The sequence below is a fragment of the Mercenaria mercenaria genome, chromosome 3 (assembly GCF_021730395.1).
Source record: "Mercenaria mercenaria strain notata chromosome 3, MADL_Memer_1, whole genome shotgun sequence".
In the NCBI taxonomy this organism is placed as follows: Eukaryota; Metazoa; Mollusca; class Bivalvia; order Venerida; family Veneridae; genus Mercenaria; species Mercenaria mercenaria.
In genome coordinates, this window is record NC_069363.1 from 52,040,034 (window position 1) to 52,103,492 (window position 63,459).

Consider the following 63,459-nt stretch of genomic DNA (forward strand, 5'->3'; position numbering starts at 1 on the left):
TTATTAAAAAATAGCCGTCGACACTGTACCCACAAGTTCTCCCCACATTGATCAATCTACCACAATATATTCGGGTAAACAAAATAACCAAATGGGATTACACAAATTGATGACACGGTAGCGGAGTGGTGAGATATCTGGCTATTGTTTTCGAATTAAGTTCAGTACCAAGGTTTCATGATGTCACATTATTTTACGTAGTTTTTGTTATATTTCTTCCTGAAAATACTGCTATGCGGGCGACATTAGGAATTTATATTTACTAGGGATGGCAACGAATATTCGAATACCGTTTTACTATTCGAATATTCGAATGAAATTTTTAAAAATTACCTCAAATAAATAAAAGCTTAATAAAAGAATAAAAATGGTTGTTAATTAATTTTGTCAATTCCCAAGTCGTTAAAAAAGCCCGCGAAAATGGTTTCGGGAGTTGTCAGACGTGTCACTGTGTATATTTGCAAGCCGAGATTGTCCGTCGCTATGGTGATGGCAGTGTACCCCTTAGATAATACCGCTAATTGCTTGCCTTTAGAAAACTTTAACTGTCATAAATTACTACAAATCGGTTACGAATCGTTTTGTTTACGATGGGTGCGAAACGCCAGTAATTAAAAACGCCGACCAGCAATTGATCTAAAGTCTCGTATTTTAATTAAAGATGATCAAAGATTAACTGAGTAAAGGAAAACGCCGAAAAGTGATAAAAACAAGTCTAGGGTTATTTTTTCAGTGAAATGCAAATTAAATTTCCTTACGCAAATCGCATCATCCAATAGACATGTCCGGAAAAAAATAATTTACCCAAAATATAGAGTAAATGCATTTTGTATGGTCAGCAATTTAATTAAGTACTCAATATTCAGACAAAGAGTGTACTTAAACCTAATATTTCTTTATTTCACCCTCAATTAATTGAAAAAAAATATTGTTCATGCTATTACGTTCATCTACTGTCAAAATGCCACCTACGCCTTCTGCCGTTTGGAAGTATTTCACGCGATCATCCGATAGGAAGTCGGCTACTTGTAATTTGTGCGGGACTATCCTTACTTACGTAGGAACTACATCCAATCTTCTGAATCATGTGAAAAACAAACACCCAGCATCACTGTCTAATGGTGATGGCAGTGATAATAAGAAACAAGTGTCAATGTCATCGTTTGTTAGTACGCCTAAGAAAGTGTCTGCTTCTGAAAGTGAAAGGATTACTTGTGCTATTGCAGATATGATAGTGAAGGATTATGTGCCGTTGAGTCTTGTTGAAGGTGAAGGTTTCCGTAAACTCATGCAAATAGTGGCTCCGGATTATAAAGTTCCTTGTCGGAATACTGTGCGCTCCCGCATCGTTAGACAATATGAGTGTGAGAAGGACATTCTTACTTCAGAACTTGAGTCCGTTCAGTCGGCCTCTATCACAACCGACACATGGACACATGGACTTCTAACTCTACGGAAAGTTACATTACCGTCACAGAACACAAATAAAAGACGAACGTTTACATGTAAATGCGCTACTTATGTGTATCTTCACTATCTTGAAATGAATGATATATGTTTCATGTTTACAGTGTCATAAATTAATATACGTTTCTTGTTTAAATGTATCTTGTGATGTACATGTATATAATGTGATGTTCTTTGTTTCGTTCTCTTCTTGTTTAAATGTTTCTTGTGATGTACATGTATATAATGTGATGTTCTTTGTTTCGTTCTCATTGAACTATAGTTAACAATTGCAAAAGTTTTATTCGTCATATTAAAATTTGAAAAACTATTTTGTCTTTATTAAATCGTAACATTTACGTGAAGCTTTCAGCATTTTAATGAAAAGAAAATTTCTTATTAAAGTATTTAGCAGTATAAGTGCTGAAAGCTATACGTGATTGTTACTGTAGTGTTCTCAACCCAACCCATCCCTACCTCCCTGAAAGAAATAAAACTAATAATCTTATAATGAAGTCAGACTACGGAGTTTAAAATTTAGTGAACAAGTGACGAGAACGATAAGTCCGTATTTATTCGTTAATGTCTGAAGTATTTCCGGCGAAAACGAAAGTAGAGTTTATGCGAGTCTCAATCAGAGTATGATGAAGAAGTAAGATTTTTTAGTTGTTCTGTTGATCATTTATGACCGAATATTCGAATATTCGTTCGGAAGGTTGATCGAATATTCGAATACCAAAAATGCTATTCGTTGCCATCCCTAATATTTACATCTGAGATGCTGGTCGACATTTACTACAATGATTTACATGTGCTTGAAAATGCTGCAAACCTCAATTAGTATATTTTTTCAATAAATGAGCCATGCCATGAGAAAATCAACATAGTGGGTTTGCGACCAGCAAGGATCCAGACCAGCCTGCGCATCCGCGCAGTCTGGTCAGGCTCCATGCTGTTCGCTTTTAAAGCCTATTGGAATTGAAGAAACTGTAAGCGAACAGCATGGATCCTGACCAGACTGCGCGGATGCGCAGGCTGGTCTGGATCCATGCTGGTCGCACACCCACTATGTTGGTTTTCTCATGGCACGGCTCAAATGCACATTCAAAAATCTTGCTAAAAGTGGCATTTTCAGCATATAGTTAGTTATGCAAGATCACATGGTACTTTGACACGATAGCATAGCGTTTAAATGTAAATATTTAGACACGGTTTTGACAAATTAACTCCACATTTTGACATGATAACATGCCTAGTTAATTATAATATTCACTATTTGGACAAGTTAACATCGCATCTTGACATAATAGCACATCATTTGAAAATAAAATAACAAGACGCTGTTTTGACAAGTTAGCATCGCAATTTGAGAAGATAACATAGCTTTGTAACATAACAGCATGTTCGGTAGGAATTTTAATAAGATAACGTTCAACATAATAGCACGGTAGATAAAATAACACGTAACCATAACAAGATAACATAATTTTTAACATAATAACACGTTCTGTACACAAGACCACGCGATGCTTTAACAAGGTAACATAACGTTTTAACATAATAACATACTTTGCGGACAAGATCACACTTTGACAAGATAGCATGGCTAGCATAAGAAGATGCTGTTTCGACAAATTAACACCACATTTTGTCAAGATAGCATGGTTAGTTAATACCCCCTTCACATCTACGATTTTTTCTTACGATTCCTTACGATTTGCCAACTCGTAGGCAATCGCACGCAATCATAAATAGCTCGTCGGTAACCGTAAATAGCTCGGCACTACTCGCAGACGATCGCAAGCAATCGTGAACTTTGAGGTAAAATTTTTGACATGTCAAAAATTTCTTACGATCGTCCGCGATTTGAATTATCGGTGAATAGCTCGTAAATAGCTCGTAACAAGTCGTAAGTATCGTAAACAACACAAACCACTCGTAAGCGCTCGTAAATGTATCGTAAAGACTTTGTGTTTACGATTAAATACGATGTGTTTACGAGTTCTTTCACGATGCGGTACGAGGGTTTTACGATTTGTTACGGGCATTTTACGAGTACGTACGTATGCCTTACGATTTATGAGAGGTATAAAAGCTGCCAAATCGAACAGTTACTTTCAGTTGTTGTCAATACGTGAAAGGAGTGAGACCTCAATCATTTCTGCAACAATGCCACCTAAAAAGAAGGTAGTCAAGAAGAAGAGGAGAACACGCTCGCCTTCACCACGACCACAACCAATGTTAAATGTCACTAAAGTAGAAAAACATGATATTCGTAAATACTCGTATCTAACACGCAACTACTCGTAACAACTCGTAAACAAATCGTAACGTACTCGTAAAGCCTTTGGTGTATCATGATACTCCGTAATTCACTCGCAACAGCTCGTAAATAACTCGTAAATAGCTCGAAAAACGATCGGATTGATACGTAATTACTCGGAACAAATCGGTAATTTTAGTCGTAAATGCATCGTAATAACTCGAAATAAATCGCAATTTGATCGTAAACAGCTCTTAAATAGCTCGTAAATGTGGGGAATCAGTGAACTTTTACGATTTTGTGCAACCCGTCACAAATCGTAAGAAAAATCGTAGATGTGAAGGGGGTATAACATAATAGTATACTGTTTCGACAAATAAACACCACACTGACAGTATAACATAGCCCTTAAACATAACACTCGGTTTTGACAAGTTAACACGATAACATGATATGTCCCAACATAAGACTGCTGCGGCGTTCCATAATTTTCTATTCTGTACCGTGAAATTGGTCTTGTCAACATTCATGTTTACACCTGTTATTAAGTTATTAAGTAAAACATTGATAAAATCATTGTCCAGCGGACTCGCTACATTATCTGTTTTCTCTGGTGCTCGTGTGCCTCTCCGGATCCGGATGGTCGACGAAGGAATTTAGCTCGAGTCATAGGGGGCACATGGGTATCGGAGGGACCCTTGCAGAAGCACATGTGTGTTTTAATTGCGATATACTTGCAACATCAATTGTACTTTATTGTCTTATAATGTATTGACTTACTTGAATCGTGAAAAAACTTGACAAATATGGAGTGAAACCAATTCTGCAAATATATCTATAGTTATATTTTGTACAAGTTAAAGGTAAATAATTAACATACATGAAAAACAATATACTAGTATCAGTAGGACCTTAAACAGAGGTCTGTAAAACACCTGCAACAACGGTTTCAGATACAGATTTGAATCCGAATTTGGTATGTCCTTTTTATCAAGAAAACACTAAGTAAATCATAGCTAAACAAATTCTGCTCAGAGATGTTTATATGCTGTTTTGGATCTCTGTTAGTAGACGCGACCATCAGAGTATAAAAATAGCGTCACATAAGTTATGGTAGCCAGAACTAAGTAAATCATAATGATACACTTTAAAGTACTTTTATCCGCTACACCCTGATTTTATCAGAGATTTAAGCTAGTCCAGGCAGCAAATTGATATATCGCCGATTCCATAATTTTTGTATGTCGTCCTCGGCGTAAACTAACCCCTGTCTGCCTTTAACTATGTCGGTAATAGCCTGCAATAGGTACTCTTCATATCCGGTATAGTTGAAGATAATTATTTCCGATCGAGCAATGTCGAAGTGGGCGGAGACAAATCTAGAATTTAAGGACACTTGGTCTAACTCGATTCTTGCACGCAAAACAAATTCGCCCGATTTTTCAAAGTCGCCAGCTTCAGCTGTCAACAGTGCCAATCTAGAAAATTTCAAAGCATTGAAGAATGTTTTATCATAGTCATTTTGCATTTCATTTTCCAACATCTGCGTTATACTTTCCTCGGTTTTCGCACATGAAAGGAATGGGAAGAAAGCAAAAGCAACTGCCACTGTTTTATCTGTTATCCTTTGTCGCTGAGCTGTATTTAGAGGCGAACATTGCTGTAGATCTAGTCGCATGACTTCAGTTTGCCGATGTAAGAATGAACTGATATTATCTTCAGCCAGATCTATCTTCTGAATCGAACGGGTGACCAAATGCCAGTGGTTTACCATTCCAGAATTATTTGGTAAATCCCGTCTCTGGGGACTGGCTGGTACCCGACTGTATTTGTCTGTCATCAATGCCCAATACAATTGTTTAAATCCGTCACTATGCAGCAATAACGCCAAATCCAAAAGTGTCACTCGAGGATCAATACTGACAATATCTTGAACAACATCTAGGTAAGATGCAAATCGTTCAATCGTTGCTATCAATTTGTTTAGGTCTACAGCACAAACTTTGTCAGGATGACTGTTGAAAACATTCTCAGTTACAGTGAAATCATCCTCATTCATTGCCTTTGCAAGACTTAATAAATGAGGCTTAGATAAATCCATCTCTATTCCGACAGAATTAGATAAATCCATCTTTATTCCGACAGCATTCCTCGTGTTTTCCTTTTTGTGTCATATGTTACTATTTTTTATTTTTATCTGGTTTCCCTTTGATTTACTCCGCGCTAACCCTAAGGGACGGAGTTTGTCGTCAAACCAGCAAGCAAGAGGGAAAGAGTGCCTTCCCTTGAAACAACGAAAATGTGGGATGGTGAGTCGGTAAAAACGGCCCCAGAACGTTTTTTATGTCGTTTTGTCGCATATTCCACAACACGATAAAATAGCAGTAGCTCTATGTCGTGCTGGCGATAGCGTCAGGCAACAAAAGGAAAAATTATATTGTTTTTGTTTTTTTATGTTGTTGGTTTGTAAGTCACTGTGACCGACACATTTTATGCACATAAAAGAATATCTCAGTAGCTGACGGAACGATGCTGCTTTATACACTCTTTGATGGAATATATGTAAAGTGGTGTGGTTAGTCTAAAGCGTGATTTGCTAGCATTAAGATTCCATTATATTTCACTATGATTCGTAAATTGTATTGAGAGGTGTGCATAATATATTTAATATTACAATCCAAACAGACCTAATACTATACAAAGTTGAAACAGACAGACGGACGGACGAACGTACAAATCGCAATATTGCTCTTATAAGCACATACCTCGGACTCCAGATCGTGTGAAATAAAAAAAAATGCTATATTTGTTAAAAAGGCTTTGAAACGCAGTTACGGACAGATTATATGTTATGGAAACACGTGAGAGTTGGTAAGTTTGCTATTTTTCCATTCAAAATTGAAAAAAGTGTCTGTAACGGAATACCCGAGGAATTAAACTTTATATTTACTGGTTTGTTTGTTTTGGGTTTAACGCCGTTTTCAACAGTATTTCAGTCATGTAACGGCGGGCAGTTAACCTAATAGTGGTCCTGGATTCTGTACCAGTACAAATCTGTTGTCCGCAAATAACTGCCAACTTACCCACATGAATTATCAGAGGTGGAGGACAAATGATTTCAGACATAGTGTCTTTTATCAAATCGTCACGGACCCGGGAATCGAACTCCGCGATCCGTAGACCAACGCTTTCCCTACTGAGCTAAACGGACGGGCTGCTTTATATTTAACGGTCGTTAAGTACGAATGCAGTGGTCAAGAAGTTAGGAAAGTTTTTGCTGCCGAGATGGCCCTGGTTTGATTCCTGACTTGGACACGTTTTTTTTTCTCTCAGGTTTTCGCATTTTTAAAGATACTTTAGAAACAAAAATGTCATGTTATAATGGTCATAATATCAACAAACTTCAGTTTTTAAAGAAATATCATTTTTAGCCAAATCTGGATTCCAGTGGAAGATTCTACCATTTGTGACTGATTGAAGAACAGACAAATGAACAAACAGGCGGACAACAGGAGAAAACTAGAAGATGCTTTTGCAAAAAAAGCGTATGTCTCCCCCAATGCAAAGTGGTATAGGCAAGAAGTCAATAGGAGTCAGGAGCGAAAGTCAAAGAGACACTGATGGTTGGCTGCAATAGGGATCATCTACTTGGCATGTCCAGTCATCCTGCTAAGTTTCAACACTCTTGGCCTAGTGGTTCTCAAGTCACTGTTCAGGCTCCTGTGACCTTGACCTTTGATAAAGTGACCCCAAAATAAATAGGGGTCATCTACTTTGCATGTCCAATCATCCTATTAAGTTTCAACATTCTAGGTCAAGTGGTTCTCAAGTTATTTTCCGGAAATGATTTCACATGACCAGGCCCCTGTGACCTTGACCTTTACTAGACTGACCCAAAAATCAGTAGGGGTCATCTACTCTGCATGTTCAATTATCCTATGAAGTTTCAATATTCTGGATCAAGAGGTTCTCAAGTTATTGATCGGAAATGGTTATCAATGTTCAGGCCCCTGTGACCTTGACCTTTAACGGAGCGACCCCAAAATCGATAGGGGTCATCTACTCTGCATGAACAATCATCCTATGAAGTTTCAACATTCTGGGTTGAGTGGTTCTCAAGTTACTGACCGGAAATTGTTTTCCATGTTCAGGCCCCTGTGACCTTGACCTTTAATAGAGTGACCCCAAAATTAATTTAGGTCATTTACTCTGTATGTCCAATTATCTTATAAAGTTTTAACATTCTGGGTCAAGAGTTTCTCAAGTTATTGATCAGAAACGGTTTTCAATGTTCAGGCCCCTGTGACATTGACCTTTAACAGAGTGACCCCAAAATCGATAGGGATCATCTACTTTGCATGTGTAATCATCCTATGAAGTTTCAATATTCTGGGTCAAGTGGTACTCAAGTTATTGATTGGAAATGGTTTTCAATGTTCAGGCCCCTGTGACCTTGACCTTTAACAGAGTGACCCCAAAAACAATAGGGGTCATCTACTTTACATGACCAATCATCCTATGAAGTTTCAACATTCTGGGTCAAGTGGTTCTCTAGTTATTGATCTGAAATCATTTTCAATGTTCAGGCCCCTGTGACCTTGACAATTGACAGAGTGACTCCAAAATCAATAGGAATCATCTACTCTTCATGACCAATCATCCTATTAAGTTTCAACATTCTGGGTCAAGTGGTTCTCTAGTTATTGATCGGAAATCATTTTCAATGTTCAGGCCCCTGTGACCTTGACCTTTGACAAAGTGACCCCAAAATCGATAGGGGTCATCTACTCTTCATGACCAATCATTCTATTAAGTTTCAACATTCTGGGTCAAGTGGTTCTCTAGTTATTGATCGGAAATGGTTTTCAATGTTCAGGCCCCTGTGACCTTGAACTTTGATGGAGTGACCCCAAAATCAATAGGGATCATCTACTCTTCATGACCAATCATCTTATTAAGTTTCAACATTCTGGGTCAAGTGGTTCTCTAGTTATTGATCGGAAATGGTTTTCAATGTTCTGGCCCCTGTGACCTTGACCTTTGACAGAGTGACCCCAAAATCAATAGGATTCATCTACTCCAGCAGCCCTACAACCCTATGAAGTTTGAAGGTTCTAGGTCAAATGGTTCTCCAGTTATTGCTCGGAAATGAAGTGTGACGTACGGACGGACGGACGGACAGGGCAGAAAAAACAATATGTCTCCCCCAGAAGGGGGGGGGGGGGGGAGGCACATAATGAAATAACGTGCCTGTTCGCAACACATTCCGAAACAGTATTCATCGGTTGTTGGCACATGAATACTGAACATTGCCATACTATCCAATCTAAAGTACAAATCTCTCTAAGGCTGATCAGCGGTACGTTGCCTCTAGGTTGCTCTCCAAATCGTTACTGATATTAAAACAGCAAAAACAATAAAGTCATTTCAAACTTTTCGGGAATCTTCGTTCGAATATCCTAACTTGTATAAGGCAGTATCTTCAAAGGGAATTACCTCGTAATACTGTTCGTGTTATCGCATTTCACATCTGTTGTTGGATTTTAAGACACACACCATTAAGACCATGCGTGGACTTTACTGGTTTAACGCTGGGACCCAGTATTGACTCCCATCTGGACATTACTTCCGGTATAGGCGTGAACCTTAGTAAACTTATTATCTCCCACAAGGCAAATTAATATAGCTGCACATCACTCGGTCTAAGCCAACACACTACTGCAGTATATCAAATAAACAAAAGACGTTGAATCGATCACCGTCTTTCATTTCAGCAGGTGAAATTTACTAGGAAGACCCATCATTTCTTTTGATATTTTTATTTCATTCTTGAGCAAATAAAATGCAGTGTTATTACACTCAGTGAAAATTGAAAATATTAAGTAAAATTGTACTTTTTTTACAATTTCATTTTCTAGTTATTTCACTATAAATCACTTTGAAAATTTAAACAAGCTTACATAGACTTTTGGAAACAAAAATTCAACGAGTGTATAATTATATAAAATGAGATCAACATACAGAAAAGGAATGTAAAGAAAATGATTAGGAAACAGTTAGAAAAGTAGGAAAAAGCTTCTGTTTTCAGAAACATGTGAGAATTAATAACACATTGGTTGTCATAGCACTAAACATTTGAAGCCCCACCCGTATTCGTCAATGTTCTTGGCAAATAAAGTAGTCTTATATATCAGCAAGGGTTGTGATGTCTGGACCCTGTAACTGAAACAACCTATACAAAATTGCAGAAGACTTAGACTTAAAACAAACATATGATCATTTTAATATCTGTTCACTTTAAACGATTTTCAACGTTAACGAATAAGAGCACGGGTCATGTGACAGATTTGGACGAATTCAACTAACACACTGTTACTTTCTCTCCTTGTGCCGGGTGATATTCCAGGTAGCAATCTACTTGGCATTTTCTGTTTTCAAAGAATGCTTATGAATATTTTTTTTTTCAAAATAGTGACTTGTTCCATTTATTGTCTAAGTATATTAATGACTTCCAGGAGTGTGTTCGAGGACAACGACAACTTGTTGAAAATATATCTGGTATTTCAGAGTATCGCCATGAACAGTCGTTGACGTCAAAGTTTTATCTGATGTATTTTAACATGTTGAGGGGTGATTTGTCCCAGTGTGTCCAAGTGTGTCTCCGCGACCTCCTCGGGAATGTGTTCCACAAACACAGAGCCTCATCGGCGCCCGCAGACGCTGGAAGGAAACAAAAATCAATTCTATATTGTTTTAGAACTGAACAAAAAACACTATTATAGATCAGAGGTTATTTTTTTTACTGTGCAGGTCTAGGCCTGGAAAATATGACAATTTCTTGGTTTGTATTAGGCGGTCAGTGAAGCTACCAAGATAAATCGAATTTGTATTAAGACTATCTTGTTGTCCACAAGTAACAGACAATTTCTCAACGCGAGTCAGAAGCTTTTGGCGACTGACCTCAGATGAAATGTGTTCGTAAAATATACAGCATTGTTCCAAAATGTTTGAACTAACCGGTCGGGCTTTAAATAGATTACGAATAGATATAGCAAGGACAAATATCATCTTTACTGGATTGAAATTTTACAACTACCCAGATATATAATGAACATTTCTGTGCAGCACGATGCATTGCATTATCCAACATTCCTAGACAAATCAACCTTATAAATATACATGTATCTATAACAAGAGCTGTCCGTAAGACAGCCAAGCTCGACTATTCGAAATATTGACCCAGAAGCAGGAAAATATTACCCAAAAAAGTTAAATATCAAAAGAGTTTTAAGTTCAAAAGGGGGAATAATTTGACCAAAATGCATATCAGTTATGGGACTTGCTGCTATCAACTAGTTTTATAACCCCGAAGGCACATGAGAAGTTTCAATTCAATATCTGCATTAGTTTTGGAGATAGTAACTTGCATGTAAAACTTTAACCAGAATTTTCAAAGTCCAAAAGGGGGCATAATTTGCCCAAAATACATGCCAGAGTTTTGGGACTTGATCCAGTGAGGTTGGTAATTGATCTAGAAAAAGAAAAAATAAGTTTTAAATCTATATGCCTTTTAGAAATAGTTGTATGTACTTGCACGCAAAACTTTAACCAGAATTTTCTAAGTCCAAAAGGGGGCATAATTTGGCCAAAATGAAAGTCAGAGTTATGGGACTTGCTGCTATCAACTAGTTTTATAACCCCGAAGACACATGTGAAGTTTCAAATCAATATCTGCATTAGTTTTGGAGATAGTAACTTGCATGTAAAACTTTAACCAAAATTTTCTAAGTCCAAAAGGGGGCATAATTTGCTCAAAATACATGTCAGAGTTATGGGACTTGACCCAGAGAGGTTGGTAATTGACCTAGAAAAAGAAGAAATAAGTTTCAAAGCTATATGCCTTTCACTGATGGCTGTATGTACTTGCATGCAAAAACTTAACCAAGGTGTGACGCCGACGCCGACGCCGACGCCGACGCCGACGCCAGGGTGAGTAGAATAGCTAGACTATTCTTCGAATAGTCGAGCTAATAAAAATTCTGGCTACAAATGTATACCTATTGTGGTTTTATCTGGACTGAGCGCTATGTGTAAAGGACGTGCGATATGCTGTCTGAGTTTGGCCACGGCTTCGAACTCGAACTTCTTCATATTCCAGACAATCAGGTCATTCTTCTCGGGAGTAGGGGACCCTAGGGCAGATACTAGTTCATTGTACTCCTCTGACCACAGCAGGCCACAGATCTGAAAATAAACCATTTACAACACGTCTTAAGAAATCGAATGAAATATCTTTTTATCTGCACATACATGACAATTCTTACGAAGCAGATATGCATTGGTCCGCTTTATTCTATCCCAACCCAACTTTTATACTTCTAGCAAAGTTTCTTACAACTCAATTATACTTTTTGAAACAATGTTAATAGTTCGGCTATAATTTTGTTACGTAAGCTATTTAAACTATATTTTCAAATAATTATAACATAAGGAGACGGTTTTCAACGCATACATCAATGTTTCAAGTCCGAAGTTAATAACATTTCGTTGTGCTCTGTTATTGATAGTTTACATGAATGTGAAGACAACTTCAACAAACGTAAAGCAAGACATGTATACATTTATTACATGCACAATCCTAGCAAACTGAACATCGAATATGAATTTAGTCCACGACGTCTGAATTTTAGACTCGGAACAAAAACGAATTACGGGACCGGGATTCAAGTTTATAAAACCAGAGTTTAGAGACCAATTTTACATTTTGAACTGACCAATAACAAAGTAGATTACCGAGACTGGTCTGCAGCCTGTCCCTAAATTAGTTGAATACTTATAACATTGTAAATGTTGAGTTCTGCTTAACCCGGCGCTAGAGGGCGTGTACGGTAGCTTGCATCCCCACTACCGTCCCTGAACAGGCTCAAACCGAGCCTGCAACATTTTCGTTTAAGTCGTGTTGGGCGACCTGTGTTTTTTTTACTTTTTTATCTCATCTATTCTTTTATTGATTATAAATCGTTCGACATTTTATCAAATAGTCTCTTTTTGTCAGATTTGTTTAGATTTTTTTGTTTATAATCTTTACAACGAATTTGTTTTGTAATATAAAGTGACAGAATTAAAAAACCCCACACAAACCTGTGATTTTGTAAAAGTCTCCCCCAACTGTTCTCCCGTGTGTGCGTACCACAGACGTATGTGACCGTCATTCGATCCACCGCCGGTTGCTATGACACCCTGCCTCCACGGACACCACGCCAAAGCCTGTGGAAATTATATACTTGTCATCACTGGTATTGTAAATTAAATAAGTACGTGTACTACTTATGAAGCTGTGATTCCCGAAACACTATCTTTTTTAATGTATCACGAAAGGACACCACGAAACATCTTAAAGTTTAAACACAGTTCGGTGAATGATTTATTGTAAATTTAATTGATCTAATCAAACAACTTCATTTTATGACTGAACAACAATGTATGTATGAAATTTAAACAGCTCAGGAAAAAAAAAATACAGGATTCAAATCCATTAAAATAGTTCCATATGTTACTTCTTTCAGAACAAATCTCAGCACAGGGAAGGGCCTCATCACGCAATATTCACCCTGTTAATTACATTCACCCTTATAAGAATCTTCCAGTGGTTGAAGGTGCGGATGGAAATATTAGGCTGGAGGGTAACTGTTACAGCATTTTTTCCCAAACATTTATCCGAGAGCCAGATACTTCTACCAGATATTTTCTTCCATGCCGTATACTTTAATTAATAGAAGAAACAAAGTAGAACAAATGTTTCTCTTTTAAGCACTATCTTATTAAAGTTGTGCTGATTCATAAAATACAGCACGTGAGTCACCTGACACCCCAGGGTGTAAGACGAGTTTTTTTTTCCAGCACCGGCAAAAGCACGAGAAAATCCAGTCCGGCATGAAAGAATACCACTTTCTGAATGTTTAGAACCGCGTGCCGTGTCTTTTGTTTAACCACTTTTTTCAACAACTTTTCTGTTATGGTGACGGTAGTACCGTACTACGTATACTGGTAAAAGGATTACGTCACTATTACTTTACTGAAAAGTAGTTGAAAAGAGTGGTTAAACTAGCTAGTACAGTAATCAATAGCTTCGTCAGTTATGACTATGAAAGCATTTAACGCAGTGATCGAACTTGCTATGAAAAACTCCTACCTTAACACAAGCCGTGTGGGCCTTAATATTTTTGCAGTTTTGCATCATTCGAAGATCCCAGACATTTACATGACCGTCATCTCCGCCACTTGCCAAGTAAGACGTTCCGGGTGCTAGCCTCAAACCACAAACTTCTTTTAAATGGTGCCCGTTCATGTATTTCATTGCGGAGCTGTCCTTGCATCTATCATCGTGCAGAGTTATCTCCCCCTTTCGGTTACCGCTGTTCAAAGAGACAGAATAGTAAAATAAGACTTGTTACAGCAGGGACATTAGTTGTCGGGTCCTATTGTGGGGTGGGAGGAATGAGGCGGACAATTACATCTCCTCGTAAGACGCCAATTATGGTGTTTTTCAGGAAGCTGACTGCGGCCGAGCATGACCAGGTGTATGATCTTTATCAACTCCAAATTTTTAAATAATAGCTCAAAATTTTCTCAGTTAACGTTTGTGAAATGTTCGAGATACTTATCTCGAAATTTTTAATTATTAAGTCGAAATATCGAGTTCCTAACTATCATATAATACGTAGATGTATAGGTCTTGGCCAATAATAAGTACCTTGTGTGGCCCTCGGGAAGCCCTAGAGGATCATAATTATAGGTAACCAGGCAAAGTTCACTCTGGAAAATATCACTGTTATATCCGTGTTTAAGCCTGAAAGGTTCTCGACCCATTTCGAGCCCAATTGGCATGGAAATATAAACATAACCTACATGAACGCATAGTGATAAAATTATGTCCTACCAAGGTCTGGTACCTGCATGGGTAGCTCTTGATTTTGAGGGAAAGGTCATAGAAGGTGACCGAGTACTTGTAGCTGAAGTTAGAATAATTCACTATTTCACCATAACTGGAAGGTATTCGGCCTAGCCCCTAACACCAGAACATGATATAAATGTAAATGTAAGAATATGCATGGATACAGTTTGAAATTTGGAGTAGCTCTAGGGGTTAGGGTAGGTTATACATCGATGTACATGTATATTAGTATATGTTCAAGACCCTAAATGCTGGGTACAATATATTGATGTGTAGGTAGATGTAGAGTCAATAAATGTAGCCCATTACATTGTTGGCCTTTGACAGACGGGCAGACGTTTAAACATTTCCGATAAAAAGGCAAGATACGGAAGCAAATTTTCGACACCTGGCACCAATGCTCTTCCGTAGCTTACTGAGGGTGATTTAAATAAACATTAAACTTTCTTCATTATTATAGCTGATCTATGATAAATACTGCTCCAGAATGGACTGACTGAAAGCTTTCGAGTTTATAGATACCTTATGATTCCAAAGTCTGTCCACTGAAGGGCTCCCACTGAACATTTCTGTCTTAAAGGCACAAACTTTCTCTTTGATTGCATCTTTTCAACGTCACAAATCTACAACAGCAAAGAATTCCATACTGTTACTTGTGCATTAAACAAATGAGACTTGTCTCGTCCGAAAAATCTCCTATGATTATTTGTTTTTAAAATTCTTAGTTTTACCAATTCCTATATGAAAAATTTCTGGTTTATATTTCAAGATTTTTTTTCAGTTGGGTTAAATTTTAGCTTGATCTTTAAACCCAGTTTTGAGTAAAACAGAATAAAATATTTTTCTGTCAGGGAAACCACCATGATAGGACCGCTGACCGGGCAACCATTCGCACGTCGCCTGGATGTAACTCTTAATTATAAAAACAGAAAAAATACCGTAAGCTCTCCGTCGTTGTCGGAGATGGCCAACAATTTCTCCCGTTGACTCCAAGACAGTGCCGATATGTAAAAGTTTGGTTCCGGAAAATGTATTTCAATTCTTTGACAATCTTTGGAGTCGGCGTTCCATACATATGCTGACTGGAAAAGAGCAACTGCAATCAAGTTTCGATCGCTCCAATCTAATAAATTTGTATCTGAAAATTAAAACAAAATACATAAAACTAAGAAACTTTATCTACTTAAATTTTACATATTCTCATATGTTTCCTGTCAGTAACTAATTTGTAAAGTCTTTATAATTTCCTGATTTCTTAAAACTGTCTTCTTTTCTTGTTGTCGTGCAATCTGGATGCCAGTCCCTTTAAAGGGGATCAATCACATTTTACTTTTCACGTTTCCTTTATTCTGTAAGATATTAATTTAAAGAACAAAAACACCCATTACACTGTGATTACATAGAATTAGATCCCTATTAGAAATATGTTTTATCCGGTTTTGCTTTGTTTTTCCCACCCTTTAATATAAGCTGAGTATTTGTAATTTCTATAGCTTTATATGTGCATTTGACATGTTTGATAGGAATCTGAATATGAACCAAAAGACAAGTTTTAAAACTGCATCTTTGGAATTGAAGAAGATAGAAGAAAAAGGAGAGTGGAAGAAATATTGTCAATGGATCTTACAAAAATCGTCTCTCAGTCCTGGCATGTCCATTATACATTCTGGTGACGTCGGGATTCTCCGGACTCTGTCTACTGTCGGAGAATCATATCCTTCGTCGGGACTGGTCGGAAACAGCTGGTTCATCCGGCTTTTGAAAGGACCTGCAAAATAAGGCGAGCGTTGGCGAGCGTGTTAAAGCGAAAGAAGTATTACTGAATACGGTAGTTAAAACTGCAGCAAGCATGGAACACGTATAACTGGTTTGATTCAATTTAGTAACTTGTGTAGTTTAATTTAAAACAGTTTATGAAAAAAATGTTTATAATATACTATATTTAAATATAGTGGACTCTGCTATCATTATGGTTGCGACATACAAAGACTCTCTGAAAGACCACATTAACCAAGAGGTTACGGGGAAATTTCTTTCCAATCACATTTTGGTTTAGAGAGCAGATTGAAATTAATTGGTTAATTTACAGTATGCATAAATACAGTAAAGGTAATCTGTGAGTTTCAGCCACTTTTTGTTGACACTGAGCTTTTTTTGGCATTTTTAGAAAAATCGAATTCAACAGAAATTACTGAAATTTACAGTTTACCTTGATTTATGCACACAATTTGAAGCTGCGATTTTGAGTCCAGTTTTCAAACACTCAGTCTGTAAGTCTAGATTATAGACTGAAAAATCTGTAAATTTATAGATTACCTATATATTTACAGATAATTTGTAAATAATAAATATACCGCGTTTTTAGACCTGAATTTTACGATTCATTTTCTCCTACGGTCCTACAATGTGCATTTCAATTTCAGAAAGTCATAATTATTTCCGTTGTTGTCCCAGTAGACCCAATGACTATTAGCAAATTCAATTTGAAATTGCTCGATTTTGTTGAAGATTCACAGTAACACAAACTACATACGATCTATCTTGTACATGATAAAATGTACATGAAATGCAAAATCTTAAAAATATGAAATTTCAAAAACAATCAATGGAAGTCTTACTTGAAACTGGTGTGCTGCATATCGGTAAAATTTTGCCATCTCCAGCGTGTGTTGTTTCTGACAAAAGCCTTGTATACGATTTTGTGACCGGGCTCTTGAGCTGTGCAAGTTCATTCTCTGTACAATCGGATGAACAAGACATGAGTCTAGCATGTGATGTCTCAACATCCAAGTTCGGTCGGAAGGGTATGAATCTATCAAACGCCGTCCTGTGTGACACTGAGTGCCTTCGTTCAGCCATATTGGTATAAATAACACAAATCCCTAACACCTTTTTTATTCGAGTATTAAATGCTATTGTTTGTGAGATTTAGTCAGATGAAGTATATACCATCCCACGCGGTACACGAGATTATCGTGTATCAATTTAGGACAACAATGTTATGATCTATATTTAGCAACTGCGCAAGAGGTTCGAACTTGTGTCATCCAAAAAACTGAGATACACGATTGCCGATCCCCCGCCGCGAAAGCGAGAGGAGGATATAAAAAGCGATCCGTCCGTCTGTCTGTCTGTCCTGTCTGTCTGTCCCTCACACATTTTGTCCGGATGATAACTTTATATCTATCGGACGGACCGCTTTTCTATATATAAAAGTGGTCCGTCCGTATGTATGTCTGTCTGTCACGCTTTTTGTCCATACGATGATTTTAAATTTATCTCTGAAAGGATATACATTGTATAATGAAACTTGACATAGTGATAGGCAGGGCGCAAGAACCATAATCTTGTCTTTAATCGTTTTTAAATTACCTCCCATGTTGTTTTCTATTCTCACAATAACTTAGCAGCTACCAATAAGAATTTCAAGAAATTTGTTATAATGATATAAGCGGCAATGAGTGAAAGTGCAGAGCAACAGAAACCATAGTACCATATCTCTGGGAAAAAGTGTTGCCACTACTTGGATGTATTAAATAAAAACCTTGTCATAATGATAGCACAGTGTCAATAAACTATTACTGTACCTTTAATAATATTTCATCAAGCTCATTTTTTATACTATATTTTCTAATGTATGCGCTGACAATAACATTGCAAGTACCTAATCTTATTTATAGAATCTTGTAACAAAAAGGGAAGCTCTAAAACTCTGTTTTTGGATAATTTTTAATTCGTCTTACTTTTTCAAATTCTTGTAATACTGTGTCAACCATATTAAAGACACTTCACAACGGTATGTGATGCAGAGTGCAACTCCTATCATTATTCACTCCTATCATTAATATTTTTTCTCCATTTTTGTACTAACGCCACTACATTGTTCATGTATAAGGTAACTGAATAATATCAAAATGATAATGACAGGTGGGAATAAATGCCATTACTTCAGCTTGACTTATCTCCCTCTTAACTATAATATAGAGTGAAGTCGATATTGCACACTAGTACACAAAATACCTTAAAACATTACATTTTTAAATAGGCAAACCGGCCCTATTATAAAGTATGCATTCCTTTTTGTATTCTGTATTTTTATTTCATTTTTACTAATTGTATACTGAACAAAACAGCTAACCTGCTATTAGTTTTTTTTGCCAGTAATTTAATATGAAATAAGGCACTGCCTCAATCGGGAATCGTTACAGTCCATCAGCTTGCCCAGAAATATGCGTTTGTATAAATTTTAAAATTAGATTTTGGAATAAAACAAAAACAATACTGCTTATATTTGTACTGATGTGCAAGACGTTGCGGTTCGGACAAGTTATGTGGGCGCTTATTACGCACAAGGAAAAAGCGTTTTTTCCAAAAATTCCGAAGTCAGACGCTCTGTGCACGTGCCGGAATATCACATTTTTTAATTCGATAGTATATATCATTCGGTATAATAAATGTATCGCATGTTAACGTAGAGGGATGGGGATCGATCCCGATTTTCGTCGCTTCGCGGCGAAAATCGGTAGGATCGATACTATGGGCGGCGGTTATATGGGCGGCGGTTACCGCCAAAATTAGTAAATATACAACCCACCCATAAACAAGTCAGTCAGTGCAGTGCATTTCAATGCCGTCTAGTCTAAAACTCCATCCCGTCCAATATATTTACATTCAACGCATTGTATTTTGAAACCATTTAATACAAAACTTCATTCCATCCATTTAAACATGGAACGATGTATTGGAAAACTTGTTGCGATGCACCGTAATATGAAATCATCCAATAAAACATGACGCCATGCAGCCCAGAGTGAACCCGTTTAACGCAACATGAGTACGTGCAGTGTAAGATGAAATGATTTACTACAACTTGACGCTGTTTAATGCATATTGACACCGCTTTGTGTAATTGAGAGTGGTGTATTAAAACTTGATGCCAAGCAGTCCAATATGAAGACGTTTAACGCAACATGAGTTCGTGCAGTGTAAAGTGAAACGATTCATTAAATTTTGGCGCCGTCTAATGCATACTGAAACCATGTCGTGTGATTTGGAGCAACTTATCAAAATTTGATGCCATTTACACTGCACGAACTCATGTTGCGTTAAACGTCTTCACATCGGACTGCATGGCATCAAGTTTTTATACACCGCTCTCAATTACACAAAGCGGTGTCAATTTAGGGATAACGCATGTTTTTTCATGTTATAACATCTGCAGAATCCCGATGGAATGGTTGGTACCCGAGCCCGTTTGGTAACCGCCAAAATTAGTAAATATACAATCCATTCATAAACAAGTCAGTCAGTGCATGCATTTCAACGCCGTCTAGTCTAAAACTCCATATCGTCCAATATATTTGCATTCAACGCATTGTATTTTGAAACCATTTAATACAAAGCTTCATTCCATCCATTTAAACATGGAACGATGCATTGAAAAACTTGTTGCGATGCACCTTACTATGAAATCATCCAACAAAACATGATACCATGCAGCTCAATGTGAAGCCGTTTAACACAACATGAGTACGTGCAGTGTAAAATGAAATGATTTATTACAACTTGACGCCGCTTTGTGTAATTCAGAGCGGTGTATAAAAACTTGATGCCATACAGTCCAATTTGAAGACGTTTAACGCAACATGAGCTGTGCAGTGTAAAATGAAACGATTCATTAAAGCTTGGTGCCGTCTAATGTATACATCTAAAAGATTTTTAGTGTTTGTTAATTTTGTCATTATTATTTCTAGTACTGAGTCTGTTTCACGAAGCTTACTTCTGACAAAGCTTAAACTAAGAAGAAAGATGATTTACGAAAATAAGGTCCCTTTTAATATTCAGATAAATCGCAGAAACTGTTTAAAATTAAATGTTAGAATTTTACCACAAGGTCGGTTTTAGGACAAATTTTAAGATATTTTTTTGTAAAACTGATCCAGAATCTGTATTTATAACAGGTCAAACTTATGAACTGATAATCTTATTAACCCTTTACAATGCACGTACTCGTGTTTCGTTAAACGGCTTCACATTTGGCTGCATGGCATCAAATTTTGATACGCCGCTCCAAATCACACAACACGGTTTCAGTATGCATAAGACGGCGCAAAGCTTTAATGAATCGTTTCATTTTACACTGCACGAACTCATGTTGCGTTAAACGTCTTCACATTGGACTGCATGACATCAAGTTTTTATACACCGCTCTGAATTACACAAAGCGGTTTCAATATGCATTAGACGGCGTTAAGTTGTAATAAACCATTTCATTTTACACTGCACGTACTCATGTTGTGTTAAACGGCTTCACATTGAGCTGCATGGTATCATGTTTTGTTGGATGATTTCATATTACGGTGCATCGCAACAAGTTTTTCAATGCATCGTTCCATGTTTAAATGGATGGAATGAAGTTTTGTATTAAATGGTTTCAAAATACAATGCGTTGAATGCAAATATATTGGACGGGGTGGAGTTTTAGACTAGACGACGTCGAAATGCACAGCACTGACTGACTTGTTTATGAATGGATTGTATATTTACTAATTTTGGCGGTAACCACCGCCTATACGATTCCCTAAAAATTACTGAACGTACAATTTTAAAATTTAGTCTACTCTTAGAACAATTAGTGTTTGAAATTATGTTTTTGTCCAATGGCATTGCAGTACTTTTCAAATTTTCGGGAAATTTACTTTAGTAAATCAGCACTAACTTGCAGTCGTTTATCAAATCAAGTTAGTCTTGTGTATAGAAGGCTCAAGAGGTGTGTTATTGATTTTATTCGTTCTGACGTCATCTGGAAACAAAAAATTAATATCAAACACAAAGTAGGTTAGTGTTGTTTAATGTGCATTACAAAACTTAATCAGACTCGGGGCTGCGCCGCTCGTAGCTGATTAAACTTTGTAAATACACATGAATAAACACTAACCTATACGGAGTGAACCCACACTGATAGAATTAAACTTAGAACATGTTTGCCTTTCAGTTTAAAGTAACACTTCGTCGGAATTTAACAATTATTCTTTTACTTTCGATACAGGGGACTCATATCCGGGCTATACTTAGTTGCTGCGACGTGTTCCATTGATATGACACCAGAAGTTACATCACTACGTCACATTTTTGCGCATAGACGGTGGAACAGATCAGGTCGTTCTTTTCCAGAATTGTTAGTATATTCCCCATCAGTAGTTTCATTGGTCGACACCCAGAGCATAAGTGGAACACGACTTGAATCACAATCATTTGAAGTACTAGTAGCCTACTCTTTTTTTCAAAGCTTATGAACTTTGAAGATGCCGGTGTGTCCCAGTCAGCACATTGTCCTTTCTGGTCCGGTTTGTTTGATCTCAAACATCATTTTCATTTTCTGCATCCTTTGTCACACATTTTAAGTAAGTTTTATTTTACGCGGTGTCTGGTATAGATTTGCTAGCTCAACTGATAAACAATGCGATACAAATTTGATTTGCGCTAGTCTCATTACCAAACGTACACTTTAAAACTATATTAATATATCATAACTATTCTTTTTATTTATAGGGGGCCTCCGTGGCCGAGTGGTTAAAGTCGCTGACTTCAAATCACTTGCCCCTCATCGATGTGGGGCGTTGCATTCTTCATGTGAGGAAGCCTTCCAGCTGGCTTATAAATGGAAGGTCGGTGGTTGTACTCAGGTACCCGCTCGTGATGAAATAATGCACGGAGGGGCACCTGGGATCTTCCTCCACCATCAAAGATGGAAAGTCACCATATGACCTATAATTGTGTCCGTGCGTCGTTAAACCCAACAAAATAAAATAAATAAATAAATAAATTTTATCTATCAGAAGCCTTTTTTATGATTTGTTTTTGTAAATCTATTTTATTTATCCAATCGTGAATGTTTATTTGCAACACCATGACCGTACAATATAATAGGGTTATTATAACAGTAGCTCGATCTGGGATGCTGTATTCGGTTCGAGTGGATTTCTCACGAGGCGCGCAAGAGCCGGGTGTGATCCGTCTTGCAAAATCCACGAGAGCCGAATACAAAATCCCAGATCTAGCTACTGTTATAATGACCCTTTTATTATATACCTCTACCTTTTTGTTTGTTGCTTTGCTATTAAACGAAATCTTCAATGTTTATCGATATTAAAATGGATTCAAGTGAAGTTTTTATGTGCGTTATTTATAGAATTGTGTCAGGTCATGCATATTAATGAAAGTAGTCCGAAAACATACAATACGAAAGGTAAAAAATATGGAATTTAAAAGGTACAATACGGATTTTTTTTCTGCCTGTTCATATTTAATTGTGAAATGCAAGCCGATTTTTTTTACAGAATTTATATAGGTATAAAATAAATAAAAAACCTGAATTTCTCCCGTATTTGGACAGTTCAACAGTCCCATGTTAAACATACGATAAAGCCCGAAACGAAATGTAAATCGGGTGAAGATGCGTCTGTATAATACAGCTCAACGCTTGTGCGAACCGGACACGATAATACAAGCCTTAGTGTTATATGGCCACAATGACTTAAGTGTTTGTCGCTCTATTATAATGAAAATTCATCTGTGTATTAAGTTTGTGAAGTACAATTACCGATGTTTCTCTGCCTAATCGCTTGGGTGCTTAGGGCAGGATAACGTTATCAATTTGGACAATAATTAATCCCTTACATTGCAAAAGTTTATATGTATATCATCTGAGAAATGCACGGCTTTGGTTGAATTGTTTCAGTTCGTCTGTGAACTCATCATTATACTACGCAACGCAAATTAGAACCGCACCCAATATAACATGCCTTAGTACTATCGGGCCACTGTGTCTTAAAGTGTTTGTCGCTCTACTTCGTGTGTATTTAGCTTGTGAATTACAATAAGATGTATCGCTTTGAAATCGGTGCAGTGGTAAGGACAGGATGACGTTCTCAATTTAAACAAAAATTAAAGTTTGACATTGCAAAAGTTAATACACATGACCTATTAAATACATTTGGTGCTGGTTGAATTGTTTCATTGCGTCACAGAATTCATCCTCATACGACTCAACGCAAGTGAGAACCGGATACTGTATTACAAGCCTTAGTAAATTAAGTATTTGTTTCTATATTGCAATGAAAATATATCTGCGTAAATTATTAAGATTATTTTTGCTCTCGGAAAAAAAGCACGTTTCCCACAGGGTCCGTTACAGGTATACAATGTATGGAGATTTTTGGAACTTCGTCAAATCGTTCATAGGGTCCTATTTGACGTTGTCTAAAGTGTCAGTTTATGCCCCGGATGTCAGATGTTTTCGTATTTTAGAGCTGCAGACCTAGGCATTTCAGAAATATTTTCAAAACGAATTTCCTGTTATAAATGTTGATTCTTCGGCAGCGTGAAAGGGCCACCAGAGGCTTATACGTTTTAGTACGTTACGGCTATGGAAAGGATATGCTATGAAAGTGTGTCTAGAATGTGAAAACATGTTGTAAATGGAAATGGTGGAGCTTATGTTCAGTCACAATGATCCGCGTAGACATGTATTTTGCAATTTACTTGCTTAGATATTCAAGCATCTGTCAATATGACAAAAGTTTCTTGCACATCTGTCCAACTGACATTTGATTCGTTTTTATCAGATTTTGTTGCCGTTTTACTATCGCTTATCTGTATTCAAATGCCAAATGTAATATACTGGTGGAAAGATCGTCACTTTAGTTTTACAACGACACCCTGATCTTAAAGCTGGTTTGTTTGTAGAAGTCGTAGAGGCTCGTTGTCATTATACTGTTCAGGAGCCCAGTTAACAGATTTTTGTGACCTACCATAATAGAGCTGCATCGTTTCTGAATGATTCTGTGGTAAAGACAGGATGAGGGTCTCAATTTAGATAAAAAATAAAATTTTCCATAGCAAATGTCAATATACATGACCTTTAAAATATATCTGGCGCCGGTTTAATTGTTTCAGACTATAAAAGAAATCATCTTATTATAGACATTTGCGAATTAAGACGACTGTGGACACCTAGGACGATCGATATTTTAAGGGGGACATCTCGACATTTAAATCATATTATGATAAGGTTTGTCTTATCATCCCCTGCAGAAGATGAAGGGATATTATTTTGGCTTTGTCCGTCCGGATGTTCGTCAGTCCGTGTGTCCGTCCGTCCGTGCATGCGTGCGTCCGTCCGGAATTGAAAATGCTTATAATGCTTATGATTCAAAACGTGTTTAAGTTAGAATGACAAAACCGCAGATACTTATAAATAAGCACACGACCTTTGCCCAGTTTTAGAATTATCCCCCTTGACCCGTATAAACAGAGTTGCCCCCTTACCCCTTAATTTGTTTAAAAAAATAAAAACACTTTAATTCAAAAAGTATTTCAGCTAGAATAACCAAACACTCATATGATTATTCATTAGCACACGACATTTGCTCGCACGTAATGTCATCTGCCTTGACCCAGTAAAAGCAAATATTTCCTCATTGGTTTGTTTGGAAAAAAACTGGAAATGCTTACTAGTATATTGAGTATTTCAGCTAGAATCATGTAGCCTCACATAGTTATTAACTAGCATATGAGGCTTTGCTTACACATAGTATTATACCTTTTTAGTTTAATAATATTTTATTGTATTTGTTATTAGGCATATGTACAATAGTATGAACACAAAAGTAACATATACAAATGGATTGGGCCACGAGTTATATCAACATCAGCAAACGGCCCGTTCCACAAATTATACCTTTTTACCTGGTAAACCCTCACATGATTGTATCTAAGTAACTTGTTGATGGATCTGCATGAAACTACACAAATATATTATCACTATAGGGCAGTAGTATATGAAACTACATAATATATTATCACTATAGGACAGTAGTGCGCACGCAATTTTGTCAGGATCTCTTCGTTAACTAGAGTTATTGCCCTTTAATTATTTTACAAGCCATAAATTCCAACATAACAAAGTAACGAATTGATGGATCTTCATGAAATTTAACACAAATATAGATCACTATAAGGCGGCGATGCATGCGTATCTATGGTCAGAATCTCTTCAGTAACTGCAGAGTAATTGCCATTTAATTGGTTTAGAATTAATTCATTCCCATAAAACAAAAAGTAATTCATTGATTGATCTTCATGAAACTTATAGACCACTACAGAGCAAGAGTTTTTCACCTTGCTTTTGTAAAACTAATAGGAAACAACAAACCGTGTTTATCTGCAAATAAAATATCTTTCAAAATATTCCCCCTCATTCACAAAACAAATTTGGCGGAATGTAAATTCATTGACTTTGTTATGCCAACATTTTGCAGGGATATAGATTTGGCTTTGTATGTCCATCGGTCTGTCAGACGGACAACGACGGACGAAGACCGAAAATGAACACGGCGCTAAAACAACAGCACACTTTTTAAAGCACTTTGTGCTCAGGTGTGCTAAAATCTTGGATGCCCAACTCCTAGTGTTGAATAACATTCCCCACACAAATTCATGACGGTCGTTCAATACTTCTTGCGGTATGTGTATTTTTAAAATGCTCTGACGGACAGACGAAGCAAAATCTACATCTCCACCGCATAGTGGTGGCATAATAAGCCAGGCATATCATTATTTACGCATTTTTCCTACCACACATGATATAATAAAGTAATGTTGAGATGGCCCCCGAGAAAAATCGTTCGTCACAGGTGTTCACAATTCCACTTCGTCTTAATTCGCAAATGTCTAATATATATTTGCACTCAGGCAGAAATACAATAGCCAGTGAATCATTTTTAATTTAAACTATAGAATTAAAAGGATATTTAACTTTGTTCTGTACAATACGGAGATATATTTGGACGAGTACCCAGCAGAGAAAACCATATTGGACTAGCGGCTCGTCCAATATGGTTTTCTCAGCTGGGTACACGTCCAAATATATCTCCGTATTGTGCAGAACAAAGTTAAATAATCTAACTTTATTTGTCTTCTTGTCGTTCGCAAAACTTTATTTGTAACTCTTTGGGTGTATTACAAATGCAGTTCCAATATGACTGACTTTCGCTCCACATGAACGCTTCGGAGAATTTTTCTTTATACCGCGTATTTATTCCGTACTGTAGAGTTTTTAGTTTAAACATATTTTATTGCTCATTCAGTTTTTACAAGAATATATAGCAATGTTACAAACACAAACAAATAAGCAAATGGGTCGGGCCACAAGTTCTTACAACATCAGATGACGGCCCTCCCCAACAGATATAATACGAAACAAATTGACGGGAAAATTTGAAGATTTTGTAAATTTGAGAGAGAGAGGTCCAGCTCCTTGGGAAGTAAATCTTATATATAAGACATTCCACTATTCTCAACTTTATATTCTCATTCATAAGAAAGTACATTACTATTTGAATCTTGCAGCCTGTTTTATGTATTTTTGAACCTGTAAGAATATAAAATTGTTCTCTGCATCCGTGAATCTATCGCTACCAAAGAGCAAAACTTCTATATTAAGCGGATGAAACATACGAGCATCGCGAAATAAGTTAATTCTCTGAGTTTGAAAGTTGAAGCATCCTCATTTTGATGACCACATTCGCACATACGATTGTTACTAAGATGATTATGAAAAAGATCACCATTTAGGTTACTACAGTAATTATGCATGCGTGCATGATATACTAAAATTTGTCTGTCACATATAGAGTAGTACTTAGGAATGGTATGCGCTTTAAACTTTGTCTTTAATTTAGTTTTAAAAATATTAATTGATTCCGAGTTTCTTATGTCTGGTTCAAGATTATTCCAAAGAGAAGATACTGATGGAATAAAAGATGAACTGTATATCTGAGTACGACGAGCTAATGTTTCATAGTCGTTGTTATTACGAAGGGGATAAGGAGTAGATACAGAAATAGTTGCAGGAAGTACATCTGCTAGATAATTTGGCAAGTAACAAAAAATTGCTTGTCTTGCTTTATAAACAGTTACAAGCTTTTGAATAGTGCGCTTGTATTTTAATGAAACCCAACCTATTTCCTTCTTTAGCCGTTCAGTTGAGACTGATCCGGTTAAGCCTGTTACAATGCGTGCTTCTTCGTACAGAATCTTTTCTAAAGCTTGTTTCTCGTAGTCGGCTTATCCATCATATACAACAGATGCATATTATTCTAATACGGATCTTAAGTAAAATATGTATATCTGATTCAATGAAATACGATTAATTTTAAATTTTAGTGATCTCTACTGTAGAGTTCGCCTCGGCGGATGAGTAAACGAGCATTGGTACTGATGGTGAGAATTTGCACTTTTCTATAATTTTTGCGAACTGAACATGAGGAAATCAAAACCCGTCCTACAACCAGACGAAATCATCATGTGTCCGTCAACTAGCACTGTCAATATAATCTCAAAGGTGTGTTTGCTGGGGCATACGTTTCTGACGTAAACGAAGTGTACCTACCTTTCTGAGGCTGTATGTCAACAAATAACGGGCTCAACTTTGTTGCCCTTTGGTTTTCAGCATCCTAGTTACCATCTAATATAATAAGAGATATGCATTTTTCAAATGTTGCTTGAATGTGTTTTTTTTATGTAATCTTACAAATATGGCTCTTGGCTATAAAGAGGATATTTGTTTTCATCTAGTAGATATGGGATAAACATTATCGGCAGATAGTTTCTATATAGCTTCCATATTTTCACAGGCGCGTAGGGTGAAAATGCGAGATGCATCACATTCGTGACAAAACAGACATTTTATTTCATGCACCGACTTTAAATAAAATTTCTATTGTACTTGTATGCTAACTGATCGCAAAACAAGCAAAGAAAACAAAATCATTCGAAGTGCGAGTGATTTGAATTTTATTTCATTTTGTCAGTTTGCTTAAAACTACTTCATAGTATATTCCGGGTATATCGTAAGCGGATACATGTGCAATACAACACTTACCTGCTGCATTTTAGATAAATCATATACCCGGACACAGGACGGTACTGATACGGAACATACCACCAGCAAAATAGTAAACTTCCGTTAAGACATGCGCAGTAAGGAAAACTCGTGTTTTGCCGGAAAATCAAATAATTTTAGTTAGAATATCGGTTTATTTTGAATCTTCAATGCCAAAATGGTGAAACTTACAGCAGAACTGATAGAACAGTCCGCCCAATATACAAATCCACTTCGAGACAGAGAGTTAGACTTACGTGGTACGTTGTCAGTGTGTTTATCTTGTAAAATTCCGCGGGTGGGGTAACAAATTAGAACTGTTCAATATTCAAACACAACAGCAGTATCCAGGAGATTAGACGCGTTTAGAAATAAGAGTATTATCCTGTTACTTGAACCCCGCAAAGAAATATAAAAATACACAGAATGGCATAAGCTCGTGTCAGCCCGTTATTTTATTCAAAGCGTTTGCCGACTTGATCAGTCATACTTATTACAAGATTAAGCTTACCAAAAGGTTCCTTCTAGCGCACATTTAATATTCTTTTTAAGGAATCTTTAATAAAATAATTATGAACTATGTTTTTTGCTAGTTTACGTACATTCTTATCTATTTATTTTAAGAATACTTAAAGTTATTTCACACAAACATTTATTTAACTAAAATAATAAACAAACACCTTTAGATGAGCGATCCTACCTAAATATTATTAGCGGACAATAAATACCGTCACTCTGTCAAAATTTAGGGAACCAATATCGACACCTGTCCTAGTGGCACAGATCAGAACTTGGTCGTATGTTTGCCTAATTTTAATTAGCAAAACAATGGAAGAATAGTTTGCCATATGCCAGTATTTGCATTGCATGAATGGATACTTACAGCTCCAGAACGACTAAACCAGGAGAAAAAGGGCTTGTATTAAGTCGGCACCAACAAACTGATGGATTTAAAAAAGTGCGTATAAAAAGTTCACAACTTGACCATTACAAAACAATTAATCAAAAGGTATGAAATCACCAAGTTCGAAATATTTATAGCTCAGTAAAGTGAAGAAATGCATTATACATGCAATTCTAGATAAAAACAAGGGAAGTAATTGAAATGTTGTTATCCGGTGACGGTACGTATCGTGCACAAGTAAAAAATCTCGAATAACTTTATTAGTACAGTATGTTTTGATGGTTATACTTAAAATGTTAAAATATTAAAGTTGGTATGAAATAAAATCGTAAAAGAACCTCTGGAAGCAGCAAAGAATGACACGGAGAAAAATAATAGTAGACGATATTTTAGGCGGGAGTCTATTTTTAGATGATGAATATTCATTTAGTTAATCTCGATTCTACAATATGACATGTAAGATTTAGGAGTTAGATAGTTTAAACTAAATTATTGTTTTTGTAGGTCTGTTTATTACGTAGTTGTATTTCACTAAAGATTAACTTAAAGATGCGTAAAAACACATTGGCAAAGAGGCTGTTTGTAATGAATATGCATGAGTACAAAATGGCGGCGCCTACTGGAATTCGGATGCCTTTGATGATACCCTTGTATCCATTATCTGCTCAGTCAAGTGTGACATGTTCACCATAAGTGTTCCTTCTGATGAGAAGGAACAATAAAGTATTACATTGGCGGTACGGCCGGAATCGGGTCCAGTTTTCAAATGACAACTGTTGGTTTCTTAGACTTCCAATCACAGTATTTTTTTTCACCAAAATATTCGGCGAAATTCGGCCCCATTCCCCCCCCCTCAAAATAGCATGTTTTTCCCCCTTCTCGATGCATAAAATTCGTCTCCGAAAAAAAAAATCGCCAATCAATTAAATCGTAGTTCACTAGTTTATTTTGTTAATTTCAATATAGAAAACAATTCACCATGGTATTAGCGTTTTGTTTACATTGACACCGGTAATATACGAGTAACTTCCCATGATAAATCAGTATCATTGAAGCGCTTTATTTTCCGCACAATGCTAATTCTCACACTGTTGAAACTCGCATTCTGTTTATTTGGCCGGGTAGTGTTGAGTTTTCCATCTTCTGGTCGGTCAGGGTTTGATTTTATGCTTTGGGAAGGGACTAGTCCAACTAATCCGATGCACACACCTTTTTTTACAGTTTGTTTTATATTGTGACAGCTCAAATGTAATGGTGGCTGCAAATGTAAGCAGGGTTTTCCCGGACGCAGGTTTTCTGCATCCCTGACACGCTTTTACTGCTTTGAACTCGCATTTTTAGCGCCTCTGCGTCCACTGGACCCGCAAAATCGGTCACGAAACTCCTTTGCGCCTTTTAGTACTCTTTTTGCGATCAAAATTGTTACGCCGCTTGTGCTAATATAATTATAATACTGCATAATTTAAAGCGTTTGCTTGATGTATTCATGGCTTCCCAAAGCGGCGACGGTCGCCAAGATTCTATTGCCGATATGTCATAGAGACAGTAAGACTATAGTCTAGGTTTCTTTTTTACAGTCAGATCTGTCATCCATTTATAGTGAATGTGATGAAATAATCTGATATTTTAGAAATCAATTGTCTGGGATTTTAAAAATAAATTTATCGTTATTTTATTGGATAATGTCTGGTTAACAAATGGATTTCAAGCAGGAATCATCCTACAAGGCGATTTGTGCGATATCGTCCCTGTAAAGTCGGCCACTTCGCCTAATTATCACCTCCAGGCGAAATCCAAATCACCGAGTTTTTCAGAGTGTTGTAATCTATTTATTTAAAGTTGTAAAACTTGATGCATCAGTGATTTTTTTGCGATGATTTGACTCCGAAATTCGGCGTCTTCCCAATTGCAGGGATCACTTTTGGCAGATACTATTATGAGATTAATTCCCATTTGCCTTAAATCAATGAGATTTTTGACAAAATGAATGGGATTTTTTCTTTTTATAATGGGATTTTACATCGGCAGACAGCTTTTATTACACTGAAAAACAAACATCTGTTTATTTGTAAGAACAATTATCTTGTAAATAAACAAAACATATCCTTTTAGAGACACCTTTTATAACTCTAAATTTCAGTGCCAGGAATTGCTGAATAGGTTGATGAAAGTTGTAACCAAGTCTTTGGTCCACATGCCTTATTCCCCTAATGATTTTACTTCAAAGCTGCTTTGTCAAAGTTGAAGTTCAGTTAAGTTTTAATCTTTCTGGACTTGATACACTTCCATTAGGTCAAAACAATGTTAAAAATCAAACTTATTTATGACCCTACCGTCAACCATTTCGTATTGAAATTCGGGCGTTCAGCGTTTTTTATGAAGGGACTTCAGCGGAAGTTTCTCCACCATCTTGTTATTCTCATCGCTATTCGTCCGCGCGAATGGAGGCAGCAAGTTTGTCCTTCCAAATGCTTAAATTTCTGTCAATGGTATTTTGAAACATCGCGAAAACGATTATTTTTGTCTGGTAGTCATAATCATCGGACGCTCTATGGAGATAAAACCGAAATTCAAGCGCCTAAATGAACGTCACACGAAAATGAAGTAACGGCAAGACCACATTTCAGCGAAAAGTTGCAATTTCGGCAAAAGATCTACGGCCACGCGGATGCGATTTTTAAGCGCATTTGAGCAAAATTTATGCGATTTTCGCCAAAATAATGCGAGAATATCGCGGAATCGCGGCCAAAAGTGATCCCTGCAATTGACAAAAATGGTCAAAATTCCCAAAAAACGAGATGATTTTTCCCAATTAGATTGATTTCTTGTGAAAGTTGAACTAAAACGATGCAAATAATCATAAAAATTTACTCATTGTGGTTTATTCGCAGAATTTTGTTGCCAACTCGAAGCACGTTGTTTACATAAAACGGGTCAAGGCATAGTACGGCATTTAGTATGACTTTGATCACAGTCGCTAAATGCTTTTTCATGCGTCAAAATGAGTCGGAAAATAAAATGTTAGAAAATTACCTAAATTATCGAAAAATGTCGCATAATTCCAAATATTATAATAAGAAAATAAAACTTAAACACGCCATCGGTACTCCGGACATTCGAACATCTTTTGGTAAAGTTAAAGAGAAATTAAATTCAAATCAAATGTCAGAAAAGCAAAGTGATTTGTCCAAGAAATCTGAGTCCCCACAAAATGACCCTCAGGCTCAGAAATCAGCAGAAGCTCATGGTGACCCTAAGTTATCTGAGCCATCAGATCCTGTGACATCAGAAAATAACCTGTCTATTCAACCTCAGTGCATATTTGAATGAAATAAATTTACCTTAAAATAAAACTTTTCAAAATGATTTCTTTATTAAGGTTTGTTAATTTTTCCCAATTTTGAAGTTTATCGTGCTAAAAATTCGCAATTGAAAAGGCATTGGCTGTTGCCAAAAAAAGTAAAAAAAATCACTGTGCATATTCTAGGTTAAATTACCAATAAATCCATGGTCGGCCCCGCCTACTCGTCTGTCAAACTTCAACCAATCGTAGCATTGTTATCCCACTGTTAGTAATCAATGATATTTTAAGCCGCCGCCATTTTGAAAATTTTCAGTCGGCATGTCACATGCTCTAAGTATATGGGCCCTGAATTTATCAATAAACTTGAAACTTGTTTATTTCAACACAACAAAAATTCCCCTTTTCTTAGTTTTATGTTGTTTTTTTCCCCCTCCAAAGGGCACCGACACCCTTCCCCTAAAAAGTGAAAAAAAAACACTGAATCATAAATTTATTCCTTCCCCATGTAGTTAATACTAATAACATTAAAAAAACACCATTATCATTATAAACAAACTATCTGATAGAAAGTTTTTCATGACACAAATTTTTATCCTTCTGCTGTCTGTTTTATACCAGGGTTTTTTCTAACTAATTTGGGAACATAGCCTATACCTCCAAAATTGGGAATTTTGACGCGTAAATGTTTCAAATTGGGAAATATTTAGTCCCATAGGATATAGTAAAGATGTGTTTAAGCACTTTCTCATACACTTGTTTCACATTGTACAACCTCTTTTAACATACTTCCATTACAAAATTGTCCATAATTTGGTCAATGTTTGTGCAATTTTGACGAAATTTTTTTCAGAATGTAGATTGGGAATTTTTGCACTCATTTTGGGAAAAATGCATACTTTTTGGCATTGGGATTATAGCCAAATAACGGCTATAAAAACGGCCGAAAAAAAAACCTGTATACAACGGTAAAATGAGATCTCAGGTGGTTTTTTCGGCCGTTTTTATAGCCGTTATTCGGCTATATTCCCAATGCCAAAAAGTATGTATTTTTCCCAAAATTAATGCAAAAATTCCCAATCTACATTCTGAAAAAATTTCATCAAAATTGCACAAAAATTGACCAAGTTATGGACAATTTCGTAATGGAAATATGTTAAAGATGTTCTACAATGTGAAACAAGTGTATGAGAAAGTGCTTACACACATCCTTACTATATCCTATGGGACTAAATATTTCCCAATTTGGAACATTTACGCTTCAAAATTCCCAATTCTGGGGGTATAGGCTATGTTCCCAAATTAGCTAGAAAAACCCCTGGATCTCATTCAGTTCCTACGTGATGTTGGCGAGATAATGCTGTGATTTGCTGTAAATGCCTTTCAAGTTGCTGATCTTTTTATTTTTATAGCTCGTTGTACCGTGGTACAAATAAATTCTGGCCTGCTTTCCAGGATAGAATTTGACTGGTTTACGTTTTATTCCGTCAATGTTAGCAGATGCTTGGTGACTATCCAGTAGTAGTTGATCTCTCATATCAATTTAATTCATGCTATCTTTTCTCTTTTCAGGGTACAAAATTCCAGTCATTGAAAATATGGGAGCCACATTGGTAAGTAAGACCATTCATGCAATAGAAGGGGAACTTGTTACATGTAAAAGGAGTGTATAATAACTTTCCTGCAGTTTTGTTCAGAACACATGTATGTAACATTGAAAACCATATCTAGGAGCAGTTCAAATGAAATGCAAGGATTTACCTGATTTTGCAAGTTTTTATGAAAACAGTAGTTAACATTGTGCATGTTTGGAAAAAGCTTATGTGTTTGCTAACTTTGCTTTTGCTTGGTTGTAAGTCCCTCTGGTACAGTTTTATGTCTCATGGGGAATTTGAGGCTTTAGCTATGGAGGAAGAGTTTCTTTGACAGATTGAGGTTGTTACGGTGTATTTTGTCATTTGAAAGATTCATTTTTCCCATAAAATTGACTTCACAGAGCTCCAGATAAGATGCGTATTAGCGTAAATTACGCTTTGAAATAATGCATATACGCATGTCTGATAATTTTTAAGCGTATAAAAACTTATATGAAATTACAGAAATGTACACACACATTGAATGGTACTCTATACACCTAGGTTAAACTATATTATACACTCCATGTGTGCGTAAATCAAATAGTTGGGAATAGATATGGATGGTACAGTAGTGTATTTTAAAGCAGTGTCGATTTAAATAATCAACTTTCAGTGCCGAGTAAACAACAAAAATGTTTCTTTCTATGAATGTAAAAGGTGAACAAACTCTCTATGCATTCTTTAAACCAACTAAAATGATCCACAAAACATAGTTAAATGTATATTGAATATTCTGTTGGATTCAGTAGCGAGGGTGAAGCCAATTTAGCACTGGAATGCTGAATATTGAAACCGTAGTGAACTGCAAACAAATTCATGGGGGTTACACCCAGTAAGTATGTTATGAAACTGATTTCTGTTTGTTCACATTTACAAATCTCAGGAGTAAAATTACTCCTAGTCAATTTCAGATTTTACCATTTTACTCATTCACAAATATTATGATGAGCAAATACCCGTAGGCCAAAAAAATTATCTGGAGCCCTGACTTCACATTAGAATTTTCATTCCCCACTGCTCACATAGGGAAAATAACAGGCTGTTGGCCTTTCCCCTTTTTATACACCCATCTCTGAAAGAGCGGGGCTTACTATGTGAAAACCCGTGGCAGGCGGGAGGTCGGCGTCCAAAAGCATGTCCGCACTCTATGTCCAACAGTTTTCATCCGATCTTCACCAAACGTGGTGACAATGTTTGTGGGCATAATATCTCGGCCAAGTTTGATAACAAGCAAAATTGCCCAAAGCACTCTGGGTTATGGCCCTTGAATTACTCAAAATCTGCAAATTTAGCCTTGTCCGCCATCTAAGTCATTCAGTTTTCATCCGATCTTCACCAAACTTGTTGACAATGTTTGTGGGCATAATATCTCGCCCAGTTTCAATAACCAGCAAAATCGCCCTTAGGCACTCTTGGATTATGGCCCTTCAATTAGGCCAAGTTCGATGATGGGCGTATTTTGTGACAGTCTGCCACTCCTTTTTGCGTTTATTGGAAAAAAAAACCCCCAAGTTTCATGTATGATGATATTCCAAAGTCTGCTTTAGAAAGCTTTATGTTACTCATTATTGCTATTCCATGTATTTTTCAGGATCAGTTTGACACAATAGACTTTTCAGACAATGATATCAGAAAGATTGATGGGTTCCCATATTTACCCAGGCTGAAGACGCTACTTTTGAATAACAACAGAGTTGTGTAAGAAAAATTTTCTATCGCTAAGGTCTTAATCAAGTTAATGTTAAGCTTTATATAATTCAGGATAGTTCAGTGCTATGTTTGAAGAATGAACAGTTGAACTTCTGAGAGGCCTGTACTTGTTCTTAGCAGGAAATAAGGCCTCACAAGTATCTGTGATTTACACTGGACACTTTAAAAACCAGGGCCTGTCTCTTTCAAGATTTTAACTCTGAAATGCTTAATTTACCTTTTGCCCTATATTTTTGTGTTCCCCAAAATAATTGAAGAGGGGCACTTGTAGTTGTCCTTTTCCATCAGGCAGTCCTTCCATCCAAATTTGTGATAAAAACATGTTTTGACTGCAAAGGATTGCTATTCATCATGTGAAGACAGAAGTTGTGCACCTGGTGTTTTAATTGGGATTTCACACAGCCAGACCAGAGTTATGGCCCTTTACTTAGTCAGAAATATGTACACAGTGACAGGAGTGGAGGCACCAGTGTCCTATGGACACACATGGAGTTAAATCTTGGACGAAGTTTTAATGAAAGTTGGCCCAAGTATGGCAGATACTACAGTAGAAAATTCAGTTAAAATTATGTAATAGAATATACTCAAAAAAAGACATTCTAAAATTGTGCTTTTAAAATCAAAGCTGTTTATAGCTGGTTCAGTATTTTCAAGTAGTTTTTGGTCCAAGGTGGACACTTTTTGGTCCTGTTGTTTGTTCCAAGTCAGAATTAAAAAAGAAACAAAAATATTTTGTATCTTAGTTACATTGTGCAAGTCGAAATTTGAAAATATGATTACTTAATTACATTGTCATTTCTTTGTAGGCGTATAGCAGAAGGTTTAGAACAAGGAATACCAAACTTAGAAACATTAGTGTTAACAAACAATGGTTTACAAGAACTTGGAGACTTGGATGCATTAGAATCTCTGAAAAGCCTCAAATATCTCAGGTTTGCACATAATCATCTATTTAGTTGGTGACTCTGTGTCAAGTAGGATGCAGGTGAATTTTGTTCTTTTAATATGTACTTACAGTATCATTTCAACATTATTTCTGTAATCAGTACTTGAATAGCATTCATATAAGCTAATTAGTGTTTCTGGTCAGGGTTATTTTCTGTTTTATTAGCTCACCTGTCACATAGTGACAAGTTGAGCTTTTGTGATCACCCTTCGTCCGTCCGTCCGTGCGTCCGTCAGTCAACAATTTCTTGTCTGCACAATAATGGTTTCATTTATGATTTTATTTTAACCAAACTTGCACACAACTTGTATCACCATAAGATCTCGGTTCCTTTCTTGAACTGGCCAGATCCCATTATGAGTTCCAGAGTTATGGCCCCAGAAAGGGCCAGAATTAGCTATTTTGACCTTGTCTGCACAATAGCAGCTTTATAATTTGATTTTTACCAAACTGGCACACAACTTGTATCACCATAAGATCTAGGTTCCTTTCATGAACTGGCCAGATTCCAATATGGGTTCCAGAGTTATGGCCCCTGAAAGGGCCAGAATTAGATATTTTGACCTTGTCTGCAGAATAGCAGCTTCATTTATGATTTTATTAGCTCGACTATTCGAAGAATAGTCTAGCTATTCTACTCACCCTGGCGTCGGCGTCACACCTTGGTTTAGTTTTTGCATGCAAGTACATACAGCTATCATGTAAAGGCATATAGCTTTGAAACTTATTTATTCTTTTTCTAGGTCAATTACCAACCTCACTGGGTCAAGTTCCATAACTCTAACATGTATTTTGAGCAAATTATGCCCCCTTTTGGACTTAGAAAATTCTGGTTAAAGTTTTACATGCAAGTTACTATCTCCAAAACTAATGCAGATATTGAATTGAAACTTCACATGTGTCTTCGGGGTTATAAAACTAGTTGATAGCACCAAGTCCCATAACTCTGACCTTTATTTTGGCCAAATTATGCCCCCTTTTGGACTTAGAAAATTCTGGTTAAAGTTTGGGTGCAAGTACATACAGCTGTTACTAAAAGGCATATAGATTTGAAACTTATTTTTTCTTTTTTTAGATCAATTACCTACCTCACTGGGTCAAGTCCCATAACTCTGACATGTATTTTGGGCAAATTATGCCCCCTTTTGGACTTAGAAAATTCTGGTTAAAGTTTTACATGCAAGTTACTATCTCCAAAACTAATGCAGATATTGAATTGAAACTTCACATGTGTCTTCGGGGTTATAAAACTAGTTGATAGCACCAAGTCCCATAACTCTGACCTTTATTTTGGCCAAATTATGCCCCCTTTTGGACTTAGAAAATTCTGGTTAAAGTTTTGCGTGCAAGTACATACAGCTATTACTAAAAGGCATATAGATTTGAAACTTATTTTTTCTTTTTCTGGATCAGTTACCTACCTCACTGGGTCAAGTCCCATAACTCTGACATGTATTTTGGCCAAATTATGCCCCCTTTTGGACTTAGAAAATCCTGGTTAAAGTTTTGCGTGCAAGTACATACAGCTGTTACTAAAAGGCATATAGATTTGAAACTTATTTTTTCTTTTTCTAGATCAATTACCTACCTCACTGGGTCAAGTCCCATAACTCTGACATGTATTTTGAGCAAATTATGCCCCCTTTTGGACTTAGAAAATTCTGGTTAAAGTTTTGCGTGCAAGTACATACAGCTGTTACTAAAAGGCATATAGATTTGAAACTTATTTTTTCTTTTTTTAGATCAATTACCTACCTCACTGGGTCAAGTCCCATAACTCTGACATGTATTTTGGGCAAATTATACCCCCTTTTGGACTTAGAAAATCCTGGTTAAAGTTTTACATGCAAGTTACTATCTCCAAAACTACTACAGATATTAAATTGAAACTTTACATGTGTCTTCGGGGTTATAAAACTAGTTGATAGAATCAAGTCCCATAACTCTGACATGTATTTTGGGCAAATTATGCCCCCTTTTGGACTTAGAAATCCTGGTTAAAGTTTTGCGTGCTAGTACATACAGCTATTACCAAAAGGCATATAGCTTTGAAACTTATTTATTCTTTTTCTAGGTCAATTACCAACCTCTCTGTTTCAAGTTCCATAACTCTTAACATGTATTTTGAGCAAATTATGCCCCCTTTTGGACTTAAATTTTTTTTTTAAAGTTTTACATGCAAGTTACTATCCCAAAACTAATGCAGATATTGAATTGAAACTTAACAGGTTTCTTCGGGGTTATAAAACTAGTTGATAGCATCAAGTCCCATAACTCTGATATGCATTTTGGTCAAATTATGTCCCCTTTCGAACTTAAAACTCTTTGATATTTAACATTTTGGGTAAAAATTTCCTGCTTCTGTGACAATATTTCGAATAGTCGAGCTTGGCTGTCTTACGGACAGCTCTTGTTTTAACCAAACTTGCACACAACTTGTATCACCATAAGATCTTGATTCCTTTCTTCAACTGGCAAAATTCCATTATGGGTTCCAGAGTTATGGCCCCTGAAAGGGCCAGAATTAGCTATTTTGACCTTGTCTGCAATCGTAGGTTCCAGAGTTATTTTATATCTGATTACCTCCCCTGATTGTAATCAGAATGGATTTGTATCAGTAAGTACTTATAGGACTTATTTGAAATTTCATTATTGTCATTAGTTGGACTGAGCCAATCAGGGTAGATAACTATGGACTGATTTTATATCAGATTACCTCCCTTTATTTCAAATTAAAATGGGTATATCTCTGTAACTAATGAAGATACTGATCTGAAATTTCATTTTTGTCAACAGATTTATTTGGCAGATCCTTCTTTTGTTCACTTACAATAAATATTTTTTTTTTAAATTTCTTCCCTTTTACGTTATTATAAATAGCTTATTTTTAGTAATTTTTTTATATTTGGCCGTAGGGAAAAACTGAGAACACTTTTTTTGTGGTACAACATGGATGGTACCTCCAATTTTTAGGTATATTTTGGCATATCTGTACCTTGCAAGAATTTTTTTTTCTTTTTGGTTAAATTTCTTCCCTTTGTTGTTTCTGTCCTGTGGACTTAGATATTTTTTCTGAGGACCTTCTTGTCCTCAAGTGCAGTGATAACAGGTGAGCGATATAGGGCCATCATGGCCCTCTTGTTCATAAATGCTAATGCATAACTGCTAATGTTTGGAGAGTTAACTGCTGAACTAGTTTCATTCTCTGGTGGACTGTCTGCAGTCGACAAGGAAAGATTGTCAAATTATTGATTCTGGGGTTGTAAACTCGACCCTTGTGCATTGCAAGTGTGCTAGTAAGGCCACAAAATTTATAACATCAAAAATTATTCATTTGTTTCTTTTTAGGTATAATATGCTATTTACTTGTAGAAAGTATGGATTTCGCAGGTTAAATGCAAGAGGGGGCTTCCGTGCTGAGTGGTTAATGCTGCTGACTTCAATTCACTTGCCTTCAGCGATGCGGGTTAGAGGCTTGCTCGGTGCATGAATTTTTCATGTGAGGAAGCCTTTCAGCTGGCTTAGGGAAGGTCGGTGGTTCTACTCAGGTGCCCGCCCATGATGAAGTATTGCATGGAGGGGACACCTGACCTGGGGTTTTCCTCCACCATCAAAAGCTGGAAATATAATTATGTCTAACAGAAAGAATGTATGGTAACTTTAAATGAACAGCATTAAATTACTACTAGTACAGAATGCTGCAGATATTGGTTTATCTTATACTAATTTGTTCTAGCTTGATATGTGATGAAAGCTTGAAAGCATATTTGAACCACTCTTGAGTCGGCTTCTTGGAAAAACTAGTCCTGGTTACCAGGTATCATTTGAGGTGTGGTTGTGACCCCAGTTGGGCATGAACCGACAACACTTGGGGTTGAATAGCTGACACTTTAACCACTAGACCACCGCTTCTTAACATATCATATTACATGACTTAAATTTACATGTACATAGGTTTTTCTTGACTCAGTTCAGATTTGAAAATTTGAAGTAAAGGGAAACATGATGATTTTGTAATCAGGATACCATAGAATGATATGCTTTACTTGTACTTGACAGTTTGATGAGAAATCCAGTGACAACAAAGAAACACTACAGATTGTATGTATTACATAAAGTACCAACAATACGAGTGCTAGATTTTCAAAGAGTTAAACAAAAGGTAGGACATAATTACATGACAATATTTTATCATTTCAGGATCTTTTTGCCCCCTCAAACAGAGGTAGGGCATACTGATTTGTGTGCTTGTACCTTGACCCAAACTTGAAGTTTAATGTTTAAAATACACCCTTTGTTATTTCTTCGTATCACATGTATGTTCACAACTCCCATTTTCTTTTCGATTTTGTAACAGCAACACAGCAGCAGCATCTATAAAACTAACACATTATTGTTTATCTTTTAGCAGTTTCCACACTTAGACTGATTGCAAGTTGTATGTAAAAATAATTTTTCGGGACCTTATTTTTCATATTTGTATACATTAATTGATTTGTAGCAACACTGTTTAAATGAGACTGCTGTTTCAGGGGATACCTTTGTGTAGTGGACAGTCTTTTAATGGTTTGGTACACATATATCTTAAGTCAGTGAAAAATGATAAGAATTCTCTCAGCATACACTATGAACTAAAATTAGTGTAGTATTATTTACATGTTGCAACTTTTCAAATGTTTTATGAAAAAGGATTTAGTATGGGATCACCCATGGTGGGCTTTGAGCTATCCACAAAAGATGTCCACTTTGTAACTTGAGCAGTTTTTATCTGATGTTCAACAAACCTATTCAGAATGTTCAAATGGTCATATTATCACGACTAAGTTTGATAACCACCTGGATTGTCTGTGTCCAAAATGTGTATGGGGTTTAAAACTGGACCAAGAATTATGGCCCTTCTTAATTTCACAAAATAGTCCATAGTGAAAAAATAAGGTGTGTTCAACTCCTTATACACTTTTTGATAGAATGGATTCAAAATTGCTCAGATGCATAACCTTAGCTGAATATGACCATAAAGGATGGCGCAGTATGTTGGGGCATCCATGTCCTATGGATACAATTCTAGTTTTAGACATTTTGTACTGTATCTATAGATATTATGATGAAGGGCCTATACATTATGATGAAGGATCTATACATTATGAAGAAGGGCCTATACATTATGATGAAGGGCCTTTACAGCATAATGCATTAGTAGAGGCACTTAAGTTTGAAGGACAGACTTAAAACCCTCTACTGTTTTCAATAAAATTTGTAGTCCACAAACCTGAATGTGTCCCATATGTTTTTTGCCTTTGTAAAGTGCTCTGTTAAGCAGAAAGGGGTGGCACCAGACTCGTGACAAGAAAGTAAATTGGTTCACTAGGCTTGGTTTGGAAGTGGTGAAAGCTCAAGTTCGCATAGCATTTTGTTATTCAGTCCTCACTTTTTAGTTCCCTACCCGTGGAACACCGGAGGGGACTCTAGGATTGCCCTCTGTCTGTCTGTCTGCAAAAATGGATCCTGTGTTAACTCAAAAAATATTCAAGCTAGATTCATAAAACATGGTATGTGTGAATAGAGGGAATTATGTAGATTATGCACGTACATGACTTATGCTTGTAGATCAGATTCTAGGTCACTATTGAAGGTCAAGTAAAAACTGTTTCTGCTCCATAACTTTTATATGCATTGATGGATTATCTTAGTGCTACACACAGATATTCCCCATGATGAGACAATGTTTCTATACTTGTCATTTAAAGGTCAAAGTCACTGTTCAAGGTCAAGTAAAAGTTTTTGCTCAATTACTTTTAATTGCATTGAAGGAATTTTTTAGTACTACACAGAGATGTTTCCCATGATTAGACTATGTGTCGCGCACATGACCAATGTTTGTTGGTCAAAGGTCAAGGTCACTATTGAAGGTCAAGTAAAAAAAATTTTTCACCAGTAGGGTACTTTTGTATTGCCACTGCATTTCTCAGTCACTTCTTTATTTATAATCTTCAGTATTCTGCATGATGTTGCACCACTTCCAATTTACAAATGTATGTTTTAAAGAATGGATCCTAAGGTATTGTTTCCCGGTTGAGAGCTGATCTTACATTAACGCTAGAGCCAGGTATGCTGATTTCTTGCAATAAAACTGACATTAATTATTTCATATGTTTAGGAACGAGATGCAAGTGTGAAAATGTTCAAGGGCAAGAAAGGTCAAGCATTGGCAACAGACATTGGGAAGAAGAGTAAAACATTTGTACCAGGTGAACACTTACCAGAGAAACGTGTCGATGGTCCATCTAAAGAAGATGTTGCTGCAATTAAGGTAACTAATATGAGCTAAAATGGCTTCTCCTGTGTTCTGAAAGACTAACATCCATTTTGTATTTAGATGATACATGAATTGATGCTGTTTGAAATTAGGTCAAATTTAGCATTTTTAGCTCGACTATATGAAGTATTAAGGAGAGCTATCCTACTCGCCCCGGCGTCGGCGGCTTTCCGCGTCCCCACCTTGGTTAAAGTTTTGGTGCACTTTCTCTTTTTCCACTTTATCTCTGTAATTACTTGATGGATTTGATTCAAACTTGAAATACTTATTCCCCATCATCATCCACATCATCTGACATAAGGGCCATAACTCTGGCACCAATATTTCATGAATTATCCCCCCTTTTCACTTAGATTTTCAGGTTAAAGTTTTGATGCACTTTCACTCTGTCTCTGTTATTACTGAATGGATTTGATTCAAACTTAAAATAGTTGTTCAGCATCATCACCCACATCATATGACACAAGGTGCATAACTCTGGCACCATTTTTTCATTAATTATTCCCCCTTTTTACTTAGAATTTCAGGTTAAAGTTTTGATGCACTTTCACTCTGTCTCTGTTATTACTGAATGGATTTGATTCAAACTTAAAATAGTTGTCCAACATCATCACCCACACTATATGACACAAGCTGCATAACTCTGGCACCATGCAATATTTAATGAATTATGCCCCTTTTTGCTTAGGATATACTTATATAGTGTTTTGATACATTTTATCTTTACCTCTCTTATTACTTTAAGTTGATATTTTTGACATAGACTCAGGCTATTGTGCAATATCTTCATCCACAATTGGAGTCATTAAACACTCCAGTGACAGCTCTAGTTTCCTCAGATGTGCCCAGTTTCACTATCCAGCATCGAAATAGTTGAGCGCGCTGTCTCCTGTGACAGCTCTTGTTAGACATTTTTATAGTCGTCAGTAAATTTTTTCTCCTTGATATGCCTGTGAAATGGGACACATTATGAGATCAGCTGTGAGGGAGGGTGGGCTGCATCAACTTTAATTGTCTGCTTTCTTATTATCCAATGTTCACCAAACTTGATCACCATGTTTATGGGCTTAGTAGCTCGGCAAAGTACAATAATCAGCTGGATTGTCTCAGTGGTTCTAGAGTAATGGCCCTTGAAATAATAAAAAAATGCAAATATTGACAGTATCTGCTCTCTAAGCTGAATAGTTTTTATCCAGTGTTCACCAAACATGGTTACAATATGGGCATATTATCTTGGAAGAGATCATTTACCAGTTGGATACTCTGAGTAATTCTGTAGAGTTATGGCCCGTCAGTTACTTAAACTTTTGAGAATTGACTGTGCCCACTAAATTACAGAAACTTCCATTCTAATCTTCCCCAAATTTAGACTGTTTATGGACCTATTATCTTGGTAAAGTTTGATAGCCAGCCAGAAAGCCTTGGTTGCTATGGAGTAATGGCCATGGATTTAGTGGAAACTGAAAAAATTAACTACTGGTCTGTTCAGTAAGTAGATATTTTTAGAAGTCAAAATTAATTTGCTGTAATTGAGTTTGGCTCTGTTGTTTAACTGTATTTTTGATCAAACCATTTTGTGTTAATAAACTTGGTTTTTATATTGAGAATGTGATGTAAATAAGGAAATGGGACCAGTCTAGCCTTTTGACTTCTGAGATGACACACTGCACTAAGTAAGGAAATGGGATCAGTCTAGCCTTTTGACATCTGAGATGACACACTGCACTAAGTAAGGAAATAGGACCAGTCTAGCCTTTTGGCTTCTGAGATGACACACTGCACTAAGTAAGGAAATGGGATCAGTCTAGCCTTTTGACATCTGAGATGACACACTGCACTAAGTAAGGAAATGGGACCAGTCTAGCCTTTTGACTTCTGAGATGACACACTGCACTAAGTAAGGAAATAGGACCATTCTAGCCTTTTGCCATCTGAGAGGACACACTGCACTATGTAAGGAAATGGGACCAGTCCAGCCTTTTGACATCTGAGAGGACACACTGCACTAAGTAAGGAAATGGTACAGTCCAGTCTTTTGACATCTGAGAGGACACACTGCACTAAGTAAGGAAATGAGACCAGTCCGGCCTTTTGACATCTGAGATGACACACTGCACTAAGTAAGGAAATGGGATCAGTCTAGCCTTTTGACATCTGAGAGGACACACTGCACTAAGTAAGGAAATGGGACCAGTCCAGCCTTTTGACTTCTGAGATGACACACTGCACTAAGTAAGGAAATGGGACCAGTCCGGCCTTTTGACATCTGAGAGGACACACTGCACTAAGTAAGGAAATGGGACCAGTCTAGCCTTTTGACATCTGAGAGGACACACTGCACTAAGTAAGGAAATGGGACCAGTCTAGCCTTTTGACATCTGAGAGGACACACTGCACTAAGTAAGGAAATGGGACCAGTCTAGCCTTTTGACATCTGAGAGGACACCCTGCACTAAGTAAGGAAATGGAACCAGTCTAGCCTTTTGACATCTGAGAGGACACACTGCACTAAGTAAGGAAATGGAACCAGTCTAGCCTTTTGACATCTTAGAGGACACACTGCACTAAGTAAGGAAATGGGACCAGTCTAGCCTTTTGACTTCTGAGATGACACACTGCACTGAGTAAGAAAATGGGACCAGTCTAGCCTTTTGACTTATGAGATGACACACTGCACATTGCAAGAAAGCTACTACAGTGAGTGTGAAGATGATGAGTCAATAGCTGTTGTATTAAATGTAGATTTTACAGCATTTATATCATATTTTACAGGCTGCCATTGCCAATGCTAAGACACTAGAAGAAGTTGAGAGATTAAACAACATGTTGAAGACGGGACAGATTCCTGGCAGAGCTGCACTCAACAGATTAGGTATACTTGTCATATTTCCTATGGAGTGAAGGGAAGTAACCATTCCACAGATTTGAATAACCCTGTTTTGATTGAACAGCCATTTATTAGCTTACAGTTTTGTTGTATGAATATTTTTGAAAAGCTAGATAATAAGGCATTTATCACTCTGCCAATGTTCAGTACATTTGCAACATTTTGGCTTTGTGTCTTTAGATTCATTACATTTTCGTGTTTATTTATTTCTGCCCCTCAAAAATGGTTCGGGAACTTTGGTTTTCTCTGGTTGATATATATGTAAAGAGTAAGAGATATTCTTTAGAAAGGACCCTAATTGTTTATTTTAAATAGTCCAGTTGTAGACAGATTGCTATTTCATAATGGTAAACAATTCGTATTAACTTAAATATAGTTGTTTAATTTTATGTTTTCAGCGCGAGGTGAGGATGAGGAAATGGAGGTCAATGGCACATGATCACCATGACAACAACACTTTCATAGCTGACATTCATTATTATTAATAGACTTTCATCAACATTATCATCATCATCATCATCATCATAATGTGCTAAAAGCCTTTATAAATCAGTCTGGGAGTTGTTCCCATATAGTAATACAAAGTATGCCACAAAGATTTAAAACACTATAAATTCATTGAGCCGGTCCAACTTCCTTATGCTTAAAACAATCGAGATTCATTGGTATTAGAAAAATAGTTGAATTAAAATACAAATTTATTTTAGTATTACTTGCTAAAAATATTAAAAGGTGATCTTAATTTAACTTAATTAATTCGATATGACAGCATGATTTCTAAATTTGGATTTTTCAAAAACTGCAACATATACATATAAAGATCAACCAGAATTAAGTTGGTATTTAAAAGTTTTGACCTACATATTAGGGCTGAGTGAAATTTGGTCAAAACTGCAGTAGCAATTTTTATAAGGATTTTTTTTCTGTTCGAAATAACTTTCATATACATTTGTGAAAGTTTGTCCAGACTTGAATTGTATGTTGTTTTTTTTTCTGTATATGTTATATATGTATCAGTTGTTATAACTGATAAGAATGGTACACTATACACACAAACAATGGTTAATTCATACAAATGTAAAATTTGCCAGAAAGATGTTTGCTGTTGCATTTTCAAAATGTTTGGAATTCCGTTTCTATGGAAACTGGTATTTGGATTTCAAGTGAGTGATATTATAGTATCACTTTAAAGTGTAGTTCCTTAAGAAAACTTGCTTTGTAATTTACATCCTTGATTTTTGGAACATATCTGAATATCTTGGGAGAGAAAAAAATATGCAAATTTATATGACTAATATGTTAAGAATATTTAAAGTTCGAAGTATGCCTTGCTTTCTGGCACATTTAAATTTTTTATTACAAAATATATTTTGCAGTATACGATACACTTATGAATAAAAAGGTTGAGAAGCGATTTCAGTGTTTGTTTTCTATCTCTAGTACAAATGTATCTAATATAAATGCTTTATACATTTCAGAAGAAGTGAACCATGCGGAGCTGTTGGTTTTAATTTGCGATGACAACCTTCTTCAAGTTGTCTTTCTATACTGTTTTCATATTTCCTTTCTTTTTCTGAAAACAAAATGCTTGCAGAAATGAAATAACCCACTATAAAATACTAATGGAAGTGATACATATGTCTGTAGATGCTTTGACATGAGTGGTGGGGGCAGGTTTGGGTGTGTGAAGTAGCAGTTCAGCGTGGTGAGTAAAGTAATAAGAACCTTCAAACATGCCACCATTTCTTGAAATACCTTTTTAGCTTGACTATTCAAAGAATAGGCAGAACTTTTGGACTTTCGCGTGTGTGGGCATCCATGTCGGTGTCCTGATTTGGTTAAGTTTTTGGTATGTAAACTGGTATCTCAGTAACTACTTGTTGGAATGGATTAAAACTAAACACACTTTTTCACTCTGATAAACTGACTTACATTGCACAGGTTCTGTAACTGTTTTGCTTTTTTACGAAATTATGCTCCTTTTTTTGACTTAGCAATTTTTGGTTATGTAAGCTGGTATCTCAGTACCCACTAATAGGAATGGATTGAAACTTCACACACTTGTTTACTGTGGTGATTGGACATGCAGTGCAGTGTCCAAACTCTGCATTTTTACAAAATTATGCTCATTTTTAAACGCCCGTCTCTGAAAGAGCGGGGCGTATTATGTGAACACCCATGGTGGGCAGCGGGGGACAGTCGGTGTCCAAAAGCGTGTCCACACTCTGTCAGTTTTCATCCGATCTTCACCAAACTTGGTGCCAATATTTGTGAGCGTAATATCTCGGCCAAGTTCGATTACCAGCAAAATCGCCCCAGGCACTCTTGGGTTATGGCCCTTTAATTACTCGAAATCTGCAAATTTAGCCTTTTCCGCCCTCTAAGTTGAACAGTTTTCATTCGATCAACACCAGACTTGGTGACAAAGTGACAAAGTTTGTGGGCATAATATCTCGGCCTAGTTTGATAACCAGTCAAATCACCTATAGGCAGTCTTGGATAATGGCCCTTACTGCGAATTTAGCCTTGTCCTCACTCTAAGTCGAACAGTTTTCATCCGATCTTCCACAAACTTGCAGATAATGTTTGTGGGCATATTAATATCTTGGGCCAAGTTTGATAACCAGCCAAATGGCCCCAGACACTCTTGGATTATGGCCCTTGAATTAGGCCAAGTTTGATGACGGGCGTATTTTGTGACAGTCTGCCACGCTTTATAAAATTTTGGTTAAGTTTTTGTATGCAAGCTAGCATCTCAATAATCACTAATTGGAATGGATTAAAACTTCACACACTTGTTCACTGTGATTATCTAACATGCCTTACACAGGTGCCATAACTCTACTTTGTGCTTTTACAAAATTATGCCCCTTTGTCAAGTTTTGTATTTACTAGTATTCAATTGACAAGGCTGTTGAAAAGTGAAAAATTGCTGTCCTTTGACAGCTCTTGTCCGCATAAGTAAGACCTTAATATGTGGAAAATGCTTTTGGAAGTGACAAGGGTATTATTTACTATCATAAGGGAAAGAGTTAAGCAGGGTATACGACCTGTAGACCAAGGAGACTAACTAGGTTTACACAAATTTTGAGCTAGGATCGACATTTCAGTGCATCATACGTTTCCTCATGTATTTTTCTTTTTTAGCACATTAGAACTGCTACAGTATAATAGACTAAGCAATATTTCAGCCATGCAGTCAGATTCAGAAGTTGAGAGTTCATCGGAGGAGACAGATGTTCAGTTCTGTGCGATGTAATGAAGAAACAGCTGAAGAAATTAAACACAAATTACTGCCGGTCAGAAACCCAGGAAATAGACTGCCGTATAGTACCAAATTTCTGTTTAGATAGACGGTTCTTTGTGAAACATTAGATACTTTCCTGGAGGACAATACCAGCTCTTTTACATGAAGATTGCCTACAATTGTACTCGACCATGCAGGAACAATTTCACTACGCTTGTATACAATTTTATTTAAAATATATAGATGAGAACTCCAAATAAAAACTTATGTTGAATGCCGATTTTTGTTTGTTATATTTTAAGTGTTGCACAAAGAAAAAAATCCATATATTAATGTAAGGTCTTCAGTTACATACTTAGTGGAGTTTTATACTTTTTTGTCTATTTACATTTAAGTTTTATATACAGCATTTTTCAGAACAAGTAGGAAAGTTCTTCATTTTGCCCTCTGTATTATTAAACTACTGATGAAATGTTTCCTTTGATTTTTGTGATGAAAGTAACACTGATGAACAGCTTTGATGTCCTTGTGTGTGTTATATTTTACAACTACAAGATGCATTTTGCATCATGTTTGTTACATAAGTAGTTTGCCCAGCATGTGAGCTTGCAGTAAAGTAATTTGTGTGGGGGCTTATAGGTACGGCTTTGTTTGGGATCAGTTTTCTGGATAGGTAAGAGAGCATGCCTGGTTTAAGAGTTATGGCCCTTTAAAATTTTACAAAAATGCTGTGTATACCGCAATAATAATGAAAGCCTTGTCTGAGTAACTCCTCTTTCAGTTTTCAAGAGATCTGGTTCAATCTTACTGAAAATATACGAGTATCAAGTGAACTTCTGCACCATGTCCGGTTTTGGAGCCTATGGCCTTCTGAAATTTTGTGGAATGCTGTATTTTGCTTTCTAGATATCTACTGTAATAGTTAGCAAGGAACACCATTCTAACAGAAATGCATTACTACAGATAAGTGAACTTGAGAATAATATGATTGTGAATAGTTTTTCATTTACCTTCCCTTTTGTACTTGTATGCTCCCCAAAAGTTTTCCGAGAACATATAGTTGACATTTTGTCCGTGGGTGCCTGTGTCCAGACATTCTTGTGTGGTTTATTTTCTTAGGAATCATTGGCTACAATTCTCAAACTTTCATAAAAAGCTTCACTACCAAGATGAAAAGCGCATATCATTGACATGTCCTTGTTTGAATTTTAGCTTGACTGAAGAATAGTGAGAGCTGTTCTACTCACCTGGGTAGCAGCATAGGTTTTAAACCTTGGTTAAAGTTTTGAGGGCAAGTTCATATCGTATTACATGTTTTGAATTGAAATTAAGTATCAACTTTCAAGCGGCATCTCGGTAACAGCTTTTTGTATTGGACTTTAACTTCACACAATGCTTCTCGCATGTCAGACCTACTGACATTACCAAAATCAGATAACTCTTGCTTGTATTCATTCCAAATTATAACTCCTGAATGACTTAGAAAATTCAGTTTCAGTTTTTAGCTTGGCTTTCTGAAGAATGGCTATTTTACTTACCCATGCATCGGCTCGACACCTTGGTTTAAGTTTTGTATGCAAGTTTATATTCCACCTACTGAAACAACCAAGTTGGATAACTCTTGATTGACAAATTCAGATGATGGCCCTTTTTCGAATTAAGAGGTTGAATTTCCTGTCCTAACCAAGAAAGAGTTAGTAAGTTTTATGTATAAATTTAATATACTTATTTTGCCCTAAGAAATCATATGAAGTCTATAGTATAATATTTATCAAATATTTTACATTGACAATATATATATATATATTTTGCCAAAATTCATTAGAAATGCAAGTTTGTAAAATTAATATTACCTCCCTTTACCTATCTTGGTTGTGCAATGAGAATATAAGGATCTTACATGCCTGCCTGTGTAAGACGGAGTTTTCCCTACCCGAGGGACAGTGTGGAATGGAAAACCGAGCGTTAGCGAGGTTTTTTATCCATGCTGTTCCGAGGGTAGGGAAAACAGCTGTCTTACACAGACAGACATGTTAGATCATTTTTCTTGCCTATCATGTTCAAAATAGATCGTGGAGACAAATAGGTTTGGGTATTTCCTGACATTATAATGTTTATGATGTCACAATGGTACCAGTACTATGTGACGTCACCTTAGTGCACGCTATTTTAGACAAGGTTTTTCCCTAGGGACAGACAGGAATATCTATCCCCGGCGCGTGCTCGGATAAATGTATACTTTCCCCGCCAGGTAGGCAAGAATAAACTAGAAATAAAGAATTCCAGAATTACACACTCGCATTTTAAAACTTATCTTTTTGTTTAAGATTGTTGAAATATACCAAAAACTAGAAATTAGGCCCAAAAAAATCTTTTGTTTCCGGTTACATGCTCGCAAAAATTAAGGTAGGTAGGTTGGATTTTTTTTTTTTTTTGAATTTATTTTTATTGAGACTTTTCGGAAATTATTTTTATACCCCCACCAAACATGTTTGAGGGGGGGGGGGGGCTATATAGGATGCAGTCTTGTCGCATCCCGTTGCGAAATCTATTATCTCGGTTATTATTAAATGGATTTGATTCAAACTTAAAATAGATGTTCCACCTTATCACCCACATCATGTGACACAAGGTGCATAACTCTGACACCAACTTTTCATGAATTATGCCCCCTTTTACTTAGAAAATAAGGTTAATTTTGATGCATTTTCACTATATCTCAGTTAAATCTAAATGGATTTGAGCAAACTTAAAATAAATGTTCCACCTTATCACCCACATCATGTGACACAAGATGCATAACTCTGACACCAACTTTTCATGAATTATGCCTCTTTTACTTAGAAATTAAGGTTTATTTTGATGCATTTTCATTATATCTCAGTTATTTCTAAATGGATTTGATTCAGACTTTACCATTTCTAAATGGATTTGATTCAGACTTAAAATAAATGTTCCACCTTATCACCCACATCATGTGCCCCAAGGTGCGTAACTCTGACACCAACTTTTCTGAATTATGCCCCCTTTTACTTAGAATTTAAGGTTAATTTTGATGCATTTTCACTATATCTCAGTAATTATGTCTCCCACCACACAGTGGTGTGGGAGACATACTGATTTACTCCAGTCTGTCTGTCTGTCACAAAGCTTGTCCGCACTCTAAGTCGAACATTTCTCATCCGATCTTCACCAAACTTCAATAAAATGTGTCTGCCAATAAGTGCTCGGCCAAGTTCGATAACTAGCCAAATCGGCCTAGGCACTTCGAAATTATGGCCCTTGAATTACCAAAATCACTCAGATTTCTTGCGTAGTTTTACCTCCAAACCGACCCCTATACTACTAGTAGTATAGTGGTCCTTTTGGTGTCAAGAAAGCGCATGCACATGTGGATTCAGTAAACTGTATATAAAGACTGACTTACTATTTTAGATGATTAGGCAGTTGTGGGAGACATGCGCTTTTCTCAAAAGCATCTCTAGTTACTAAATGGAATTGATTCAAACTTAAAATAGAAATTCCACCTCATCACCCACATCATGTGACACAAGGTGCATAACTCTGACACTAATGTTTCATGAATTATGCCCCCTTTTACTTAGAAATTAAGGTTAATTTTGATTCATTTTCACTATAATATATCATTCAGATTGGCTTACAGCCAAAGGGAAGTAACCTTTTTTTTAACTTCTGTACTGAGTTACTTTCCCTTAAATTCCAAGAATTAGTCTATTTTTAGAAATTGTATTTTTACCTCACCTGAGCAATGCTCAGGTGAGTTTTTCTGATCACTCGATGTCCGGCGTCCGTCGTCTGTCTGTCTGTCCATCAACATTTAGCTTGTGTATGCGATAGAGGCTGTATTTTTCAGCTGATCTTCATGAAATTTGGTCAGAATGATTACCTTGATGAAATCTAGGCCGATTTCGAAAATGGGTCATCTGGGGTCAAAAACTAGGTCAAATCAAAGAAAATCCTTGTGTATGCGATAGAGGCTGTATTTTTCAATTAATCTTCATGAATTTTGGTCAGAATACCTTGATGAAATCTAGGCCGAGTTCGAAAATGGGTCATCTGGGATCAAAAACTAGGTCACTAGGTCAAATCAAAGAAAAACCTTGTGTATGCGATAGAGGCTGTATTTTTCAATTAATCTTCATGAATTTTGGTCAGAATGATTGCCTTGATGAAATCTAGGACAGGTTCGAATATGGGTCATATGGGGTCAAAAAGTAGGTCATTAGTTCAAATCAAGGAAAAACTTTGTGTATGCGATAGAGGCTATATTTTTCAATTGATCTTCATGAAATTAAGTCAGAATGATTGCCTTGATGAAATCTAGGTCAAGTTTCAATATGGATCATCTTTGGTCAAAATTTAGGTCACTAGGTCAAATCAAAGGAAAACCTTGTGTATGCGATAGAGGCTGTATTTTTCAATTGATCTTTATGAAATTTTGTTAGAATGATTGCCTTGATAAAATCTAGGTTGAGTTTGATTATTGGTCATCTAGGATCAAAAAGTAGGTCACTAGGTCAAATCAAAGAAAAACCTGTGTATGCGATAGAGGCTGTATTTTTCAAGTAATTTTCATGAATTTTGGTCAGAATGATTACCTTGATGAAATCTAGGCCGAGTTCGAAAATGGGTCATCTGAGGTCAAAAACTAGGTCACTAGGTCAAATCAAAGAAAAACCTTGTGTATGCGATAGAGGCTGTATTTTCAATTAATCTTCATGAATTTTGGTCAGAATGATTGCCTTGATGAAATCTAGGTCAAGTTCGAATATGGATCATCTGTGTTCAAAAAGTAGGGCATTAGGTCAAATCAAAGAAAAACTTTGTGTATGCGATAGAGGCTATATTTTTCAATTGATCTTCATGAAATTAAGTCAGAATAATTGCCTTGATGAAATCTAGGTAGAATTTTAATATGGGTCATCTGTAGTCAAAAAGTAGGTCACTAGGTTGAATCAAAGAAAAACCTTGTGTATGTGATAGAGGCTGTATTTTTCAACTGATCTTCATGAAATTTTGTCAGAATGATAGCCTTGATAAAATCTAGGGAAAAATTGAATATGGGTCATGCTGGTTCAAAAACTAGGTCACTAGGTTAAATCAAAGAAAAACCTTGTGTATGTGATAGAGGCTGTATTTTTCAATTGATCTTCATGAAATTTGGTCAGAATGATAGCCTTGATGAAATCTAAGTCAAGTTCGATTATGGTTCATCTGGGTTCAAAAACTAGGTCAATCAAAGAAAATACTTGTTTTTGCTCCAATTTTAATGATAATTGGTCAGAATATTTTTTTCCATGAAATCACTAGGTCAAACATGTTTACACTGTTATGGTGTATTTCTCAGGTGAGCGACCTAGGGCCATCTTGGCCCTCTTGTTAGATTTTCAATATTTTAGGTATTTTTCTAACTTTTTTATTATTAGTCCTATGTGAAAAGAAAGACATTTTTTCTGTGGTAACATGTGTCGGTAAGACATTTTTTTTTGTATTCATTTTTAGTATATCTCTAATATTAGATATTTTTATATTTACCTCATCCTGGGCACATAAACTAGTAATACTTACATGTGCCGAGGAAGCCCAGGATGAAGTACTCCGAAGACGAGTAAATTTTTTCGGCGACGCCGTCTAAATTCGTTTTCGTTACTTATGCCACGTGACTTCAGTTTGCAAATCAAACTACTTGATAACGCATTATAGATAATTTATCAAAATGGAAGATTTATGCAACACTGTCTGATTGGACGAGAGTGTCAATTTCTTTCACTCTGTTGATTGTGCTACACTGAGTGAAATGTAGACAAAGCGTTTATCCTAAACGACGCTGTTCACAGTTTTAAAGCTAACTTTGGCTCAGTATATTTAGCAAGAATATTGATATATCTCAAAATGATAAGTAAGTTTAATAAATAAGATAAAAACCTGTTCAAATACCAACATGTATCAAATTAAAGAAAGAGCTGAATACGGTCTGCGTATCACATGAATAAGGTTGTGATAAGAGTCTTTTATGTAGAGAAGTGCTCCTTGTTACAATTGTCGTCTGTATATGAAAAGGTTTCTTGCTTTTGTGACTTATAGATTATTCAGATTGCATATTAAAATGAGTACTTGTTTGCTTTGATATATTTGTTATAAATTATTTAACTGATTTATTATATATGAATATTTTTCTTTAGTATGGTATGCAAATATTGAACTCAGTTGAAATCTGTTTCATTATATATATGCTATATAATGACTGAATCTCATTACATTGAAATGAAGGTATCTATGTGATATGACTACGGTCAAACTTTGCTTATGAAACAGAAATATTGAAATAATTACACTTGTATGTTTTGCTTGACCTTAACTTTTTTATAGGTGTGACGTCATTGTCCAAAGATTCATGAATAGCGAATATGCATTTGTTAAAGCAGGATCAGTTGGCTTATTTTAGAAATAGATAAAAAAAAATAATAAATAAAAAAATCCTTTAATTGATTTTTCTCATGTATTCTAATCAAACTTGATTTGTAGCATCTTTATTAGGCCCGCAGCCAACTTTGTTCAGCTGGGACATTTGACCCCATTTAGGGGCTGCTAGAGCTAAAACTAGAAGTGCCTTTATACAGCGTCTCATGAACAGCTTGGTGGATCTTTGTCATACTTGGTCTGGAGCATCATTATAAGGTCCTCTTCCAAATTTATTTATATAGGAACTTGGGCCCTATTAGGGACCACTATAGCTGAAAGTAGATATGCCTTTCTTCGCATTAACCACTAAAATGTAATGGATTTTTATCAAACTCGATGTGTAACAATATCGTAAAGTCTCCTGCTATTTTGTTACAAATGGGGATAGGGACCAATTTAGCTAAAATATAAACACGTTTAATGACCTCATGAACCGCTTCATGAATCTTCATCAAACTACTGCTGTAATTATTCGTCTAAGGATAAACGAAACAAAATTGCAACCTTAGAAACCTTTGCGAAAAATTAAAAGAGAACCATTTAAATTGTTAAAGTGCGGTGTTTAGTTTTGCAATTTGAAAAATGTTAGATGAAAGATGAATGTTAGATGAAAAATTCATAAACTTCTTTCCTTATTACAATTCGCCGACCATCATTTTTAAAGATATTTCTTGCTTTAAAGTATTAAGTTTTTTTACGTTTAATATTATTCTAAGTATTCTTAAAGTTTCTTATGGTTGCCATTCTGCTGTGACAAGACTGTATGGTGGGGGTATAAGTCACTCATGTGACAGTTCTAGTTGTGTCAAAAATGAATACAAATAAGGGGGTTATGCCTTTAGAGCATCAGTAAGTTGATTTCTAACATTACTGACGTTGTTTAAAGCATAAAAAGTGCAGTTTTGCAACCTTTTGTTAAAAATTTGAAAAAAATATTCTCCAAGGCCATAAAAACATTTAGGGTCGGGCCAAACATTTAGGGTAGGTCGGGATACCGGAAACATAATTTTTTACGTCATATTGAAATCAAAAGCAGTAGTCCATGTTTTGAATACTTTCATCATAAAGGTCTGTATATTACAAAAGGTAACAGTAATAAAACATACAGAATTTCTAACGGGGATCTAATCTAGTCTTTTTGTTCTTTAAAGCTGAAAATGAAACATGTTGCCTAAATTTGATTGACCACATTTCAAGTGTTGTGTTAATAATGTCATTATTCACTTACCGGGTATTGACTGACAAAACATTCAATAAATGTTTTATCATATGAAATCAGAAATTAATTTTCTAAGATTTATTTTTTTTACTTATTAGCCCAGCAAATCTGTGTTGAATACAGATCTGTCATATAGCACAAACTGTAGACTGTCTATTATAATGTAACCAACCCGACTCGAGTTTTTTGTTACTTTTCAGCTTAAAAGATTTCCATATGTAGGCTATATTATAGCTGTAAATATGTACAAGCGAGTAGGATTTAAGTAGACCCTTGACTATAATATGGAAATGTTTGTTTCCTTACTTATGCAATAAAATGTTTTACAAAATAGTAGGAATTTGTTGCCAAAGTAGTGGCTTCCCTGTAAACATGAAGTCATCGGGCCAACGACGGAAAACCGTTAAAGGATAATCGTTGTTGGGCCACTGTTGGCCCAACAATGATTAATAAGTATTGTAAATACAGCGGTTGGGCCAACGTTGAACCAACCTTAAATTTCAGTCAAAGATATCTCTGCATTGGCCCAATACTGATTTTCAGGGAGAGACTTACACAGAGAAAACATCGTTGGCCCAACGTTGGCCCATTAGAAGTAATAATATAATAATTATATATTTTACATGTCACTGTTTTATCACAAGCACCTACAGGTGAACACATTGTGTAGGTGTAACATGCAGTATTTAATTAATAATCAAATACTTTTCTGCACCAATTCGTAATCTGATAGTTTGGACTAATTAAACTTAATACTTATCTGCAGCCGTAATGATATTTTGAACTATATATATTTCAAATCTTCTACCTGAAGAATCTAATTTTTGAAAAAAATATTGAAGAAAAAAACTGCTATAACAATATCTAATTTTGTACAAACATAAAATGTTTACAATAAATCTGTTGAATATTCCAGAACATGAACTCTCGTTAACCCGAGTTATGTAAGAAATCCCAGAAAATGTGGTTAATTTTACTCTCTAGGCGAGATTTCTAGCTGCATAGACATGTGAAGTAAAGGAAACTATTATACATATAACAAAACCCCGGTCTACTAGCTATTAACTGTAAGTAGATGTTTTTGAATATTTTTTGATAAAGTTGTTGAATCTTATAGAGAATTTCTTTTTATAGCCTGTATTCATGTAGTATATATGTGACTTGAACATATGATGAATACTTTTATCTAAAACTGGCGGATGGCACTAGTGTTGAGTATTTAATTCTGTAAATAAAATAACTCATATTTACGTTAATTTTAACATATTTTTCTCGGTTAAATACAGACAAAAATAAATTTCATACAGTTTATGTCCAGAGGTTTATGTGCATCTGTATAGTTATTGTTATCAATATGACGTAGATGGTTTAATCAACATTATGATTTTCGTTTTTTACAGGATGCTGTTCAAGAGAGTAATAATTGGGCGCCTAGCACTGTGGGGCACAGGAAAAAAAGAAAAGATAGAAAGCTGCAACTTGAGTGAGAAAAGAAAACAATCAGACAGAACTTGGATATATAATGAGTTAAAAAACAGACAGTAATTCATTTTAATATGATTTGATCAGTAACTGAAAAAAGAAAAATAGATTTATATATGGCTGGAATAAATATTTGACATGTTGTAGTGATGACATATTCGGTTATATTTCTTCAGGAGACTTGCAAACAAGCTTTAAATAAATGTTAGATTTCTTCTTGTTAAATGTTAAACAAAATCACAATTATTTGAAAATAAAATGTGTACTAAATAATTTTAGTTTTAGTCTATTTTTTTCAAATTCGTTATCGTTGGAATAGCGTTGGCATCTTTCTTTCGGCCAACAAAGAGATAGAGTTGGCCCAACGTAGGACCAACCATAATAGACGAAAAAATGTTGTTGGCCCAATGGAGGGCCAACGATAAGTGTAGGATACCAGTAGTTGGCCCAATGGAGGGCCAACGATAAGTGTATGATACCAGTCGTTGGGCCAACGGTGTACCAACCGTTGGGCCAACGTTGCGCCAATTAGCAAAATGGCGTTGGGCCAACATTGAAAATCTTCGTTGGGCCAACGAAGAGTCTGCCGTTGGGCCAACGTTGGGCCAACGCATGTCTGCTATCTGGGATTGTTGATATCGAAGTTTTGATGTTTATCATATACCGGTATATGGTAAAGAACTTATGGAGTCCGTTCATAAGAGCGAGATTGTGGATAATCCATCGATGTTGACATTCCCACTACCTCTGACTAGTTTTGTTTAGCTATTAAGACCTTGATGAAGATCGCTTTGAAGCACGGAACAAAACTAAGCAAAATGATAGCAGAGTCGGTTTAAATGTCTGTTCATAAGAGGTAGTGCAGTGTGCAACACCTATCGTGTCGAAAGAATCGGCTAAACACTAATCTCAAGGACCAGAACATATGGTAACACAGATTCCAAGTATTTAGAGACATTATACGGCCGACTTAGGGCACGTCAGTACTGCTGTTGTGATAGCTAATGGAATATATAAGATTATAATTTGGAAGGCTTTAGACTGCAACCAAGCAGAACACTCGTTACAGACATTAATTAGAATACTATTTGAACATTCATTCTGATTAAAAGGTTGGTTATGGTATTGGTTGATGCGAACAAGAGAAAGGCGAGATTTTTTTTGTCCATTGTTGCACGCCTGACCTATGGACACCGAGTGTCTACTATCTGTCTACGAACCAATTTAACCGTCGTTTTGAAATATTGAAGGGATCTTATTGCTGTGGCATTATGTTCATGCACAGCTTCCAGTTGTATATCTATCTTATTTTCAACTCGAGGTTTTGAACAAACAACTTTATTTTGTTGTAGTAACATAAAATGTACATAAGCCTATCTTGAATATTTACGATAATGTACTTTAAAGGGAACATTTTATATTGGAGCGTGATAAACAAGAACAAACAGCTATTAATCTTAAGAATGATTTTAAAGAATTCAATTCAAATCTTGCAAACGTTACCCTCGTTCGAAGGCTCTGTCGCATATGTAAGGCATTTTCGATACCACTCTGCTGTTAATCAATTTGTTTATTGACAGAACGAGTAATACAGGGTCACATTAAACAGTCTGTATTAGATGATATGTCCTTGAACAAAATTCAAAAGTACTTCTTTGCTATCGGTTACTGGTCCGTGACCTTGTTCGTCTTTAATTCCATACTCCTTGGCAAGTTCAAAAGTTGGAAGTGCTTTTCCTGTCTTTTCCATGATAGATGGATCGCTTGTCAGGGAAACCACACACTTCCCAACAAAGTCAGGAGTCTCAGCCTTTTCAACAACACTTTTGTAGTCCTGAACGTTTTCTCCACGATCCTTTGCTGCCTTTATCAAGGTAAAAACTGTTTCTGAGCTCACAGGCCCCGGCAACAAACTCACAAAAGCAACATTATGTTTCTTCAGTTCTAAAGCACAGTCAGCAGCCATGCGATCAACACCAGCTTTGCCTATCCCATATGCTGGGTTAAACATGCACATAGAACCTCCAGCAGAAGAAATATTTATTATTATACCGCTTTTCCTGGGAACCATCAATCTTGAACCGTAAATACTACATAGATACACATTTCTTAGCCCAACGTTATTGATATCATCCCACATGCTCAATGGGTGGTCCCAAAAAGACTTTACACGTTCCTTAATCATAATATCATTTCCGGAAAATGCATTGTTTACAAGAATGTCCAGCTGTCCACCATTTTCCTCCTTCACACGCGCAAACAACTGTTCAGTATCCGAGTCTTTAGAGTGATCGCATTGAATTGGAACGCACACGCCACCTTGAGAATGTATTTCACGTGCTGTCTCCGCTAAAGAGCCCCGGCCATCTTCTTGCAGATGCAATGTTCTTCCGGTAATGTATACCTTGGACCCTGCTGTAGCCAGTTGAACAGCAATTCCCTTACCAATGCCCCGAGAAGCTCCAGTTACAATACTTATTTTTCCGTTTAAAAATGGAGTAGCCATTTTGATTTTCAACGCCGTAAACTGAATGTATGACCATACACTATGCACAGAGTTAGTTTATCTGAATTGCAGTTGATAAAATGAAGTAATAAATCCTGACGAAACATGTTTGTGCATTCAATCACACAGACAGTTAAAAGATTGTTATAGTCATTGTGTAATATCTACTGTACACATCCGAATAAATGCCCATTTCATATTTCTTATATATAGTTAAATCATTATCATTGTTGTTGCCTTATATTATGCACAACTATAATTCCATCTTTGAATGAACCTACTTAAACTATAACAACACTAACTTCGTATACATGTAAATGGGTAATGCATTAAAAACTGTTGAGGAGGCGATATATTAACAACAGGGGTGCGTCTTGTAAGTACTCTGCATCTGGACATTTAGCCACCGTGTTGACTAACCGCCATGGTTTGACCAATATTTCTGCTATTTTTTTTTTACATTTATAGTCACCAAATCAATGGGCAGGACGTGAAGTGGTTGCACACTTGGTTCAAGCGAGCGAAATGGTTGCAAACTTACAAAATGGCGGATATTTTCTGAAATCATTGCGTGGTCGTTTGTTTTTTATCAGGTAAGTGTGTTTTTATGTTATTTTGAACTCTATGGATATGTGCAAGCATCAGATCTATGTCTACGTCACACTCGGTTTTGCGTTTCAGCGTTGTAGATTTCGAATTCTCGAAGTTATTGAAGTTATAAAATGGTCATGTTCATGTTTTGATATTTGAATTACGTCGTTTCTTGCCGTTTTTATATTCTAATGATCAAACTTGCCTGTTTCGGGGCCCTTAAACGAGACAAAACAATTAATTGTGAAGAATTCTATAAACGTTTGGCTCTGCATGTTTTAGTGATAGTGCTATACCCGAATAAATCTTGTTCAAGCTCTTTTTTGTTGCAAACTTGTACTTCAAGCAATCTCTGTTGCAAACTTCTTTCTGAAAAAAAAACTAGTGTCCAACTATCAGAGAATGTTTATTGTGCAACTCGTGTACATTTCTTTTCTGTTTAGGGTCTTACATTTTTATAGCATTAAATGGCCCTTTGATATTTTAATATAACTTTTGATAAAAGAAAAAAACTTATCATGTTTTCATGAAATCTGGTAGGATTAGGGTTAGTGTTCCTACATAATTTTTACATCTTCCCTGTTTATAGATTCAGCTGTCTAGACTGCAAGCAGAAATAAAACTAAACTTTCAGAGATATTGTCTACAGGTACATTTTGTCTTTTGGATCTTGTCTAGCTATACACACTATACAGACAACGACTTTAACATGCAGTTGTTTTCTTTCAGATCTTTTCAGGTCTAGATGCTATGAACATCAGACGCTATTGTGACCCGAGAGCATGAACATGAATCTTCATTAGTTGAACAAACTACGCTAACACGTACATCAGAAATAACCGTTAGGTAAGTGTTATTGGTATTAAAGACAATTTGTAAAATTTTGTAAGCCTATTCTTATTTTCTATTCCTATTCTGAACCAACAATTTTAGCAACCTAAAGTCAGATACATTTTTTTGAGTAATATTATAGTGAACACAAACAATGTTGATTACCAACCAGTAATGAAAAGTAAAGTAATTGCAGTGCCATAATACAGAAGACATATAAGTATTGCTACAGAAATGAATGGCAAGGACAAACATTGAAATGCCGTTTACTTGCAAAATTTATTTTAATTGTTAGAAACAAAACAAAAGCGTCAAGTGCAACAGTGTATAATGTTGTATGTTCAGTTCTTTATATCATATCAATTTTGCATTACATTGCAATATATTACACAAATTACCAGTGTTACTTTTTATTGCAGAGATCACGAGTTCAACCGAAGGAAAGGAAGCGTACCAAAGTATGGAACATTAAGACAATTGAATGATAAACCAAGAGGTGTTCGACCAGTTAAGTCACATTACAGAGTTGACGAGTCCACTAAGACTATATTTTGAACGAACTCACAAATTAAAATACAGCGCAACAGTTACGCTGTATACAGTGGATTGAAATTGATAAACTATAACAAGAAACTGTTCGGCTGCTGAAAATTAACAAACATAATTATGATGTTTTCTGTTGATGGCCACCACACATTTAAATGCTAACTCTACTGTTTCCAATTTTGCCGTAATAACGTTGCTTGTGTCAAAGATTACATCTTTTTGGATACCGTGCAACTTGGGTTTTG

The 63,459-nt window shown here is 36.1% G+C and overlaps 3 protein-coding genes across 3 annotated transcripts; 1 reads left to right on the top strand and 2 right to left on the bottom strand.

Annotated features, from left to right (window-relative positions):
• Positions 1-9,518: 9,518 nt before the first annotated feature.
• LOC123523491 (cell division cycle protein 20 homolog) lies at positions 9,519-17,625 on the bottom strand. The gene is made up of 8 exons (XM_045301158.2): positions 17,282-17,625; positions 16,291-16,431; positions 15,602-15,801; positions 15,186-15,286; positions 13,902-14,124; positions 12,851-12,976; positions 11,767-11,953; positions 9,519-10,429 (listed from the first exon to the last, which is right to left on the bottom strand). The coding sequence occupies exons 1-8, from the start codon at positions 17,520-17,522 to the stop codon at positions 10,311-10,313; spliced, it is 1,338 nt and encodes a 445-aa protein (XP_045157093.2). The 5' UTR covers positions 17,523-17,625; the 3' UTR covers positions 9,519-10,310.
• Positions 17,626-28,693: 11,068 nt separating this feature from the next.
• LOC123524776 (U2 small nuclear ribonucleoprotein A'-like) lies at positions 28,694-47,723 on the top strand. Its single transcript, XM_045303241.2, has 8 exons — positions 28,694-28,868; positions 34,386-34,426; positions 36,042-36,148; positions 36,967-37,092; positions 41,166-41,268; positions 43,264-43,416; positions 46,195-46,294; positions 46,708-47,723. The coding sequence occupies exons 1-8, from the start codon at positions 28,787-28,789 to the stop codon at positions 46,746-46,748; spliced, it is 753 nt and encodes a 250-aa protein (XP_045159176.1). The 5' UTR covers positions 28,694-28,786; the 3' UTR covers positions 46,749-47,723.
• Positions 47,724-60,191: 12,468 nt separating this feature from the next.
• On the bottom strand, positions 60,192-61,585 carry LOC123524775 (dehydrogenase/reductase SDR family member 1-like). Its single transcript, XM_045303240.2, has one exon. It carries the CDS (start codon positions 61,244-61,246, stop codon positions 60,356-60,358), a length of 891 nt encoding a protein of 296 aa, XP_045159175.2. The 5' UTR covers positions 61,247-61,585; the 3' UTR covers positions 60,192-60,355.
• Between the last annotated feature and the right edge of the window lie 1,874 nt (positions 61,586-63,459).

Coding starts and splice junctions, on each gene's coding strand:
- LOC123524776 (XM_045303241.2), top strand. CDS start 28,787: ATGGTGAAACTTACAGCAGAACTGATAGAACAGTCCGCCCAATATACA. Junction 28,869..34,385: donor CAGAGAGTTAGACTTACGTG/GTACGTTGTCAG, acceptor TTCTCTTTTCAG/GGTACAAAATTCCAGTCATT. Junction 43,417..46,194: donor AAGATGTTGCTGCAATTAAG/GTAACTAATATG, acceptor CATATTTTACAG/GCTGCCATTGCCAATGCTAA.
- LOC123523491 (XM_045301158.2), bottom strand. CDS start 17,522: ATGGCTGAACGAAGGCACTCAGTGTCACACAGGACGGCGTTTGATAGA. Junction 14,125..15,185: donor ACAGACTTTGGAATCATAAG/GTATCTATAAAC, acceptor CTCTTTGAACAG/CGGTAACCGAAAGGGGGAGA. Junction 10,430..11,766: donor TCCAGATAAAACCACAATAG/GTATACATTTGT, acceptor GTTTCCTTCCAG/CGTCTGCGGGCGCCGATGAG.
- LOC123524775 (XM_045303240.2), bottom strand. CDS start 61,246: ATGGCTACTCCATTTTTAAACGGAAAAATAAGTATTGTAACTGGAGCT.